Below are 69,673 nucleotides of genomic sequence, written 5' to 3'. Positions count from 1 at the left end.
TGAGGACAGACAGATAAACCACTGAGTGACCGCGTGGGGACAGACAGATAAACCACTGAGTGACCGCGTGGGGACAGACAGATAAACCACTGAGTGACCGCATGAGGACAGACAGATAAACCACTGAGTGACCGCGTGGGGACAGACAGATAAACCACTGAGTGACCGCGTGAGGACAGACAGATAAACCACTGAGTGACCGCGTGGGGACAGACAGATAAACCACTGAGTGACCGCGTGGGGACAGACATATAAACCACTGAGTGACCGCGTGGGGACAGACATATAAACCACTGAGTGACCGCGTGGGACAGACAGATAAACCACTGAGTGACCGCGTGGGGACAGACAGATAAACCACTGAGTGACCGCGTGGGGACAGACATATAAACCACTGAGTGACCGCGTGGGGACAGACAGATAAACCACTGAGTGACCGCGTGGGGACAGACATATAAACCACTGAGTGACCGCGTGAGGACAGACAGATAAACCACTGAGTGACCGCGTGGGGACAGACAGATAAACCACTGAGTGACCGCGTGGGGACAGACATATAAACCACTGAGTGACCGCATGAGGACAGACAGATAAACCACTGAGTGACCGCGTGGGGACAGACAGATAAACCACTGAGTGACCACATGAGGACAGACAGATAAACCACTGAGTGACCGCGTGGGGACAGACAGATAAACCACTGAGTGACCGCGTGGGGACAGACAGATAAACCACTGAGTGACCGCATGAGGACAGACAGATAAACCACTGAGTGACCGCGTGGGGACAGACATATAAACCACTGAGTGACCGCGTGGGGACAGACATATAAACCACTGAGTGAGGACAGACAGATAAACCACTGAGTGACCGCATGAGGACAGACAGATAAACCACTGAGTGACCGCATGAGGACAGACAGATAAACCACTGAGTGACCGCGTGGGGACAGACAGATAAACCACTGAGTGACCGCGTGGGGACAGACAGATAAACCACTGAGTGACCGCGTGAGGACAGACAGATAAACCACTGAGTGACCGCGTGGGGACAGACAGATAAACCACTGAGTGACCGCGTGGGGACAGACAGATAAACCACTGAGTGACCGCGTGGGGACAGACAGATAAACCACTGAGTGACCGCGTGGGGACAGACAGATAAACCACTGAGTGACCACATGAGGACAGACAGATAAACCACTGAGTGACCGCGTGGGGACAGACAGATAAACCACTGAGTGACCGCGTGGGGACAGACAGATAAACCACTGAGTGACCGCGTGGGGACAGACAGATAAACCACTGAGTGACCGCGTGGGGACAGACAGATAAACCACTGAGTGACCGCGTGAGGACAGACAGATAAACCACTGAGTGACCGCGTGGGGACAGACAGATAAACCACTGAGTGACCGCATGAGGACAGACAGATAAACCACTGAGTGACCGCATGAGGACAGACAGATAAACCACTGAGTGACCGCATGAGGACAGACAGATAAACCACTGAGTGACCGCGTGGGGACAGACAGATAAACCACTGAGTGGCCACATGAGGACAGACAGATAAACCACTGAGTGACCGCGTGGGGACAGACAGATAAACCACTGAGTGACCGCGTGGGGACAGACAGATAAACCACTGAGTGACCGCGTGGGGACAGACAGATAAACCACTGAGTGACCGCGTGGGGACAGACAGATAAACCACTGAGTGACCACATGAGGACAGACAGATAAACCACTGAGTGACCGCGTGGGGACAGACAGATAAACCACTGAGTGACCGCGTGGGGACAGACAGATAAACCACTGAGTGACCGCGTGGGGACAGACAGATAAACCACTGAGTGACCGCGTGGGGACAGACAGATAAACCACTGAGTGACCGCGTGGGGACAGACAGATAAACCACTGAGTGACCGCGTGGGGACAGACAGATAAACCACTGAGTGACCGCATGAGGACAGACAGATCCATATCACACCTGACAAGTTTACACCCCACTTTCTCTCCCTCTCCGCCAATATATCAACCACACACACACACACACACACACACACACACACACACACACACACACACACACACACACACACACACACACACACACACACACACACACACACACACACACACACACACACACACACACAGCAGGATAGATATTGTACATGTCTGAAATTTGCTGGGAGGGAGGAGCCAGAGTACTCACCAGCAGATCGATGGAAGCCAGTGTGTAATTGGCTGTGAGAAGAGACGAGGTCAACTGATATATCCCATCATTAGCCTCACTGTTGCCATAGAAACCAACGCCTACAGCAACACTGCGAAAAGGGGAACAGGGATTGAGGGAGAGAGATTCATGTTTAATTCAGTTTGTACTGTAAGTACATATAAAATGAATTTGACACAAGATGGAACTGGTAAGAGTGATGTGAAATGTGAGAAATGGATGAATGAACGATCGAACGAACAACCACAGGAAAACATAAGATAGCTTAGAAGAGTCTTAGCAGTGTCTGCATCTGCAGTCTTCAGTCGGCGTGATATTAAAAACGTAAAAAATAATCACATATATATCTCTCTGTTATTCAAATATTCAGATTAAGGCTTAGGCCAGATGTTCACCAAATCCCCTTGCACCCGAGAGCAATGGTATGACCCAATCTCCCTCAAAGTATGTGACCCAGATTAGAAAGCGGGAAAAAGAGGAGGGGGTGTTTCATACAGTCAAACGTGTATGTTTTCTATGACAGCATCATGTGTGTCATATATGTGCTCTGATGCACAACTTGAAGAATAGGATGTCATTTGAGATTTTCCCACAATGCATTTCTAAAACTAAGATGTCTACTACCATGTCTCCCTTTTTCATCTAAACAGCAAGAAGGTCATGTATCAGAGAGAGAGATGACATCATCACGGCCACAGGGGGGAACAGGACCACCATAACACAAACACCTGCAAAATGATGACATCACTGAAGTGGAAATCAGATCTGGAGCACATTGTGCTGTTTGATAAAGCAGTGACATCAACTCAGGCTGACAATGCAATCCGATAACATGTGACATATGACAGCGCTATGCTGCTGAGACGGGAGGGGACATCCAACATCACGCTGCTGAGACGGGAGGGGACATCCAACATCACGCTGCTGAGACGGGAGGGGACATCCAACATCACGCTGCTGAGACGGGAGGGGACATCCAACATCACGCTGCTGAGACGGGAGGGGACATCCAACATCACGCTGCTGAGACGGGAGGGGACATCCAACATCACGCTGCTGAGACGGGAGGGGACATCCAACATCACGCTGCTGAGACGGGAGGGGACATCCAACATCACGCTGCTGAGACGGGAGGGGACATCCAACATCACGCTGCTGAGACGGGAGGGGACATCCAACATCACGCTGCTGAGACGGGAGGGGACATCCAACATCACGCTGCTGAGACGGGAGGGGACATCCAACATCACGCTGCTGAGACGGGAGGGGACATCCAACATCACGCTGCTGAGACGGGAGGGGACATCCAACATCACGCTGCTGAGACGGGAGGGGACATCCAACATCACGCTGCTGAGACGGGAGGGGACATCCAACATCACGCTGCTGAGACGGGAGGGGACATCCAACATCACGCTGCTGAGACGGGAGGGGACATCCAACATCACGCTGCTGAGACGGGAGGGGACATCCAACATCACGCTGCTGAGACGGGAGGGGACATCCAACATCACGCTGCTGAGACGGGAGGGGACATCCAACATCACGCTGCTGAGACGAGAGGGGACATCCAACATCACGCTGCTGAGACGGGAGGGGACATCCAACATCACGCTGCTGAGACGGGAGGGGACATCCAACATCATGCGGTGTCAGAGCTGAAGGTGTTTAACTGTGGGTTTACTATACGAGAACCCAATCTGACTCAGTAAACCCTGCAAATTCTAATCTGGACCAGATCCATTTCATTATTCTCCTCTAATCAGGGACTGATTAAGACCTGGGACACCAGGTGGGTGCAATTAATAATCAGGTAGAACAGAAAACCAGCAGTACTCCGGACCTCGTAGGGTAAGATTTGAATACCTGCTGCCATCTCCTCATGCAAACTTAAAATGAACATCCTGCCACAATGTGACTAAATGCCCTCATGACAGTGGATGACAACATAGTCACCAGAGAGGGAACAGAGGAGAGAGGATTCAATACGCTGAGATGGAACTTATGACATCATCGTCACGGTGATAGGAAACCACGATTCAATTTCCAAACCACAAACATGCTGTCACAAGCCCAAACACCGAACCTCAGACGCCTGGTCCCTGTGGTCAAACCACAACTTGACCACGGTCAGTTAGGTCAACTGTCTGTGTCAGATATTGCCGGGAACAAAATACTAACACATTGTAAAGCAGGGACTGGACACTACTTTCTACAGTGCTCTGAAAATAACTTACATCAAAACACACACATGGTTATTGGACTATTGGGAAATAACGAAAGTTAGAAGATGGTACTTCTGTATTATAAAAAGGATTCCCTTTCCTCTATCCTTGTGACAAATGGTCATATGGTTTGGTCACAGTTCATGAATACAACACTCATGACACTGATGTCACAAAGACGACAGGACATCACAATGACCCTCATGACATCACAACATCCCAATGGCCCGCATAAAGAGGTCACAATGACATCACATTGACCCTGGCAGTGATGTCACAATAACCTCTCTTACTCACCAGCACAGTGTGACAGCCGCCACCGACACCCAGGTGATGCAGCAGATACCCCGCCCTTTCTTGCCTCCGTATCCGTGGCCCGTGCTGCCCTCTTCATCCTCCTCCTCTTCCTCAGATCCCTCGCTCCGGTCACCACGGCGACAGCAGCAGTAGTGTATAAGGAAGGAGATAATGACGAGGAGGGAGAGAACGAGAGCAATGGCCGAGAGACTAGAGAGGACCAGTAGAGTCTGAGAGAGTGGGGGGGGGGGTCAGAAAATCAAATTAAACACAGCACTTTACAGACTGATTCTTATGGTAACACTGTCACTGTACTTGATTGCACAATGGAAATGCATTGCTAAGTAACATTATCCCTCTGGGCAAAAACCGGACATAACGTAAAATCAATGTCCATATTCGGTTGATATTTAATTGCATTGCTAACGTGAATAAATCAACCCTTGAAATTCTGTTGTTGATTTACGGTGGAAATCTGGTTCAAATTTGTGTATGTTTTATTTCTTCATTTTTCAACACATCATGCACCACTGTCTAACTAATAGAAGGAATGAAACTCCCATGAGCCTCCTCCACACCATTTGAGAGTCAAATATTGAGCCCAGACTGTAGCAGCTAGGGCTGGGTAAATGTATCAATATACTGTGTTATGAATAACAACAGGGATTCAGAGCAGCTGGGAGGTGCACGTGTTAGTCATGAGGACATCAGTGTAGTCCCAGCCTTTAACATGGGAACCTCAATATTCTGCAAGAATCCCTACAGTGTATTTATGCAAAAGAGCTAAATAACAGGTTGATATTGTGATACTGAAAATCACAACTTTTATTCAAAGCAACTTACAGTCATGGGTGCATACATTTTATGTCTGGGTGGGCCCGGGAATCGAACCCATTACCCTGGCATTACAAGCGCAATGCTCTACCAACTGAGCTACAAAGGACCACAACAACGTACCACAATATTTTTTGGTCCTATAATTCTACCGTGACAAATGGCATACAGCCTACCTACCCAAGCAGTGGAAGTGAAAGGTGATTAGAACATAAAGTGTATAAAGTTATCCAGGGGACATCAACTAAAAAGCTGGAGGCTTTTCACACACACACACACACACACACACACACACACACACACACACACACACACACACACACACACACACACACACACACACACACACACACACGTATGACTCCATTCAGAAGAGCATACCTACTGCATTCATTAACCAGTAATTGAATGTAATAATATCATTCCTGACTGTTTAACATACTGAACGTGATAAAGGGTGAAAATCTACCTTGTATCACCACGCTACTACCTCAGCTGCAAGCTGTAGTGAACATTAACATTAACGTTACTAAGCCCTGTCACATCTCTCCTGTATCTCATCATCAGCCTGCACTCTGACATACTAACATCTATCATTCTCAACTTTACTGGAGAGCGCATTTAGCCAGAACACATATCTACAACATTATCCCTCTCCATCTGCCTGTCTCACTCTCTCCCTCCCTCCCTCCCTCCCTCATTTTCCTCTCCTCCACCTTATCTCTTATCCCTCTCTCCACTGCCTCCTGCTCTCTATAGCCCCCCCACCCATCCATGTTCCCCCTTTTCCCTCACCTACTTTCTTTCCCCCACTCCCTCTCTCTCTCCCCTCCCTCTCTCTCTCCCCCACTCCCTCTCCACACTCCCTCTCTCTCTCCCCCTCCCTCTCGTCCGCCTTCCTCTCTATCCCCCTACCTCTCTCCCCCTCCCCTGCTCTCTCCCCCTTTCCTCTCGCTCTCCCACTCTCCTCTCGCTCTCCCACTCTCCTCTCGCTCTCCCCCTCTCCTCTCGCTCTCCCACTCTCCTCTCGCTCTCCCACTCTCCTCTCGCTCTCCCACTCTCCTCTCGCTCTCCCACTCTCCTCTCGCTCTCCCACTCTCCTCTCGCTCTCCCACTCCTCCTCTCGCTCTCCCACTCTCCTCTCGCTCTCCCACTCTCCTCTCCTGCCTCCTCTCCCTCTCCTCCTCTCGCTCTCCCCTCTCCTCTCGCTCTCCCACTCTCCTCTCGCTCTCCCACCTCCTCTCGCTCTCCCACTCTCCTCTCGCTCTCCCACTCTCCTCTCGCTCTCCCACTCTCCTCTCGCTCTCCCACTCTCCTCTCGCTCTCCCACTCTCCTCTCGCTCTCCCACTCTCCTCTCGCTCTCCCACTCTCCTCTCGCTCTCCCACTCTCCTCTCGCTCTCCCACTCTCCTCTCGCTCTCCCACTCTCCTCTCGCTCTCCCACTCTCCTCTCGCTCTCCCCCTCCTTCTATCCACGCCACTGCAACTCTATTAATAATCTGTGACCTACTTGTATACATTCACTGCCACCCTCACTTTCTCTATCCCTTTTTACTCTCTTTCTGTCCTGTCTTCTGTTCCCCACTACCTCCTCACGTTACTCATCCTCTCCTTTTTACTCTCTTTCTGTCCTGTCTTCTGTTCCCCACTACCTCCTCACGTTACTCATCCTCTCCTTTTACTCTCTCTTTCTGTCCTGTCTTCTGTTCCCCACTACCTCCTCACGTTACTCACCCTCTCCTTTTACTCTCTCTTTCTGTCCTGTCTTCTGTTCCCCACTACCTCCTCACGTTACTCATCCTCTCTTTTTACTCTCTCTTTCTGTCCTGTCTTCTGTTCCCCACTACCTCCTCACGTTACTCACCCTCTCCTTTTACTCTCTCTTTCTGTCCTGTCTTCTGTTCCCCACTACCTCCTCACGTTACTCACCCTCTCCTTTTACTCTCTCTTTCTGTCCTGTCTTCTGTTCCCCACTACCTCCTCACGTTACTCACCCTCTCCTTTTACTCTCTCTTTCTGTCCTGTCTTCTGTTCCCCACTACCTCCTCACGTTACTCACCCTCTCCTTTTACTCTCTCTTTCTGTCCTGTCTTCTGTTCCCCACTACCTCCTCACGTTACTCACCCTCTCCTTTTACTCTCTCTTTCTGTCCTGTCTTCTGTTCCCCACTACCTCCTCACGTTACTCACCCTCTCCTTTTACTCTCTCTTTCTGTCCTGTCTTCTGTTCCCCACTACCTCCTCACGTTACTCACCCTCTCCTTTTACTCTCTCTTTCTGTCCTGTCTTCTGTTCCCCACTACCTCCTCACGTTACTCACCCTCTCCTTTTACTCTCTCTTTCTGTCCTGTCTTCTGTTCCCCACTACCTCCTCACGTTACTCACCCTCTCCTTTTACTCTCTCTTTCTGTCCTGTCTTCTGTTCCCCACTACCTCCTCACGTTACTCACCCTCTCCTTTTACTCTCTCTTTCTGTCCTGTCTTCTGTTCCCCACTACCTCCTCACGTTACTCACCCTCTCCTTTTACTCTCTCTTTCTGTCCTGTCTTCTGTTCCCCACTACCTCCTCACGTTACTCACCCTCTCCTTTTACTCTCTCTTTCTGTCCTGTCTTCTGTTCCCCACTACCTCCTCACGTTACTCATCCTCTCCTTTTACTCTCTTTCTGTCCTGTCTTCTGTTCCCCCCTACCTCCTCACGTTACTCATCCTCTCCCTCTCATTCTCTCTCCAAGTGCTTTCCATTTCTTTTGTCTTTCTCTACTGGCGGATCATTTGAGAATCCCTCTCTCGGTACCGTAGACATGTTGTAAACATGCAATGTGTTTGACGTAGGGAGTAGAGACATAGAGCCACTGGAAGGGAATGGTGAAACCTAGAAATGAACAACAACACAACAAAATGGTGTGTTTTCTACCACAAAGACAATATAACATGTTGCTGTTACTACTACAGTCTCCAGATTAAAACACTCAAACCAAATCCTGCTCAAACCGTACTGTGGAACTGCATGTGGAATTGCATAACGATGATGAGAATGAATGTGAAATAAGATGGCGTCTGTAGTGGAGCTGAGTGATGTAAACTGAACTGTGCTGGAGATGAGACAGAACAGTGTAATTAAGTGCTAACAGTTTTGAGGAGAGACAGCCAGGTGATGTAATATTTCTGACGAGTTGAAATCCAGGTCATGATTCTTCTGAGTGGTCTGGGCTCGTTTCTCTGTCAATAACTAGGCCACTTGCACCACTAGCATGAATAAGCTGTTTAAATGTTCTAATAATACCACTAGGATTCTGCAGATGTCGCTGTGCAAAACAGAGAGGGTTCTTTATGATGCAGTATTTAACATGAGGGGTGGGGGGGTTCTGTATCATTGCGGTATCAGACTTGGTTCTCATTCTTACCAAGTGCAATACATCTTTTTCATTGAATCTTAGCTGTCTTTTATTGTCGATCTTGTTGTTTGAACCAAGAGATAACTTGAGATAAATATGAATCAATCAGTCAACTGTGATTGGCCAGTTGTAGTTTGCGATGGATGTGATTGTCTGTGGGCGTTTTCTGTTACCTGTTGGTACTCCCAGCTGTCGGGGATGAAGAGGTTGTCTCTCATCGTCATGGTGAGGTCCAGCCGGGGGAGGGCGTGGCACATCCTCACCCATAGCGAAGGGGTGTAGCTGGGCACGGTCGCCATGGCAGCCATACTCTATCGCCTAACCCCCCCTCCTCCACCCTGTTGAAAGGAACTAAGAGGAGAGAAGGGTTAGAAAATCAAAGGTGTGTAAGTGATAGACATATTCCACATTTCCACACCAGTGGCGGACCAATGATAAATACTATGAGTAAACAAAGCCTTATGCTGTATGTGGTGCCGGGTGATGGCTATTGCAACTGAAATGTTGTCTGTCTACCACTCCTTCTTACACACTGTGGTCGAGCCAGGGAAGAAAGATAAGATGTTTCAGAACAACCCTGCTGAGGAGGGAGGGAGGGAGGGAACTAGGGGACATCACCTCACCAACCACCACCCCCCCAGTCTGTGGGAGAGCCAGCCAACGGTTGAACAGTTGTCAGACATGCTCATGTTCACTGAAACTTCCTATTTCATCAATCAGTGTACTGTAGGTGGGTCAGGACAATGTGAAGTTTCTCCTAGACTCTGATCTAAGGTGATGTTTACACTGTCTTCTCCTAGACTCTAATCTAAGGTGATGTTTACATTGTCTACTCCTAGACTCTGATCTAAGGTGATGTTTACATTGTCTTCTCCTAGACTCTGATCTAAGGTGATGTTTACATTGTCTTCTCCTAGACTCTGATCTAAGGTGATGTTTACATTGTCTTCTCCTAGACTCTGATCTAAGCTGATGTTTACATTGTCTTCTCCTAGACTCTGATCTAAGGTGATGTTTACATTGTCTACTCCTAGACTCTGATCTAAGGTGATGTTTACATTGTCTACTCCTAGACTCTGATCTAAGGTGATGTTTACATTGTCTTCTCCTAGACTCTGATCTAAGGTGATGTTTACATTGTCTACTCCTAGACTCTGATCTAAGGTGATGTTTACATTGTCTACTCCTAGACTCTGATCTAAGGTGATGTTTACATTGTCTTCTCCTAGACTCTGATCTAAGGTGATGTTTACATTGTCTACTCCTAGACTCTGATCTAAGGTGATGTTTACATTGTCTACTCCTAGACTCTGATCTAAGGTGATGTTTACATTGTCTACTCCTAGACTCTGATCTAAGGTGATGTTTACATTGTCTACTCCTAGACTCTGATCTAAGGTGATGTTTACATTGTCTACTCCTAGACTCTGATCTAAGGTGATGTTTACATTGTCTACTCCTAGACTCTGATCTATGGTGATGTTTACATTGTCTACTCCTAGACCACATCAAACTCATTCCACAGAGTTCTGAGTGTCTGCGGGTTTTCGCTCCTCCCTTGTACTTGATTGATGAATTAAGGTCATTAATTAGTAAGGAACTCCCCTCACCATGTTGTCTAGGTCTTAATTGAAAGGAAATAACAAAGACCTTCAGAAACTAGGCTGTCCGTGGAATGAGTTTGACACCCCTGTCCTAGACTCTGATCTAAAGGTGAGGTTTACATGGTCTTCTCCTAATGCTTATTAAAGTAAGGAATTGTGAAAGTCAAGGTAATCTAATCCTAGATCAGATCTATGCCTAAGGGCTTGTACCTGGAGCGAGGAGGTATGCAGGGTGAAACCCTGTGGAGCAGAAACCACAGAGCAAGAGCAGACATTGCTAGTTATTTTTGCTCAGCTTCTAAGCTACATTTGGATGACGGTCGTGGTCAATTCCATTCCAATTCATTCAAGAACTGAAGTGAAATTCATCTGGCTGAACTAACTGAATAGAAATGGGACCTGCCCACACCTGGATTGGATGTGCGTGATTCCTCTCTTATCCAGGGGACATCAACTTAACCAACTACCCTGTCGTCTCTACTAACAACCTACTTCATCATGCTCCTCCACCTATGGGAGCAGAGGAAGGGAGATAGTGGGAGGTCCAGTGGCAATCTCAGCCACACCACACAACCAGCACTATATAATGGAGGCAGAGTTGGGTCAATACAAGAGGGAGATTCAACCCCCCTCAACCATCCTGGAAATTAGAAGATACTATGACAGATAGTATGTCTACAACAATGATGCACTGTAGCAGCAACCACCCTCCAAAGGGAAGGAGAGGGGGGGGGAAACAAGGGAGAATAGGCCAGGCTTCGTAGCCAAACTCCACCACCACACCCTGCTGAGAGACACTGCTTCCCCTCCTGTCCTAAAGCCCAGCCAAGGGGAGAAAGTAGGGTAAATACAAAGGGAAATCCGGTTATCCCAGATAGACACCGCAATCTACATTACAATCACAGAGCTATGAAGAGGGGATGAGGGGTGATGGTAAGGGGGCCACGACACTGATTGTGCAGATTAAGAGAATACCAGGGTTTTACAGTTGAAGACAAGAGGGTTTCAATAGAGCCTATAAAATGAGACCAGCACAGACTAGACCATTGACAGGAGTTGTACTGAGGAGTAGAGACAGGGAGTTTTACAGTAGAGCAGTACATACAGTGAGACACAGACGAACGTTGAGTAAAGACACAATAGTGTACTTGATAGCATCTAACAGGGAGGGATTCTTAGATTTGGATTCTGCACCAGGCTCCAATCTTGGTTTTGCTGTCTTTGAATGTTTAGAACATTCAGCACTGTATCACATGAATTCTCAGCCTTTTTAATGATCCATCTGTATGAGCACACAACACTACATTTGAATAGAAGCACTACACAATACTAAATATGATCAAGAATCGCATATGACCATATCTGATCTATTTTAGAAATATCAATCCAGTCTTTTTACTGTAGCAGCCGTTTCAAATCAATGACGTCTCAATGGACATAATAAGTCCAGGTGTTGGGGTCATTGTTTGAGATGTGTGTGTGTGTGTGGTGTGCGTGCATGTGGATTTGGGGCATCCCTGGCCCAGAGAGGGTTAAACAGACAACCCAGACAGTCAATCCCAAGCTCATTAGAATAAGCCTGTTCACCTTAATGGCTCCAAACCCCCAACTGTCAGTAACAAAAATCAATGACAACACTCTGTTTCACTTCTGAACAGTGGGAGCAGAATGGTTTCACACACTGCCGTCCATCCCCTCACACTGAGGCTGTCAACAGACTGGTGTTATTGTTGTAGTCTCACATTGTTATGACCAGACTCTTATGGTATATCAACAAACAGGATTTTTCATGTTATAGTCTTGAATTATTCGGCTGTGAGGGTGGTAGAGGATGTTGTCACATTAGGTGAATTATAGGAATGTTGTTGTGTGGTTAGACTACAGCGTGAATTGAAATTCAATTCATGTTACTTGGAAAAGTCTACATTAACAATATTTGGCAATTATCATAAATCTGTCTGTCTGTCTGTCTGTCTGTCTGTCTGTCTGTCTGTCTGTCTGTCTGTCTGTCTGTCTGTCTGTCTGTCTGTCTGTCTGTCTGTCTGTCTGTCTGTCTGTCTGTCTGTCTGTCTGTCCACAAGCAGATGTAGTGTCAACAATGGGAACTAGTGCTAACATGAACCCAGAAAGGGGATGAGGGGGCACCAGGGAGGGAGCACCTTGGAGGGAGCAGCCTGAGCTGATCAGTGGTCCAGCAGTAGTTGTCAGAGGGAGGCAGGGAGGCAGGCTCAAGTTGACGTGATGCTTCCTGCCAGCTTGTTATCATGCTGGTTACCATTGCATAACTGAAGGAAAATAACAGGGAGTTTGCACTCATGTGATAGGGGGAGCAAGGAGAGAAGGGGAGAGGAGAGGGAGGCGGAAGAAGGAAACCCAAACTACAGCCTTCTGTGCTGTGCACTAGCTGCTTCAAAACCAACAAGAGACTCTCAGGAACAACAAAGCCGAGGAGAAATGGATAGAATACAGTAGAATAGACGTCAACTATCTGTCACTGCACTGAACCAAGCTGACCGACTCAGCCCTGGGAATGGCTCTGTTATGAAACAGTCACTCAGCTATTTGTATTGAGGGAGACTCCAGAATATGTTTCTCCACGAGGCCATTTTGTAAGGCGGTTAATGAGGACGACTGAAGATTTGCAGCTGGGAAGAAAATCCTCTTTGGACAGTAAAACCACCTTCTCCTTTATCATGTATTGCACCACATATTCTCATTACTACACATCACAAACAACAGCTTTCCTCTGGGCCACTGGGTATGAATAATGACATGCAAAAGAAATCATCATGCCACACGTTAAGGCCCAATGGTCCCCCTAACGACCACTTAAGGACACTCTTAATGATTGGAGTTTGAGACAGTTATATGGCCCTGTGATACACACCACAGCCCAGTTATCATCAGTCAGTGGGGACATGAATGGCCATTCAGTGACGACTAATGTATCTACACTACCGTTTAAAAGTTTGGGGTCACTTAGAAATGTCCTTGTTTTTGAAAGAAAAGCAATTTTTTGGTCCTTAAAATGACATCAAATTGATCAGAAATACAGTGTAGACATTGTTAATGTTGAAAATGACTATTGTAGCTGGAAACGGCATATTTTTTTATGGAATATCTGCATAGACATACAGAGTCCCATTATCAGCAACCATCACTCCTTGGTTCCAATGGCACGTTGTGTTATCTAATCCAAGTTTATCATTTTAAAAGGCTAATTGATCATTAGAAAACCCTTTTGCAATTATGTTAGCACAGCTGATAACTGTTGTGCTGATTAGACAAGCAATAAAACTGGCCTTCTTTAGACTAGCTGAGTATCTGGAGCATCAGCATTTGTGGGTTCGATTACATGCTCATAATGGCCAGAAACAAATAACTTTCTTCTGAAACTCATCAGTCTATTCTTGTTCTGAGAAATGAAGGCTATTCCATGCGAGAAATTGCCAAGAAACTGAAGATCTCGTACAATGCTGTGTACTACTCCCTTCACAGAACAGCGCAAACTGGCTTTAACCAGAATAGAAAGGGTAGTGGGAGGCCCCGGTGCACAACTGAGCAAGAGGACAAGTACATTAGAATGTCTAGTTTGAGAAACAGACGCCTCACAAGTCCTTAACTGGCAGCTTCATTAAATAGTACCCGCAAAACACCAGTCTCAACATCAACAGTGAAGAGGCGACTCCGGGATGCTGGCCTTCTAGGCAGAGTTGGAAAGAAAAAGCCATATCTCAGAATGGCCAATAAAAGATTAAGATGGGCAAAAGAACACAGAACCTGGACAGAGGAACTCTGCCTAGAAGGCCAGCATCCCGGAGTCGCCTCTTCACTGTTGATGTTGAGACTGGTGTTTTGCGGGTACTATTTAATGACAATAGTCATTTAGGGGTTAGGATAACAAAGAAAAAATAAATCCATTCAAAATCCTATTTTCCCTAACCTTAACCCTAACCCTTATCCTAATTGTAACCCTAACCCCTAAGCCTAAAATAGCCTTTTACTTGTGGGGACCAGCAAAATGTACACACTTGTCCAAATTTTGGATACAAGGATAGTTAAACCAAACCATACCATACCCACATACACACACATTTCCCCAAATCAATGAAAGATTGAGTGCATTCAGCTGCAGGCTACTCACTGCTTGTAGAATCAATAAATCCAACATGGAGCTTTGGAGTGAACAAGAGTATAACATACAACCTCATTTAGAAGCTTGCACAAAGTCAAATGTAGCATTTGAGAGAGGTTTGCTGAAGATGAAGCTAAGCAAACTATTCAGTGACATACAATGTGATATTTTATTAATATAAATAAAATATCTCTTATCAACTATGATAAAGTAGAGAGATGGACAAAACAATCCAAAACAGAGTGAATCAAACTAACATGGTTCAACCTCAATGTTTTATAAATCATTTCCTAATTGCAACATCAGCCAATGCACACACATTGCGTAAATATCCAAACATTTGATGTAAAACCCAGGCTTCTCTCCACTTTCCATCATTGAACATAAACTGCAGTGGTCTAACAGTGCATGAAGAATCTATTTCACTTGACTGCCCATTAATCTTGTAGAATACACAGACAATTCACCCATGGTGAATGAGTGATCCGTTTCTTACCTTTGACTGTAGCGTTGGGAGGGTGTTCTGCTATCTCTTGCTCTTCTCTGGTGTTCCGTCAAATATCTACACTCACTGAAGTATACCGTTGCCAACCATCAGCGCTGGATCCTCTTGGGAAAAATACTCATCCTGAAATATATTGGTTTAGGGACATGAACCCCAAAAATATGTAAAATGTAAATAAATAACAGGGTCTGTTTTTGTTTTTGAAATATTAAACCCGCCTTTGATTGTATGGTTGTCTGGTAACAGTGGAGAGGTGCTTGTGTTGATGGATAAGAGAGGAGCCCTCAGCGCAAGAGAGAGAGGAGAGAGAGGAGAGAGAGGGAGGAGAGAGAGGGATTAGGATTGAGAAGACACCCCAGAGGGACCCTTATCGTCATGTCAGAACCCCATGCAGGCAGCAGATCGCTCAGCCAGGCGACTTCACAACAAGGCAGCGACACGATTGTGCCCAGCGATAATGAATCTGTTAACGGGGACTAGGGCTCCGTCCACTCTCAGCTCACACAAAAGATGATGCTGCTGGGCGATACAGACACAGCTCTAACTGAAACCCCCATCAACACCCAGTCACACACACACACAACATACCAATCTCTACACTCTCAGATTAGGAGGCAAAAAGATGACCAAAATCAACAAATCATCACAAAAAAAATCTACGATTGTCTAAATGCAAAAATACAAAACGAGAAAAAGGTCAAATTATTCAAGTTTGAGTCACATTTCAGATTTGTGCACAAAAACTCCACAAAATATTTGTTGAAGAAATCTCCTGTGTGGTTAGGCAGGGCAGTGTTTGGCTGTGTTGTGCAGAGAGGAAAAGAGAGGGAGAGGTAGAGATCAACATATATTTAGGCAGAAGCAAATAAGCACACCACTTAGATGGATACTGAGAGCAAGAGAGAAGGGGAGGGAGGGAGGGCAGGATGGAGGGTGCAACAAAGATATTGTGAATAGGAAAAAAGATGGGTTGTCAACTGGGCAGTGAGTGAGCGTGAGAGAAAGAGGGAGGGATGGAGGGTGAGCGATGAATAGAGGGAGGGGAGTTGCAAAACCAGTTTCGAGTGGAGACTGCAAAATAGTATCAACACCATGATTCAACAACAACCAGAAAAAGCAGAGAATGAGAGATGCTCTTCCATGATTGTGGGTGATTTGACTGAAAAAGAGGGGGATTACAAATAAACAATAAAAACAAAGTGAGAGCGGGTGGAATGAGAGACCAGGGTGTTTGTGTGCCATTGGAGGATGGGGGAGAACGAGAGAGCGAGAGGGAGGGGTGGCGTTCGTTTTTCTGTGTCACTGAAAGGGAGTGGGGGAAGGGAGTCAGAGAGATAATGCGAGCAAGGGAGCGTACGGGAGTGAGAGAGAGAGAGAACACACTAGTGTGCGTGTATCTAGGAGGAAAACGGGGGAGAGAAAATTATATTACGTATGCAAGAGTTACTCAGAGAGAGTTAACCGTGCCTCCATTCAGTCCCAGCACTATACTGTAGCAGCCATCCTCTCTCCTCTATTTCCTCTCTCAAGCCCCTCATCTTATCCTCCCTTTATCATACATCCCTCTTCACTCTCCATCCCCCTCTCTCCATCTATTTCTCCTCTACATCCCGCTCTCTCCTTTTTCATCCCTCCCGCTCCTCTCTCCCTCTCCCCCATCCCTCTCTCTCCTTTGTCCATCCAGCTCTCTATCCCTCTATCCTCCCCCCATCCCTCTGCTGTTACACAGAAATATCACCACTCAGACATTCACAAAAATTACAAGTTCAATATTTAATGTCCTTGGCAATCCAAATGTCATAATTCTTTGTAAAAGCAGACATTTTACATGATCAACGTAGCAGCGATCAGTGGGTTTCTGTTGGATTATATTAAAATATTCATATTAAATTCATCTTATTGCAATTATAAAATCATGTCTGTAGACGCAAAGTAAGAATTGATTGGTTGAGATGCAGTTACCCTGATGGAAGTAAAAGACACAACAATGAAACTTAAGAACAGTGCTATTTCTATGCTTCCCGTTCTTAAGTTTCATTGTTGTGTGTTTTACTTCCGGTTTTGTACACCAGCTTCAAAAAGCTGAAAATACAATATTTTGGTTATTGAAAATATATTTTACAGCGGTTTAGATGGTACAATGATTCTCTACACAAAACCAGCAATGATTGCTTGTTTGGTCACAAACTGAAATTAGGCATTCTATTTGAATTTCAGCAACCAGGAAATGGCGGAGCGATTTCTGCATATCGCACCTTTCAATATAAAACTATGGAGACTGTGAGGTGTGGAAATGTGGGTTCTGTGCTTTGTAAAATAGCACCTCCATACCTAACCAAACACAAACACAGACCAAACACAGTGTCTCATAAAACCCATCCCCAGTCATCCCCATGCTACACAGGTGTAGCCTATTTATAGGCAGTCACCCATAATTCACCCCCTTATCCACCTTCAGCTCCCCCACCCCCTCAAACACCCTCGCCCCCTCCCGGTCCTTCACCTTGGCCAGGGTGAGATGGTAGCGTGGGTTGAAGGAGTCCCTGTGCAGCCAGCCCTGCTCTCTGAAGGCCTCCTGTAGGCCAGCATTTAGCTGCTGGAGGTGGGGCTGAGGCTGAGGGCTCAGGTAGAGAATCTTCCCACCAAAGTGCTTCAGTTTCAGGGGGAAGGAGACGGCCACAGGGGGGTTGCGGTCCAGGTAGGCAAAGCGTTGGAGCATCTCCCCAGCGCCAGTGACCTCGGCTGGGCCGGGGAGGACCAGGAGACAGAGGGTGACGTGGAGGGAGGAGGGGGGCAATCAATGAGGGGTGGATGAGGGGAGGAGGAAAGTGAGCTCCTCCTGAAGGTGCTGGAAGGAGGGAGTGTTGGCCCGGAAGGTGATGAAGTGGGTGGGCTTACGTTTGGAAGGCCGGCCTCCACCCCTCTCTGTTCTCTGCTCCACAGGCACAGACGGACACTGGGCTAGGTCTGGGCCTTTCTCTCCATCCCAGTAATCTTTCCATTCTTCCTCCTTCTCACCTTCCTCCCCCCTGCTCTCGCTTTCTCTCTGGGATACTATGACGACTAAAACGGAATCCTTCCCAACGTCCTCTTCCAAGGGTTCTGATTATTTTCCTGCTTCCTGTTGGTTCAGTGGAGTACTTCCTGTGCCTGGTCTGGTCGACTCAGGCATCTGAATAATTGTCTTGCTCTGATTTCTTTCCTCCAAGTGTCCGTTTTCAACATCCTGTTTTATCAGGGACTCTTCACCCTCCTCTGTAGTGATGACTCCATCTTGTTCTTCTCTTGATTCACGGTGGTCGTTTTTGGGGTCTTGTTGTTCAACATCTTGTGTCCCTGTCCCTGCCAACAAGCAGATTTTGAAGGTTAACCAAACATAATGACAAAAACATGTTATAGACTAACAAAGTGAAGTAGAACAATATGTTAATCCAGGTTCTAGAGCTGTGGAACTCCCTACCTTCCTCCCTTCCCTCCCTCTCTCCCTTCCTCTCTCTCCCTACATTCCTCGACCTCTCTCCCTACCTTCCTCGCCTCTCTACCTACCTTCCTCGCCCTCTCTACCTACCTTCCTTGCTCTCTCTACCTACCTTCCTTGCCCTCCCTCCCTCCCCTCCTCCCTCGCCTTCTATCCTTCCTTCCTTCCCTCCCTCGCCCTCTCTCCCTACCTCCCTCCCCTCTCTCCCTACCTCCCTCCCTCCCCTCCCTCTCTCCCACCCTCGACCTCTCTCCCTACCTTCCTCCCTCTCGCCCTCTCTCCCACCTTACCCTCTTGCCTTCCTTTCCCTCACCCTCTCTCCCTACATTCCACCCTCCCTCGCCCTTGCTTCCTCCTCGCTCTCTCTTACCCTGCTCTTGCTCCTCCTCCTGCCCAAAGGGGGCCACCAGACACTGTCCAGTGGATCCAAACACCCCGTCAGTCCTGTTGTTGCGGTCCCAGACTCTACGCCCTCTATGGGTGAAGTAGTGAATCCTGTGTCTGGGCAGGAGTAGCTCAGAGGAGTAGTCACAATCGCAGGGGTCGATGTCCCAGTTGAACTCAGAGAAGGGCCACTCCAGCACCCCAAGCGGTCCACGTACCCCACCACAAAGTCCGCCGGCTCCACCGACGGGTCCCACAGTATCCGAGAGATGACATCATCGGCTGTACACATGCAGAGCTTCTTGGTTGATCCTGAGGGGAGAACAAAATAGCATATTGTTCTGTATGTTATTGCAGTCCCTGAAATAAATATTAAAGAGCTGAAAAGATAATATAGAATTTGTATTTATTTATCATTGTAACAGTTTAAGGATCTACAGCTCTCAAAATATGTTCTCTGTTTTTGTTCTTTCTAATTCCAGGCCAAGCAGCAGAACTGTCAGCCATGCAGGCCAGGGACAGCCAGTGAGAATGAGAACTCAGGTACAGTATTGAAAGGGCTTAATGATGACAGATCTTTGAAGAGTTCATATTTGCTCTGAAGTGTCTCTCTAGCCCAGGAGGCCAGACTGAGTGCCAGTGAGAGAGGTGGAGGAGCTGAAGAAGGAGAATGCTGGTTAGAAAACACACAAAATGTAGTCACTGCGCCACATTTACATTTTCTTTACAGGTGTAGGATTACTGTGTATACTATATCATATAATGTGAAATAACATACAATGTGAAATAACATACATGAAATTGTATTCACAGACAGGCCAGAAGTGGCATTCTACGTTGCTTTGACTTACTCTGGGAGGATAGGACCCTTCAATGCTGACATCCCACTGGTCTACAGTAAAGTCTTCCCCAACAAATCAGAAAGGCCTACAACTCACTTACAGGTAATAGCTACAACTACCTACCTACCTACCTACCTACCTGTATGGACATGAGAGTACATTCTGGGCCAGCTAACGTTACTGAGTGCTGATGGAAATTGTTGATCTCTTCCTGTTTCTGCTCTGGTGCAGATATAAGTGATAAAAGTCGACTAAATCAGATTCACTTTAATGAGCCTGTCGTTGTGCAACTTCTGATTAGGACAAGCAGGACTCATTATGTCAGGGGTGTCAGACTCATTCCATGGAGGACCTAGTGTCTGCTGGTTTTTGGTTTTTCCTTTCAATTAATACCTAGACAACAGGGTTGTTAATTAATCAACAAAGGAGAGAGAAAGACAATAGAGAGATAATAGAAAAGTAATAACAGGTAATAATACAAGCAGATCTCAGAGAGATCATACTGTCTGATGAATACACTGTTAGATTCTGGGTTAAACTTGGAACATTGTTATACTCAGAAGTATAGTATCTGAGGAGTGATAGAGACTGGTTTTTACATCAGAAGTTAATGGTTATCTATAGGAGTCAGATGGCTTTGGAATGTGTTGGGTGGACAGGAGGAAGTCACAGGATTGCTATAGGGGATACGGGTGGAGATCTTTGGATTAGGCATCAAGGGGGCTGAGGTCAGGTCAGATCCCCTTAAGGGAGAAACAATGGTTTATTACCCCATCACTTCGTCTTCCTGTCGAACCATAAAATATGTACCGATTAGAGAGAAGGAAGAGTGCCTAAATTGGAGTATATATATCTTGTGTTGGTGGAATCATGTTTTGTCTAATGCAGCTGTATTGATCCTCTGGGAAGAAATAAACTTGGTTAAGCTTTCATGGTGTCCGTTGAGTTATTTACTCTGAGAATTAGAACTTAACAACACAAATCAAATCAAATCTTATTGGTCACATACACATGGTTAGCAGATGTTATTGCGAGTGTAGCTTAAGATACAATCAGTGTGGAACATATCGTTACTCAGGCAAACCCAGACTTCCTTTAGAGAAGATGAGGATGGGGTGAACACCAGTGGAGGCTGGTGGGAGGAGCTATGGGAGGATGGTCACATTGAAAAGCCTGGAATGATATCAAGCACATCGCACATATGAAAACCACGTTTGACTCCGTTCCATGTATTCCATTCAAGCCATTACAATGAGCCCATCCTCATATAGTTCCTCCCACCAGCCTCGACTGGTGAACACCCAACTTCCTAGGTACCACGATATTAAAAACGGTCCTTCATAATTTGACCATACCTAGATAAACTTCAGTATTGTGTAATTATCAAAATATGAACACTCTCTTTCACCGTCATTTCTGCTCTGCCTCTAAAGAAGCGTATATGCCCTAGTTAGGCCTACATCTCATATGTGTACACGTACCAGCAGTGCACACAGAATCCAACTGAATGACAAAACATTACCTGCCGTCACCTGAGGTCCATCTTGGCTGGGACTGGCTGGGACCTCTGTCTTTGGCCCCTCTGTAGCTCTATGCTCCTGTGCTCTCCTGTCCTCCAGGTTCTCAGCAGTCCAAAGGCACACCTGTCTCCTCTGACGCCATAGTCAATCAACCTGTGGGTGTAAAAGATTATTATACAAAAGTGTTAACTCTGTTTTTTTTGTTTTTTTCACCTTTATTTAACCAGGTAGGCTAGTTGAGAACAAGTTCTCATTTGTAACTGCGACCTGGCCAAGATAAAGCATAGCAATTTGACACATACAACAACACAGAGTTACACATGGAATAAACAAAACATACAGTCAATAATACAGTAGAACAAAAGAAAACAAAAAGTCTATATACAGTGAGTTAAGGCAATAAATAGGCCATGGTGGCGAAGTAATTACAATATAGCAATTAAACACTGGAATGGTAGATGTGCAGAAGATGAATGTGCAAGTAGAGATACTGGGGTGCAAAGGAGCAAGATAAATAAATAAATACAGTATGGGGATGAGGTAGGTAGATAGATGGGCTGTTTACAGATGGGCTATGTACAGGTGCGGGGATCTGTGAGCTGCTCTGACAGCTGGTGCTTAAAGCTAGTGAGGGAGATATCTCTGAAGCTGGAGACTCATGTTTGCAGTTCGTTCCAGTCATTGGCAGCAGAGAACTGGAAGGAAAGACGACCAAAGCAGGAATTGGCTTTGGGGGTGACCAGTGAAATATACCTGCTGAGAGGTAGCCTGCCCTAATGAGGATGTAACTACAACACACCCAAGAGTTAAGATAACAAGTTATACAATGCCACCAACATGTTAAACATTAATAAAACGATACTGTAGTACTGTATAATATATGCATTATGACACATTATTGTTGTTAGTTACCTGAATGTACACCCTCTAACTTGTTCACAGATTCTGTCTGAAGCTACCGTAAATGTGCACTTTGACCTTTGGTATGTTTGTACTGAGGGGGCTTGTGGGAAATGTAGGTCTATGTACGTCAGTGATGAGAACTGGCTTTCTTCTCTTCGTTTAAATAATCATTCAAATCCTCAAAACAATTGATACTATAATATTTTCTATACTAGGCCGTTTATAAATTGACAATAGTTTGTTATAATTTCTTACCGAAGAGAGTATACCAAAACTGTGCGTCATCTGTGCGGTCCTCCTGGATCCAAAGCGCGTGACTCCCCTCATCACATGACGACAACCACTAACCTAGAGAGCGAGCGTACCAGAGCAGTGAAAAAGTATAAACAAAGGCTAATACAGCAACAAGACTACTTTTGTGAATAAACTAGAAATTAGAACTTGCGTGTGCATTGGCGACTTATTTCCCATGCTTTTAAGAAAAATGATCATGATCTGTTTTCGAGACATTTGTTCGTGCTGTGCTAGGGGTTAGCTTGTCAGTAATGTCCTTTTGTGATGTTTTGATGCAATCTGATCGCCTGTAATTTGTTGCAGTGATTGTTCACGCTGCTTTAATCAAGGTAAGTGTGCTTGATTTATAGGTTTCCATTTAGAAAGGTTGTAGGAAACTTTCCCCAGCAATTCAACTTGATTACACAGAAAGGTAATACATCATCAATGTTTACACTGAATCCAAAGACAAAAGCATTGACAATAACACACCTCTGATCACCAGTCATCTCTCCCAGGCCAGGTGTTGGCCGTTCTCTCCCAGGCCAGGTGTTGGCCGTTCTCTCCCGGGCCAGGTGCTGGCTGTTCTGCCGCTATAGGCCAGGCAAAACAAATTGTCGACCTCCTATACCCCCGCCAAACTAGAATGGTCCCAGTAAACAAAATTACGTTAAAAAGCCATCTAACATATATATTTTCCAGACGTTGAAGTTAGGTTTATTTTAGGTTAGGAATGAAAAGTGAAGTACATCGGTGGAGTACATTAGAGTAAAGTAGGGTACAATACAGTATACTGTACTGTGCTACTGTACTGAACTATACGTTCCTATACTGTGCTCTGCTGTATTATACTGTACTCTAATTTTCTTTACTGACCAAACTTGTGAAACATAGATGTCTATGATTGGTACAGATTTGGTCTGGTAAAATGTTTGGGTCCGGACCGGATCTAATCTGAACCAATTATAGATGTCTATGTTTGAGCCAAATATAGGCTGGTCAGGACCATATGTCCGTGGAGGTTGAAATCAAGCCTGGACCGGACCAAATATAAATGTCTATGTTTGGTTCAGATTTGTTTTGGTCCATGGGTGTTGAAAGGCTGGTCCTACATTTTTTTTTTTAAAGATGCGGGTTCGAACAGCACCCAAAGAAGACGTTCAAAAGACATTGACCCATGCTTACTGAGGTGTAGCCTACAGTTTAGGCCCCCCTTACATTTTTAGAATGCCCATCCATGTGGTAGGCCTACCTTTTGTAAAACAGGCATTTGCATTGGCTTTATTAATCCTGATTCCTGTGACTAATCATTTTGGCTCCTTAAGCTCTGAATATCAACTACCAAACTTTATCAGAAGTTGTCCAGAGCCTATATGTAATGAGAATCAATGTGTTTACACAGCGGGAAATGCAGAAGTATTTTATTTTTCGCTATGATCATCTCATCAAAAATGTATGGATACAAACATGAAGCCACTGATTATCATGACAATTTAGCCCACTGGGTGTAACTCCTAGACAGTAAGTAGGCTTGGGTGGTATCCAGATTGTCACAACTTCGTATGGTCCCGTGTGGCTCAGTTGGTAGAGCATGGTACTTGCAATGCCAGGGTTGTAGGTTTGATTCCCACGTGGGACCAGTATGAACAAATATGAAAATATATGCACTCACTACTGCAAGTTGCTCTAGATTTCTTTTATTATTTAACTAGGCAAGTCAGTTAAGAACAAATTCTTATTTACAATGACGGCCTACCCTGGCCAAACCTGGATGACGCTGGGCCAATTGTGCACCGCCCTATGGGACTCCCAATCACGGCTGGTTGTGATACAGCCTGGAATCGAACCAAGGTCCGTAGTGACGCCTCTAGCACTGAGATGCGGTGCCTTAGACCGCTGTGCCACTTGGGAGCGTCTGCAAAATAACAAAGAAAAATGTTTTTTTAAATACCAACCTTGTGCGATTCCAGGAAATTCGGTAATAGCGGCATTGAACATGGGGTGCTTTTTTCAAACCCCACTAATACACTGAAATCCGAAGGTTAGCGTGTTGTTGGTACTTGGTCAGTTTAGCTTTGAAAATGCCGCCCTCGTCAATCTGCCACTGTAGGCGGCCTAATCCTGCCTAATGGGTGGGCCGGCCCTGTTCTCTCCCCCTTCAGATGAATGCTCTGGTAGCTCTCTGTCATTTCTGTGAGCTCCATGGCCCCCGAACCCTGTTCTGCACCGAGGCTCTGCACCCCCCGTCCCCCACACCCTCCCAGGCTGGTGCCCCCATACCCGGGGACAGGGAGTCGGACAGAGAGGGAGAGGGACTCACCATGAGGGCAAACAGCTCAGCTACACAGAGAGGAGACATGTGCGAGGTGAGGGAGATGTGTGTGTGAGATGAGTGAAGGGCTGAACAGACAGAATAGAAATTACATTGACTAATTTGTTTTGTCTAATAACTATTCTTTCTGGCCATCTCGTTTTCTCTCCCTCTTCCCCTCTCACTCACTCACTCACTTCACTCACTCACTTCACTCACTCACTCACTCACTCACTCACTCACTCACTCACTCACTCACTCACTCACTCACTCACTCACTCTCTCTCTCTCATTCACTCCCTGTCTCTCTCCATCTCTTTGTCAGGGCTGCCGGTCTCTCCCAGCGTCTCACCCTGGCTTCGTCAGTGTGGACAGTGAGACAGGCATCCGGTTCCTCAGCCACCAACACCCCAGGCAACCCCAGCTCTTCAGTGTGGTCCGCCAGGCCTGCGTACGCAGCCTCAGCTGTGAGGTAACCACCTGTGTGTTTGTTTGTGTGTGTATGTGTGAGCGTGCGTGTTGCCATTTTTCTTGCATTAAGACTCATGACTGTTTGTCAATACACAAGCCTTAAGTTAAGGGTGGCAGGTAACCTAGCGGTTAGAGCATTAGGACAGTAACGAAAAGGTTGCTGGTTCTAATACCCAAGCCGACAAGATAAAGAATCTGTCAATGTGCCCTTGAGCAAGGCATTTAACCCTAATTATCTCCAGGGGTGCTGGCTGTACTATGGTTGACCCTATAAACAAGACATTTCACTGCAGCTATTCGGTGTATGTGACAATATATAACAGGGGTCTCCAACCTTTTCTAGCGTGAGAGCTACTTTAAAAAAAAAAGTTTTTTTTCTCAAGCTTTCAAATAGGCACATTCTTCTTCTCTCCCCTGCAACTCTTCCGTGTCCTTACTGTACAATAGAAAGTAGTGCACTATGTTTTCTGTCAATATACCTGGTAAAATAATGGTTAAACAACTCTAAGGGGGGCCCTATAAAATATTTTATATATAGTTGAAGTCGGAAGTTTCCATACACTTAGGTTGGAGTCATTAAAACTAGTTTTTCAACCACTCCACAAATTTCTTGTTAACAAACTATCGTTTTGGCAAGTCAGTTAGGACATTTACTTTGTGCATGACACAAGTCATTTTTCCAACAATTGTTTACAGATTATTTCACTTATAATTCACTATATCACAATTCCAGTGGGTCAGAAGTTTACATACACTAAGTTGACTGTGCCTTTAAACAGCTTGGAAAATTCCAGAAAATGATGTCATGGCTTTATAAGCTTTTGATAGGCTAATTGACATCATTTGAGTCAATTGGAGGTGTACCTGTGGATGTATTTCAAGACCTACCTTCAAACTCAGTGCCTTTTTGCTTGACATCATGGGACAATCAAAAGAAATCAGCCAAGACCTCAGAAATAAAATTGTGGACCACCACAAGTCTGGTTCATCCTTGGGAGCAATTTCCAAACACCTGACAGTACCACGTTCATCAAACAATTCAAATCAAATTCATTCAAACAATAGTGCGCAAGTATAAACACCATGGGACAATGCAGTAGTCATACCGCTCAGGAAGGAGATGCGTTCTGTCTCCTAGAGATTAACATACTTTGGTGTGAAAAGTGCAAATCAATCCCAGAACAACGGCAAAAGAACTTGGTACAAAAGTATCTATATCATCAGTAAAACGAGTCCTATATCGACATAGCCTAAAAGGCCGCTCAGCAAGGAAGAAGCCACAGCTCCAAAACCGCCATAAAGCCAGACTACGGTTTACAACTGAATATGGGGACAAAGATCATACTTTTTGGAGAAATGTCCTCTGGTCTGATTAAACAAAAATAGAACTGTTTGGCCATAATGACCATCATTATGTTTGGAGGAAAAAGGGGGAAGGTTGCTAGCCGAAGAACACCATCCCAACCGTGAAGCACAGGGGTGGCAGCATCATGTTGTGGGGGTGCTTTGCTGCAGGGGGGTCTGGTGCAATTCACATAATAGATGGCATCATGAGGAAGGAAGCAAGGAGGCCTACAAACCTGACTCAGTTACACCAGCTCTGTCAGGAGGAGGGCCAAAATTCAACAAACTTATTGTGGGAAGCTTGTGGAAGGCTACCAGAAACGTTTGACCCGAGTTAACCAATTTAAAGGCAATGCTACCAAATACTAATTGAGTGTATGTAAACTTCTGATCCACTGGGAATGTGATGAAAGAAAAAAGCTGAAAGAAATAATTCTCTCTGCTATTATTCTGACAGTTCACATTCTTAAAATAAAGTGGTGATCCTAACTGACCTAAGACAGGGAATTTTTACTATGTAGTAAAAATTATGTAGGATTAAATATCAGGAATTGTGAAAAACTGAGTTTAAATGTATTTGGCTAAGGTGTATGTAAACTTCCGACTTCAACTGTATATTCCCAAATTATGTTCTCAGTTTGAATTTTCACTCTGAAAATTACAATTGTTCATAGAGAAACAATTCAATTGGATGTACTGAGTCCATGTCAATGCTTAAATCACAGCAGAAGACAATTTTTGGGGGGGTCTGGAAGAAAACAAAAAACGAATTATTTTGGAGTGTAGTTCCACTTTGCGCCTCTGGCCCTTTTAATCGTGCATCTAGGGTGTGAGGAATGTGCCGGTCAAGCGATGGTTCTGCGCTGCTGCTGCTCATTTCATGGCAAAGTTAGCAAATAACCAAATAATAGATACAAATGATATACTTACTCATGATATACTTCTGCCAGGTAAGCCTGGAATTGAGAAGGTTTTTGGGGAAGTGTTTCTATCAACCCACGAGATGGTTATCATATCAACTGGCTACACACGGAGTGATGAACAAATCTGTGCACCACACAGACAGACCGGTACAATATTGATGGAAATGAATTGGCAGCTATTGGGTGTGGCTTTTTAAGCCAACAGGGCATAACATTTACTTTTTAAGCCAAAATAACATTTACTTTTTGGGCCACCAGCCATTGTGGCAGGTAGATAAAAAAAATCTACCAGCCACACAGAATTTTGACCAGGCAAAATATTTTTTCCCCCGCTAAAATTACACCAACCAAACACTCAAAAAGAGAGCGCGCAACAGGACACTGTACTGTCTACACTTGGTTTGTTGTTTACATTAAAACATTTTCATTAAATCGATTTTAATCCGAACTAAAGTTTTGTTACTAAGGATTCCACAACGCGGTTAGCCTTTACGGCTGGGACTGCAAGTTTGTGTTCCTTTTTTGTTGTTGCGTGGATTCCGCGAGTGCTAGCTGGCTGTACTACAGACACCTGTCGTCATCGTGGGAAAGACTCATTGTTATCTTTTTGTAAAACAACTGGTTGCAGTATAGAGCCAATCTGGATACCAAGCAGATCCTGAGGGAAATCGACGAGTACCAACAGCTTTACGCTATGGAGGAACAACATACCCCTTCGTGGAAAGATCCAACCACCTCACAAAATAACTTTAACACGACAAAAAAAAAGAAAAACAGATTTATCTACAGACACGGATGATTTACTTACCATTGAGGTAGAGGCTAGTGCTCTGGCTGGAATCCATGCAACAATGGAAAAGTTGTGTGAGGAGGTAGCAGGGCTGAGGGGGAGTTTGGAGTTCAGCCAGAGTGAAATTCTCAAGCTCCAAAGAGAAAACAAGACACTCACAGCCAAGGTAAAAATACACGATTCCAACATGGATTGTCTACTCAGGGAAAACAGGGTGATGAAGGAGACACTACTAGACATACAAAGTCGTAGCATGCGTGAAAATCAATTTTTTTCTGGTATTCCTGAGGACGCATCTAATAATCCAGAGGGCGCGATCAGAGAATTCATGTAATCCACATTGAAACTTCCTATAGAGACAGTAAACAAGGTGGCTTTCCACCGAGTACACAGACTTGGAACTCGGAGCGACAAGACCAAGGGTCCCCGACCGATCATCGCAACATTTGAACACTACCAACAAAAGGAGCTGATCAAAAGCAGAGGAAGGGAGCTTAAAGGGACCAAATTCGGTCTCAGTGACCAATTTCCAAAGGAGATAAACGAAAGTCGTAAGAGACTGTATCCGGTACAAAGACAACAAAGGATGGATGGTAGGCGTGCCTTTATCATTGTGGACAAACTCTTTATAGATGGACAGCTATTCTGAGACAGCTCCATAACACCATGGCTGTACTAAATTCTACAGGGACTTCAGGTTACGAAAAAAAAGAAGGTATGGGAACTGTTTAAAATATCTGAACATTATGAGGTGGATATGAACACACACGTACTCAACTACATGCTTGCTTACACATACGGACCTATACATACACACACACCTGATCTCGCTCTCTTCTCTCACTCCCTCTTTCTCTCTTTTCTCTTCTCTTCTCTCTCTCTATTGTCGAGAACTGTTTTATAATTCAATGTGTTTATTGTTTGTCTATCTTTTTATGTATTTGTCAACAAGTTTATATATATCAAAATAGGGGCATTGGTGAATAATAACATATTGTACGGAATACATTTGTACTGTTGTGAAGCCCTCTCTAGAGTAATGCAAGGTCTCTCATGATCATGTGAAACGTCAATTGCTATGGAAATGCTGGGATGTGTTTTTCAATTATGTTAAAGGTAATTATGATGCAACTATGATGGTGATACGATATGGATTACAATTATGAATATTAAGGCTATGCGCACTACATGTTACACACATAGACACTCAAACATGCAAATTGGCAGAGTTATTATTTATTTGGACATCACACATTATAGTCTTACTCTTATACAGACATCATACACACTCTCATTATATCATATCCAATATCATACACGTCAACCTACTCAGATTTGTTACACACATAATTTGTCTCAATTTTCGAACATCTGTGGCATTGGCTCACAGGCAAACAGGCAAGGGAATAAAAAGAATATTGCTAGAACCTATTTCTTGAATTCTAAATATCAGACATTTGAAAGCTCTAGTTATGACCTTCAATATACCTCTGGTGGCAGTAACTTTACAATCACTAATTATGGTAAATTTAGCCTGAGAATAGTATCTAGTTATGGTAAGGGGTGAAATAAGTATAGCTAGTTATAATTGTAACGGTTTGGCAGATTATTAAAAAAAGATCAGTCTTTACATGGCTAAAAGAAAAGGAATATAACATATACTGTTTACAGGAAACTCACTCTACATCTTTAGATGAAGTTGCATGGAAAAAGGAATGGGGTGGTGAAATAATGTTTTGTCATGGACAAAGGAACTCAAAGGGTGTGATGATATTAATTAACAAAAATTTCGATCTGAATGTGCAAAAAATCAGGAATGATTCGCAAGGAAGGTGGATCCTTTTGAAAATGAAAGTGGACGAAAAAGACATTTGGCTCATTAATCTATATGGTCCAAATCAGGATGATCCACACTTATTCGAAAACATTTATACCAATTTATTGAACTTACAGGCAACAAATGATCTAATCATTATGGTAGGAGACTATAACACAGTGTTAAGTACCTCAATGGACCGTAAAGGTAATCACTCTACAAACTATCATCACCGTGCCCTTAAGGAAATCACAAATATTATGGACACATTAGAAATAGTGGATATTTGGAGACTAAAAAACCCCGACCTAGTGAGATATACATGGAGGAGACTTAATCAAGCTAGTCATCTTGACTACTTTCTTGTCTCTTTCTCTCTTGCATCAAAGGTTACAAAAGCTTGTTAATGGAATTTTATATCTTAATGATAATAATTAGCAATCAATAAACTTTGACTAATCCCCAAGGTTTGTAAGACAATGGGTTAATAATTAGACAAAGACTCAGCATCTGCAAAAGGTACATTCGGCTTTATTCAGAGAACGTTCTGAGGTCCAAATAACAAAGACATTTATTTTATAGTTCCCTCCCTGCTAAAGCACATACAAACTTCACAAGCACTAGATATATGAAACACTCCTCGGATTTCTCACAACCCAGCGCTGTCCGTGCTCCCCCCCCCCCAGATTAGAGAAACCTTGGAGAGGTACCTCCCGGTTTTCTCCAAAGTCTCTCCAAGTTTCTAGGTCGGGTCAAACAGATGCCTACTGTTCTCTTAGGCCCACTAAAACACATACACATTTTGTCCCGGGCCTCTACTAGGCCTTATGGGACTAGCCATTCAGTACCTTAATTATTCATTATCCATGCTACATAACTATTAATTAATAATGGATTATTGATTAATTTACCTTTATTAGATAATTCTCTTATCATTCCACCCTTAAATGATTAAATAATACACTTTGATAATCACACGCTATATGAAAACACTATTAATCACACGCTATATGTAAACACAATTAATCACACGCTATATGTAAACACAATTAATCACACGCTATATGTAAACACACTTAATCACACGCTATATGTAAACACAATTAATCACACGCTATATGTAAACACACTTAATCACACGCTATATGTAAACACAATTGTGATACAAGAGTTAACAAAACCAATACATGAATATACATCTGATACTCATCAATGACTGTCCTGGACCTATTTCCAATTATGACACTTCGTTTACAGGATTTTCATCATAATCATCATTAAAGGAACAGTCAACCTAAACGTTGAAAACGGTTTCATCAAACATTGGCTCCTCATGGTTAAAAGAAACAGAGCCATCTTCAAGGCCTGGAGGCCCGTATTCGCCATCCCACTAGTCGGAGCGCGGAATCGGTCCATATCTCACCATCTGCTGCGTCATCGATCTCTCTGAAGCTCTGGTGATTAAACCTCTCACACATGGGACAAGACAACATCCACACAACACAAGCACACTCACACAGGTGAAAGCAGCCCACAACACAGTACTCACAACACCTTTCCATTTCCCGAACATTTTATCAAACCATCCTGTCAGGGAAGTATCCACCCCCGAATTCTCTGCTAACTCATGAGCTAAGGTGGTTAAGCCAGCCAGGGCCTTAGTCACTGATCCGTCTGGAGCTGTGTTATCGGGGATGAAAGTACAGCATTCAGGTCCAAATATCACACACACACCACCCTTCTCAGCCAGAAGCATATCCAAAGCTATCCTATTCTGCAATACCATTAAAGTGGTCGCAGCTGTCTCTTCTGCTAACCCTTGAATCGCATCCCTGGTATAGTTGATGAACCGCTGTTGATTATAATAAATTTATCCAATCCACATTTTTATTGGTGGTCGACCACCAAAAAAAACTTGATTCCAATCCAGCCCATATCTGATTCCTAGCTTTGAACTCATCAGGCACCCCCCTTGGAACCGCAATGCTATCAATGTAAATTCTATCGTCGAAGGATCCTGACGGAGCACTCCTTCTCTCTCTTCTACCTGGCACTAGGTCATTGTCTTTGATAAGGGTGAGAGGCATTCCCAATTGTACCAATGCACAAGTAGTGGTCCAATTTGTAGGCAGGCTAGGCCACAGCTTCATACCCCCACACAACCACCAGACATCCGCTCTAGGCCTTTTTATCTCACTAAAATCCTCGAGACTCAACCACCCAGTCAGATCCCTCATTGTCTCAGTTGTCGTCACGTTCTCTGTCCTATTGCATGTCCTTACAGCACTCACGGGTGGGATGTAGGGGAAGTATCGGGCCAGACAATAATAGTCTCCTCCCGCGACTGTGAAAGAGGGAAGTCGAGACCTAGTGGGCACATGGGGATACAAATAATGCAATTCAGTACAACTGTCGTTGTCTGGCTTCCCTGTTTTCATGAACAGCTTTACCATACACGCCACACCCCTGGGTGAATTACTTCCATCGAGTGGAAAGGGAATGGTTGTCAACTGAGGTTTGGCTGTTGCGCATGCATAGCATTCTTCCTTGACCACTGACCTAGCGGTATACTGAATCCATTCCAACCATAGGTTAGAATCCCCAAACCCGGTTTCCACCTCTATCACTTCCTTTAGATTTTTCGCCTGAATTATTCCTACCGGTCTTTTGACTCTGGACAGCACCATGGGGGATATCCATGTCCTCAGGGGTTGTGCTTGTATTCTGGCTAGTCATGGAACTATCTCTCACCTCTAGCTTTCCTACTCTGAATGATACCATAGTGTCAACCGACGTCTGGTCAAATCCAACATACCATATCCCTAAATCCTCTTTCTTTACACTTTTAATGGCTATCCGTACCTTTATGCAATACTTCCCTTGCTCTGGGTTACAGTCAAAAACCCTGACCTTTACGATGCTCCATCTGTTTCTATATTGGGTGTGTGGATTGACATAGCCCTCTTTTTCTGTGTGAGCTATGACCTGATTCCATGAGTTACACAGGGATTTGCACAGATATCTTCCCCATGAAGTCAGAGTCCTAGACTGCCAGGAGGTTAAGGACCCCATTTGATCTACATAGAACTCTATTGAGACATCCTTCCCTAACTCTACTCTTACCTCCTTTCTGACCTGGTTATCGGTTCTTCTCCTAACTCTGTGTTTGTTCGACAGTGTCAGTGTGTCTTACCCTCTTGCAGTGTGTAATATGGACCCATGTGGCTCTTTCTGCTATTCGTACTGCAAAGGCTGTCACCAGTAGCACCTGGTATGGTCTGTCCCACCGTGGCTGTTTCTAGTCCTTTTTCTTGAGGGATTGGACCCAGACCCAATCTCCCGGTTGGACCTTATGCGTCACCTTACTCTGCTGCTCACCTGTTGGGCATAAAATCTTTGACATACGGGTGTGGTTATTAAATAATTTCCTCATGTGTTCTGTAATGGTATCTTCTGATTCAACATGACCCTGGTCCAGCTCTCCTAACTCAGGCATTCTATAAGGCCTCCCGAACACCTTCTCGAATGGAGATAATCCATCTTTGTCAGGGGTTATCCTTATGGTCATTAACACTATGGGTAAGCATTGTACCCAATTTCTACCGGTGCTTATGTGAGTCTTTCTTAACCTGCATTTAATAGTACCGTTCATGCGCTCGATCAGTCCAACGGATTTCGGACTATAAGAACAATGTTTCTTCATATTTATACCTAATTTCTGTCCAATGTTATCTATAATTTGATTGGAAAAATGGGACCCATTGTTGGAATAAATGGTTTCTGCTAGACTAAATCTAGGAATGATATCATGGCATAATGCCCTGGCCACTGTCATTGCATCTGCGGAGGAGGTGGGAAAAGCCTCTACCCATTTAGTGTATTTATCTATGATAGTTAGACACCACTTCTTTCCTTCACTTTTAGTGAGTTCAATAAAATCAATTTCTAGTTGTTGGAAAGGGTATTTCGCCTGGGGATATTCTCCCTGTTGTACCCTTTGTCTACCTTGGTGATTATTCTGTGCACAAATAACACATCTGGAACATTTTTTTAAAGTAGTTTGTGATTCCGTATGCTACAAAGTGTTTTCTTATTATTTCCACCATCCCTCCTGTTGACACATGGCTTTGCCCATGTATCAATATTGCTGCATATCTAAACAATGACTTAGGTAATATGGGCAAGTCATCATGATACCAAATCTCATCCCATTTCGAAATCTCTTTTACTGGCGCTCTAGACTGGCAATCTTTTAATATGGTTCCATCTATAACTGCTGCCTCTTTTAAGAACTGCTGTGTCGGTGGCTGTGGCTTGAGGCCTGCCTTCTTTGCTTCCTGATCAGCTCTTCTGTTACCATTGCTAATACTATCTGTCCCTGTAGTATGTGCATCACATTTACAAATGGCAAACTTTTCTGGTAGAAGTACAGCATCTAAGAGATCCAAAATCAACTGGGCATGCGTAATTGGTTTACCAGAAGTGGTTACCATTCCTCTGTTTCTCCATTGGGCTGCAAAGACGTGTACCGTATTAAAAGCATAAGCACTGTCAGTATAAATGGTTACTCGTTTACCTCTCCCCAACTGACATTCACGGGTGAGTGCAACAATCTCAGCCTGTTGTGCTGAATAGTTTCTAGGTAGGGGCTCTGCTTCCAAAACCTCAACTTCTGTTACTACAGCATAACCTGTTGCATTTGTGCCGTCAGGGTTCTTCCTTGATGAGCCATCTACAAACATAGTCAGTTCCCCGTCAGGTAAGGCTAGATCTGTCAAGTCAGGTCTTGGTAAAACAACTTTCGCAGTCTCCGTTACAATCATGTGGGCTGCCATCTGTTTCAATTGGAACCAATATGGAGGGGTTCAAAGTGGTACAACGTTCAATTGTTAAATTAGGCATATTTAACAAAATTATCATACATGACAGATGTCTTGCTGGTGACATGTAAGCCATTTTGTGTTCTAATAGCAAAATGGATACTGCGTGCGGTACCTTTAGGGTCAGATCATGATAAAGTACCACTGAAGCAGAGTCTTCTACTGTCTGTGCGGCTGCCACCACAGATTGCAAGCACTGTGGCATAGCCTGGGCTACTTCATCTAATCGGGAGGAGTAGTAAGCGATTGGCTTATTTTTCCCCCCATGTTTCTGTGTTAATACAGACGTCATGAACCCATCCCTACAATCCACGGTTTGTGTAAAGGGTCTATCATATCTGGGAAATGCTAAGACAGTGCTGGAAGTTAACAGCTTCTTGATGCTAGTAAACTGCTCTTCTGCTTCTCTAGTCCATGCTATCTTCTCTCTGGCTGCCATAGCTTTACCATATATTAGCTCACTGAGCTTTCCAGTCTGTAATGCAAAGTGGGGCATCCACGCACGGCAATAGTTGATCATACCAAGAAAACTCATCTGTTTTTTATTGAGTGGTTTCGGTGCTCCTAAAATTGCTTTTTTCTGGTCAAGTTGAGTGTTCTCCCTTCCTGTGTTATGGTGTGTCCGAGGTAGATGACCTCCTCCCTCCACAGCTGCAACTTTTTCCGGCTGACCTTATGGCCCTGCTCAGCCAAGAACTTTAACAGAGCTAGAGTGTCAGCTTTACAGCCCTCTTGAGAGGGGTTCGCCACCAAGATGTAGTCTACATATGTCAAAATGTGGCTTCCTTGTGGAGGGTCAAACTGGCCTAGGTTTCGGGTAATAGCCTGATTGTAAATCGTCGGACTTTCCGAAAATCCCTGGGGAGTCCTCGAGTACGTCCATTTGCTCCCCAGAAAGGTGAACCCAAACCACCCTTGACTATCGGGGTGTACTGGAATGCTAAAGAAAGCATTCGCCAAGTCTATCACTGTGAAGTATGCATTCTCGGGTTTCAATTGGTTTAACAATGAATGTGGATCTGGTACACATGGAGCCCGTGGAATGATACTCTTGTTAACCCCTTGTAGATCCATTACCATCCTCCAATCCGTACTTGGAGCTGCTTTTTTAACTGGGAACAGGGGAGAGATACAAAATGCTTCATCACCTGGGATGATTACCCCTCCTTTCCTTAATTGCAAAAAAATTGGAGTAATACCTTTTATTGCCTCGGGTTTCATGGGATATTGCTTCTGATACGGCCTATGATCCAATTTAGGTACAACCTGTATTGGAACTACCCCTTTAATTAATCCTACATCTGCTGGACCTTTTGACCATAAGTGTTCAGGGACTTTTTCCAAATCTATTTCCTGTTCTTCTGTTAACAGGTACTCCTCCCCTCCAGTTTCTGACACACTCATCCAGATGTACAGCAGGAACACTATTTGCTCTCCAATTTAGTTTCCTGCGATACCTCTCGGTTGAGGGACTGTGTTGATCTCCACTACTCATGTCTACCCAGGTCATGATTCTCCTCCCCTGTGACACCCACTGGCCCATGTCCTCCCACCTTTCCGAGGGCTCCATGGCAAGAGATACATGGGGGCTCCATCTTTCTCGGAACAATGTCTGGTTCTGTGGAAGTAGCGCCACTTCCGCAGCAACATGAGTGCTGTCATAGTGTAACCACTTTAACCCTATAGTTCTCTCTGGGGTTTTAAGTAATGCTTCCTCATAGACAGGATCTGGACCTGGGTGTTTGTTATAGCAGAGAGTACAGTGTAAGTCATCGGGAGACATTTTAATTAGTCCTGGTACCAGTTGGTCTGAGAGTTCCATCAAGGTTTTAGGAATATCTGTTATCCCCCCCCCTCAGCAAATCCTGACTGTAACAATAACATGGTTCCCCGTCCCCACAGACGACCATATTGTCTCTAACAATGTATGCCTTCATTCCCCTCTCAGTGGGAGTGACTGCCACATTTAGTTTCGTCATCACATCTCTGCCCAACATGTTTACTGGGCATAGTTTAGATATTAGAACAGGGACAGTGGCTTCCCCCCAATTTCTAGCAACTTGTCCTATCTTGTGACAATTGAAACACTTGTATTCCTCTTTCTCTCCTGTCCTGCTATTCCGTTCTCTTTTGTCACCTCTACCCCTCTCTGAAATCTCTCCTAGAGTGGCCATCAAATACTCTGCTCCATTCCGTTCCTTCTCTTCTTTCTCACTTTTTCCATGCTGCTCATAGTGTACTGCATATCTCTTTACTTCTCTCAGATCTGCTAGCCCCCACCCTACGAGGTTCTGTTTGATGGCACGACTTATCTCGGGACACATTCCACTGAGGAAAGCAATTTTTAATTGCTGATAATACGGGGCATCAAATCCATCCACTACCGGGGGTTCTATTAACCCACTATTTGCGTTGAACACGTCCTTTAATCTCTCTACGTATTGGCTTATAGTCTCACTGTCTTCTTGTTTACACTCATGAACCTTAGAGAAATCTGCATGTCGGTGATAGTGGTCCCTCAGATTATTACACAGCTGTGTGATTTTCTCGACATACTGTCCATCTATCGCCCAGGGCACTACTATCAAATCACCATGTCCTGGTACCCAATTTCCCTGAACTGCTGCCCAATCTTTTCCCACCAGCTGTCTAACTGCTCTCTCTACTTCACCCGTGTTAAGTTTAAAGCTGGCTGCCAGAGCCTCCAAATAGCTCTTGAACCCATCCATTCCTGTCTTGGGATGTCCTACCCCTTCTACTGCCCTGGCTATATCCCTCTGAGTCCATGCTCTATATACCTCTAGTGTCGGCCCCTGTCCGTCATCCCCAGCTCGGGGGTTAGGTAAGGCTATCAGAGCGTACTGTCTGACTGTCCTCTCCTTCTCTTCTATCCATTCCGAATCATCCCCACTTTCCTCTTGTCTATTCCTATCCGGACTTTGGTTATGGGAAACGAGTCTACTGAGGGCTCTGGGTTGTGCAGCACCACTAACACGCTCTCTTCCCCTAGTTCCCATCTTTCTCCCTTCCTCTGTTTCTATCCACTTTCTCAATAAAGTTGCTAAATCCTGTCCTCCTTCCTGTGTCTCTTCCTCTCTACCTCCCTCAGCTCCCCGAGGACCAGCATACGGGGGAGGGGGTAACGGTACGGGCGGCACTTGATGTGGTTGTCTCCGTCTCACTACCACCACCTCGTTATCTGGGTTTTCCTGCCACCCCTGGTCTGCCAGGGAAGGGTACAATTTGGGCTTAGGTGGTGTCTCTGTGGGAGCCGTGGGAGTCCTCTCTGTCTGCTCCTGGCTACCCAAATCTTCATTCTTAGTAACTCCCTTACTCTTGGCCCCCTCCGCTCTTTTTCTAGCTTCTCCCAGCCAAACACGAGCGGTGTCAAGGCCTTCTGTACGCTGCTTCTCTGTCTTATCCCCACAGACCCTATGTATTTGTTTAACCAATGATTCCAATCTTTCAACATTTAAACAGCCATCAAAACCGTACTTCTTCCTCCATTTCGGCCCAAAATAGATGTTCCTCTTATCTTTTCCCAGCATAAAACGTTCATCTCCCGTTAGTACCGGGATCCCCTTAGAGGATTTACTACCCATGTTTGTTAAATTACTATCGTAGTTATTCTGCTCCTTCTCACAATCTAGAATTTTAGAAGGAGTATTCGTATGAATCCTGAATTATCTTTTATTCTATGTGTCTTTTACAATCTGTGTCTACTTGCAATTAATCTTTATGTGTATGCTATTTACCGTTGTTAATCTAGAATTGAAGAATAATTATTCGTATGGACCCTGACACGTTGTTTATATCTCACGCGTAGACGAACCAGTACCTGTCTTTTCTCGCGACTGTTGACTGAACAATATATTCACGCAACTAATTATCTTCCCCCTCCATGTGTGTGTTTCTAAAATTCTGATTATAACTCAATTTAAAACTTCTATCTGTAATTATCATATGTATTCCCTTCTCACAATATAGAATTTTCCCTCTAGAATGATCATTGTATGGACCCTGACACACTGTTTATATCTCACGCGTAGACGAGCCTGTCTTTTCTCGCGACTGTTGACTGAACAATATATTCACCTCACATGCGAACAATCATCCCAGGATAATCACTCTCTCTCTCAACTTTTTCTACAGAGGTGTCTGTTGATCGGACACTAGGTCGCATACGACTATGCTATTTTCCAGGGGTCGTAAAGCCCTAGTTAACAGCCTACTTTTCTGTCGTTCCTTGCAATTATTGACTCTAATATCCTGTATCTCACTCCTCTATATTAGGTTTCCCTTCACAATGGATAGGGGTTCCGCTAGCGGAACGTCTGTCCTCAACAGGTTAACTACTCCTATAGAAATGGTAGTCTGTCAGGTACTCAGCAGGAAGATCTGATTTCTCTATTATTAAAACAAGACCCAGATGGCAAATATAAAGACCCGGTCTATCTAAAAAAAACTGGAGGCCCCTTACCCAATGTTGTGATGCAAAAATACTAGCAAAATGCATAGCACTCAGAATTAAAAGGGTTTTTACAAGGTATTGTTCGTCCTGATCAGTTTTTTACATGGATGATACATTGGAGATAATATACGACAACTACTAGAAATAATAGAACATCATGAAACATATAAGAAGCCAGGAATGGTATTTATAGCAGATTTTGAAAAGGCATTTGATAAAGTAAGACTGAATTTTATTTATAAATGCCTGGATTTTTTCAATTTCGGTAATTCTCTTATAAAATGTGTAAAAATAATGTATAGCAACCCCAGGTGTAAAATAGTAAATAACGGCTACTTCTCAGAGAGTTTTGAATTGTCAAGAGGAGTTAAACAAGGGTGTCCGCTGTCACCATATCTATTCGTTATGGCCATCGAAATGCTAGCTATTAAAATCAGATCCAATAACAACATTAGAGGATTAGAAATCCAAGGCTTAAAAACAATAGTGTCCATGTATGCCGATGACGCAAGTTTTATGTTAACCTGTTATGGCTAGGGGGCAGTATTTTCATGGCCGGATAAAAAACGTACCCGATTTAATCTGATTATTACTCCTGCCCAGAAACTAGAATATGCATATAATTATTATCTTTGGATAGAAAACACTCCAAAGTTTCTAAAACTGTTTGAATGGTGTCTGTGAGTATAACAGAACTCATTTGGCAGGCCAAAACCTGAGAAGATTCCATGCAGGAAGTGCCCTGTCTGACAATTTCTTGCCCTTCTTGATTATCTCTATCCAATATAGGGGATCTCTGCTGTTACGTGACACTTCCTACGGCTCCCATGGGCTCTCAGAAGGCGGCAAAAAGCTGAATCGTGGCTTTGCAGGCCCCGACTGAAAAAAAGTAGCGCGTTTGGATAGTGGCTAGAATTTTAGAAGGAGTATTCGTATGAATCCTGAATTATCTTTTATTCTATGTGTCTTTTACAATCTGTGTCTACTTGCAATTTTTCTCTCTCTTTGTACGTATACACGCTTTCCCGGTCGGAATATTATCGCTTTTTTACGAGAAAAATGGCATAAAAATTGATTTTAAACAGCGGTTGACATGCTTCGAAGTACGGTAATGGAATATTTAGAAATCTTTTGTTACGAAATGTGCCATGCTCGTGACCCTTATTTACACTTCGGATAGTGTCTTGAACGCACGAACAAAACGCCGCTATTTGGATATAACAATGGATTATTTTCAACCAAACCAACATTTGTTATTGAAGTAGCAGTCCTGGGAGTGCATTCTGACGAAGAACACCAAAGGTAATCAAACATTTCTAATAGTAAATCGGAGTTTGGTCAGGGCTAAACTTGGTGGGTGTCTAAATAGCTAGCCGTGATGGCTGGGCTATCTACTCAGAATATTGCAAAATGTGCTTTCACCGAAAAGCTATTTTAAAATCGGACACCTCGATTGCACAAAGGAGTTCTGTATCTATAATTCTTAAAATAATTGTTATGTTTTTTGTGAACGTTTATCGTGAGTAATTTAGTAAATTCACCGGAGGTTTGCGGGGGGTATGCTAGTTCTGAACGTCACATGCTAATGTAAAAAGCTGTTTTTTTATATAAATATGAACTTGATTGAACAAAACAAACATGTATTGTATAACATAATGTCCTAGGTGTGTCATCTGATGAAGATCATCAAAGGTTAGTGCTGCATTTAGCTGTGGTTTTGTTTTTTGTGAATTGCCCTGATTAACTCCTTAGTCATTTCTCAGTTTACTCACTTACTTATGGCGCTGCCTACTCCTGATGATTCGTTTTTCAAATCATATGAGCAAAAAATATTTTGCTTTATCTGGGATGCTAAACCAGACAAATTAAAACAAGCCTATCTACATAATGAATATGAATTGGGTGGGTTGAGATGATTAAATATAAAAGCACTAAACCTCTCTCTAAAAGCTTCACTCATTCAAAAGTTTTATTTGAACCCTAAATAGTTCTCAAGTAGATTAATAAGAAAAGCTCATCCATTGTTTAAAAATTGCCTTTTTGCCTTTGTGCAGATTGCCATGTCTCATTTTCGATTAATTGAAAATGATACTTTTTTCAAAGTATCTGTCTTTTTCAAACAAGCATTGCAGAGCTGGCTACAATTTCAATTTCATCCCACCGAAAAGATAGAACAAATATTATGGCTGAACTCAAATGTGCTGGTTGATAAAATACCTGTATTTATGGGAAAGATGTTTGAAAGGGGTATTTTGTTCTTAAATTATATTGTAGAGTTATGTCCTTCATGGAGTTATCAGAATTGTACGGGAAGGTCTGCTCAATCCAAGAGTACAACCAATTGATTACAGCATTGCCCCAAAAATGGAGGAGGCGGGTGGCAGCGGGAGGAGGTAGGGAACTGGTCTGTCTGCCCAATATAAAGGATCAAAACTAGCGGAGGAATAAAAATAGCATAAATAGGAAAGTATACCAGTTTCATTTGACGACCAGGATGTTGACAACTGTGCCATACAGATTGCAAAATAGTTAGGAACAGATTTTTTATGTACCGATTCCATATTGATATATAAAACAACGCAACATTCAAGACATATTATATATGTTACGGATACAGGTATCCTGTGTGTGTTTGTTTTCTCTCCTTCTGCCCTAGTTACAGGTGGCAGTCATCAGTCGCCAATCTGAAGACACACCTGCTCCTTTTCCCTTACCCAATCACATCCCCTTTCCCTTGGTTTAAAAGAAACCCAATCAGTTGTCTCGGGAGCTATCTCTCTTTTGTATTTGCGCCTACATCTCACATTGTCCGTTATCATGTGAGTATGTTTTGCTGTGGTGTATGGCTGTTTGTTTGTTGGTGGGAAAAGGGGATACCAAGCCAAGTCACCCTTGGGCATACATTACCCGTAGGAAAACTTTGTCTAAGTACCCTAGTTAGAACTGGGGTACTTAGAACTGGGTGGACCACCCACTGTATTTTATTGGTTAGTTGGCTAGCTGTTCTTGAAGCAGGCAAGACTAGCCTAGGTTTCTTTTTTAAATATTTCCTTGGGTCCAGCTCAGCGCCCCCCCCATTACCGTATGTTTGAAAAATAAACCTAAAGTGTTTGACAGTAGGTTTAGGTTGTCTGTTTTTAGTTCTCACTGTTCCTTTTCACTGTTATGATTTGCATGAGATATGTTACGGGTCTTGTTTCCATCCCCCCCTAGACTGCAGGGCCAAAGGGGTTCGTAACAATATAGAATTCTTGCCACCAACAAAATGTTGAATATTTGGGGAATAAAATCATCGAAGCTCAGCAGATTTTGTTGTGAGGATACAGAATCAATAGACCATTTATTTTGGTATTGCCCTCAGGTAGCCTGTTTCTGGTCTCAGGTTCAGGAATGGCTGAAAATGCATAGCATTGATCTAAAATTGACCCTAGAAATAGTACTGTTAGGAGATCTGGAGAGACCGGGTCAGTCAATTACTAATATACTAATACTCTTAGTAAAAGTATTTATCTTCAACACACAATCTGTAGATTCTATTCGATTGGATAGATTGAAATTGTACGTTAAACATCATAGCATAGTTGAAAGATATGTGTTGTGTAGAAACACGAAGTGGGTGGCCAGCAGAGATAGATGGGATGGGCTGAGGGAAGCTGAGGGTTGGTATGTGGAATTGGAGACAAGTGGGAGTGGAGTTGCTGTGTGAGAGAGAGAATGATGGTCAAAAGATAAAGGGGGGAAAAAAGTCAAAATAAAACATAATAAAAGTACATTTGAATGACACTAAGTGGCAGTGTTTTTACAACTTTTTTATTTTTTAAATTTCACCTTTATTTAACCAGGTAGGCTAGTTAAGAACAAGTCTATATACAGTGTGTGCAAATGGCATGAGGAGGTATGGCAATAAATAGGCCATAGTAGCAAAGTAATTACAATTTAGAAGATTAACACTGGAGTGATAGATGATGATGAGCAGATGATGGTGTGTAAGTAGTGATACTGGTGTGCAAAAGAGCAGCAAAGTAAATAAAAACAGTATGGGGATGAGGTAGGTAGATTGGATGGACTATTTACAGATGGACTATGTACAGCTGCAGCGATGGGTTAGCTGCTCAGATAGCTGATGTTTAAAGTTAGTGAGGGAAATGTAAGTCTCCAGCTTCACCGATTTTAGCAATTCGTTCCAATCGCTGGCAGCAGAGAACTGGCAGGAGAAGCGGCCAAAGGAGGTGTTGGCTTTGGGGATGACCAGTGAGATATACCTGCTGGAGCGCGTGCTACGGGTGGGTGTTGTTATCGTGACCAGTGAGCTGAGATAAGGCGGAGCTTTACCTAGCATAGACTTGTAGATGACCTGGAGCCAGTGGGTCTGGCTTTAACTAAGGCCGGTTTGCCTGAGGCTGATGCCATGCAGGTGTTTGTACACATGCATATACACACACTCTCATTCAAATAAACTCATACAAGAACACACACATACATGTAATAGTGCCAGACATGCACACAAACATATAAAGTAGGCATTGCTGTTATGATTTCAGTTGTCCTTGATGTCCTTTGTTTTAAATTCATTCTTTTTTTCTATTTTTTTTTCATTGTTTGCTGTTTTCTTCTGTCTTTTCCTTTTTTCTCTTTAGTTCATTCTCTTGGTTGTTGGTGCATTGGGGGGTTCTTGGGGGTGGGGAATGGAATTAATTGTATTTTTTTATTTATTTTCTTCCGGGGGTGGGGGGTGACTGTGGAAGGGGTCTCGAATGGTTGAGGGACAGCTATTGGGGAACTGTGGGGGGATCTTGGAGGGTTCGGGTTTCACAAGATTGTGCATGAAAAAGGAAACTATGACATACATATATTTTATATCACTATCATGCACACGCACCCTCACACATAAGGATGGCTCTGTTGCAGAAAAAGACTGGTACATGTTTGATAGTGTCTTGATGCTGTAGTGTTTGTCCTTCATGTTCTAATACTTTAATGTTACCCCTTCCTTGTGTTTTTTTGTAATAAATAATTATAAAAATGTAAATAAAAAAAAACACTCAAACAGATGACATTCTTTTTAATGTTTGTAGTAAGAAGTAATTATATTGTTTAATTTCATTCTTTTAACCAAAATATCACAGATGAGACAAAAATGTTCACCTGCACCTTTATGGTAACGTGACTTTAGGCCCTGGTGACTAACCAGGGGTGGGATAATGTCAATGTTGCGTTGATTAGATAGTAGCTGGGTGCTTGCGGTGTCTGAGTCTACTTCTGAGATTTGTTTGTGGTGGAACACGTGAAAATTGCATGTACTTTCAGAATTGTTTGGCGAGCTACTTATTGGTGGGCTGCGAGCTACTGCGTGATCTACCTGTTGGAGACCCCTGATAGATAGATAGATAGATAGATAGATAGATATCACAGGAGGTTGGTGGCACCTTAATTGGGGAGAACGGGCTTGTGGTAGTGACGGGAGCGGAATCAGTGGAATGGTATCAAATACATCAAACATGATTTCCAGGTGTTTGATGCCATTCCATTTGCTCTGTTCCTAATGTCTGTTCTCCCCTCAGTACCCTCCCTCTCTCATCTGCCTCTCTCCCTCCCTGCCTCTTTAGGTGTGTCCAGGTCGTGAGGGTCCTATCTTCTTTGGGGATGAGCAGCATGGTTTTGTGTTTTCTCACACATTCTTCATCAAGGACAGCCTGGCCCGGGGCTTCCAGCGGTGGTACAGTATCGTCATGGTAGCCATGGACAGGATCTACCTCATCAACTCCTGGCCCTTCCTGCTGCGCCACCTCAGACTCACTATACAGAGTCTCCAGAGCACAGCACTGAAGGTAAGGACACACACACACAAACTAACACACCATGTTAAATGTATGGGACATAGATATATACACACACATTAAAACACACTTACTATTCATAACGTGAACATAAAACATAAGACAAATAAACATGAACACTAACTCTTACTATCAGACAGAATAGGGGGGCCATGTTTGACTTCTCTCCCTCTTATTTCTCCCCCCTCCCCCTATCCTCTACAGGTGTTTGACAGTGAGCAGTGTGTGTGTCCTCAGAGGGCGGTGAGGATGAACAGTGTGTTCTCTCCTGCTGTCTTCCCCCACCAGAGGAGTGGTAACGCGGCCCGCTCCCTGCCCTCCCTCACACAGCACACCAACCTCTGGGCCAGCCTGCACTCCTCCTTCAGCTGGTGAGACAGCTAACTGTCGCTAATGATCACTAAGGTTAATCTAAACAATAGCAGACATACAGTCAACATCAGGGGTGGTCGTGCAGTGTTCTGTCTATCCCAGTTGTTTGATACACTCTCTTGTGTTTTCTCCTCTCCTGCAGGTTACTGAAGGCCTGTGGTAGTCGTCTGACAGAGAAGCTGCTGGAGGGAGCTCCCACAGAGGACACACTGGTGCTCATAGAGAGACAGACAGGTACGCACTGGTGCTCATAGAGAGACAGACAGGTATGCACTGGTGCTCATAAAGTGACAGACAGGTACGCACTGGTGCTCATAGAGAGACAGACAGGTACGCACTGGTGCTCATAGAGAGACAGACAGGTACGCGCTGGTGCTCATAGAGAGACAGACAGGTACGCACTGGTGCTCATAGAGAGACAGACGGGTATGTGCTGGTGCTCATAGAGAGACAGACAGGTACGTGCTGGTGCTCATAGAGAGACAGACAGGTATGTGCATGTGCTTATAGAGAGACAGAGGTATGCGCTGGTGCTCATAGAGAGACAGACAAGTAGGCCGAATGTTAGACAGGTACACGCTGGTGCTCATAGAAAGACAGACAGGCAGACAGACAGGATAACTCTAGAGGTGGGAGACACCGTGAGACCAGTTTAACACTAGTCAGAGAGACATATTACCCCATATGGCTCAAGTTAAAAGAAGTGAATAAAAAGGGTGTGATCTGATATCAGGGTAAAGCGTTCCTGACTGCATTATCATGAGAAGTCATGTGTTTTCCCAGTGTGTCAGAGTGGAACAGGAGTCTGTATCTACAGTAAACGTGTGATTAACACGGTTAGACCATGAGGACAGAGAGCTACAATGTGATTCACTCAACCATATCACACACATTCCATTCTGATTACCATTTTTGGGACAAAAATGTTTCCATTGCTCCCCCCTGTTCAGCTCTATTATTGCAAGTCACTATGACACTTGAATACTTCCAATCAGGAAAATAGTTGCAATTGTTACTTTGTTCACTATCCTGGCTAAATCAATTTAAATAAAATAACAGTATATATACAGTATATATCTTGGAATAAGTCCCGATATTGGGTGTTTTGTAGGTCTTTTTAACAATGTCCTGTTGTCTTCAGAGCAAGAGGAGGAAATGAGTTGCTGGGAAGGAGCAGAAGGGGGCGGGACTAGACCCCAGTGCCACCAATCGGAGAGCGAGCTGTACAGAGACTTCTTGTTTGACGAGGGGAAAGCAGAGGGGTATCCTGGTCCAAAGTTCAGGTCCTTGAGACATTTAAGACAGGTAAACATTGGTGTGCCTTTCTCCCTACCACATCATGAACACTTTCATTTCTAGCACATCATATGTCATACTTAATTCTGTTAACCACTTGGTTTCAAAAGAAACAACTTTGTGAACCAATTGGTTAAAGAGGGAAACCAATATCAACTTATTTTGTGAATGCATTTCCTGGCTGTTTCCTTGTGATGATATCTGTTATCTGATTGGTACACAGGTACTCGGTACCACTGATTTCCGCCAGCTAGCATGGCACGTGCTCATGGGAAATCAGGTCATATTGAGAGGGGCTGACCCAGGGCTCATCCATTCAGCATTCACCATGTTGAAGGTCAGCCAATCAAAAGTTTACTCATCGTATCCCCCTTTAAAGAATATTCCTCCTAACATTCATCGTTAATCACATGGTTTGGTATATATCCCATCAGGCCTTGCTCCCGGTGGGCTGTGTCCGCTCTGTGACGTACAGCGCCCAGTATGAGGAAGCATACCGATGTAACTTCCTGGGCCTCAGCCCTGACGTGCCCATCCCCACACACGTCAGCTCCTCAGGTACACAAACCCAGAATACATCACTGTGGTTACTGCTCTATTTGGAGGTCTGCTTATAATCACTATTACATATGATAGTAATATGCTAATAATAAAATACTGCGTGATAATGATATTAGTTATAAGTGCGAACAGAACAATTTAACAAATAAAAGGTTTTCATAAGGTTTCAAATCCTAAAATACGTCCATCTTGCTGTGTCCCTTCCCAGAGTTCTCAGTGTTGGTGGATGTGGTCAGTGTGGAGAGGGGCTCTCTGTACTCTGCTGCTTGTGGAGAAAACATCCTCTCACTCTATCAGTTCAACATCAGCAGTACCAACTCACAGCCTACAGATAAAGGTGAGGATATACCCCATCTGGACAATATACATCATCAACATGAAGGTATACATTATACATGTCTTCTTCAAGACGCCTCTAGTTGTTAACAATCATGGCAAAGGTCAAAGAGATGCAATTAGTCGTGTGAAATTTCCCTCCATTAACTTTCCAGTTTCAATCTATTGACCTGCATCTCTCGTGCTCTCTCCCTGTCTCTCTTCACCCCTATCATTCCCTTGCTCTCTATCCTTCTCTTTCTTCCCCCCACCCCTCTCTCAGGTCCCACTTTGTTGAATAAGATCGAGGTGGCGTTGTCCAATGAGAACCTGTCAGTGGATGTGGTCTCTCACTGTCTGCTGTGTCTGAAGGAGGAGTGGATGAAGTGAGTAACAACAACCCCTCTGATAATCAGGGAATTTCCCTAAACTTTGAAGTTTCATTTCTTTGGCTTTTTCTAAACAGAGGTATGTAGGTATGCAACTGTAGATAGTGGGGCATTAAAGAGTCAAACAAGTCCCCCTATGAAACCCCCCAAAGCCCCAGCCTGGTTACATTGGCTGTGCAGTACAGGATGATGTGGAATGCTTAATGTAGTCCAGAATCATTGGGAAATTCCAATAACTCCTCTCCCTCCCACTTCTCTCCATACCCATCCTCCCCTTAACCCCCCCTCTCTATCCCTTCAATTCCTTAGTAAAGTGAAGGTGCTGTTTAAGTTCTCCAAGGTAGATGGGCGTGGGAGGGAGGACACCCAGAAGGTGTTGGCCCTGCTGGGTGCCACGGGGCCTGGGGAAGAGGACAACGTCAGGCTGCTCAAGTTCTGGATGACGGGACTCAGCAAGACCTACAAGAGCCATCTGATGACCGCTGTCAGAGGAGGGGAGAGGCCCCTTAGCCAGTGAGAGAGCAGTGGAGGAGAAGATGAGAGGTAGTGGGAGAGACCATACAGCTGGAGTGAAATATACTGTATCTCAGTATAGGAGGCTGGTGGGAGGAGGTATTAGGAGGGTGGGCTCATTGTAATGGCGGGAATGGAATAAATGGAACGGAGTCAAACGGGATTTCCGTATGTTTGATGTGTTTGACACCGTTCCATTATTCCTTTCCAGCCATTACAATGAGCCGGTCCTATAGCTCCTCCCAGCACCCTCTGCGTGTATCTACTACTGTATTTCGAACGGACAGAGAGAAAGGGAAAGAAAATGAGTGTGAATGAGTGAGTAATGACAGATCGACTGACTGAGGGATATGTTTGTGTCCAGGTGCTGACTTGATTAAAATCCATCCTTCACAATAAAGAACAAAAAGCCACTTCATGGGTCAGTTTTAAATTAATAATTTATTCAGATACATTATGTAAAACGTAATAAGTAATTAGTATCTGTTTTTTTTGTATTAATCAAAGGGAATTATTATTGGAACACTATCCACAACTTTATGTCTAACTTATTATAAAAGTTTCAATAGTTTGTTAACACATTGTACAGAGATATTCAAATAAAAGAACTGCTTGAGCTGAAACAGTGGTGTGTCATTCATCCTTTTCCCAACTGGCACCATCTTGTGGAGACTCATTAAATCAAAGAAAGAAGGGAGAAGAAAAAGAGTGGAGGGTGAAAAAAACTTGTGTCCTTTGCCAGTTTCCTCTCACATGCTTTTTTACAATGAGTGGCTGTCAGCCAAGAGACCTCAAGTGGTGTAAAACAACAGTTCTAGGTCTTTGGGTGACACGCAACATAAAAACCCTTGCATAACGAGCTCTGTCCCTCAACATATCATTGTGTTGTACACTATCACATCAGCAGGAGGCTTCTTCACTAACGAGCTAGTAACTCATTATTAAAACTAAATAACTGCAAAGCTTTTTTTGTTTTCGCAGTTATTTGATCCCTTTCAGAAGACTTTTGGTGAATTCTGCAGACTTGTAAAATCCACTGGCAGGAGGCTTTGTTTTTATTATTTTTACCTCGTATGTACAGTACCACTCAAAGGTTTGGACACACCTACTCATTCAAGGGTTTTTCTTTATTATGACAAATTATGAAATATAGATTTTAGATTCTTCAAAGTGGCCACCCTTTGCCTTGATAACAGATTTACACACTCTTGGCATTCTCTCAACCAGCTTCACCTGGAATGTTTTTCTGACAGTCTTGAAGGAGTTCCCACATATGGTGAGCACTTGTTGGCTGCTTTTCCTTCACTCTGCGGTCCAACTCAGCCCTAATCATCTCAATTGGGTTGAGGTCAGGTGATTGGAGGCCTGATCATCTGATGCAGCACTCCATCACTCTCCCTCTCGGTCAAATATCCCTTACACAGCCTGGAGCTGTGTTTTGGGTCATTTTCCTGTTGAAAAACAAATGATAGTCCCACTAAGCGCAAACCAGATGGGATGGCGTATCGCTGCTGAATGCTGTGGTAGCCATGCTGGTTAAGTGTGCCTTGAATTCTTACAAAGACACGGCGGTTGGAACCAAAAATCGCAAATCTGGACTCATCAGACCAAAGGACAGATTTCCACAAGTCTAATGTCCATTGCTCATGTTTCTTGGCCCAAGCAAGTCTCTTCTTCTTATAGGTGTCCTTTAGTAGTGGTTTCTTTGCAGTAATTTGACCATGACTCCTCTGAACAGTTGATGTTGAGATGTGTCTGTTACTTGAACTGTGAGGTGCAATCTGAGGTGAAGTTAGTTGCCAATTTCTGAGGCTGATACCTCTAATGAACTTATCCTCTGCAGCAGAGGTAACTCTGGGTCTTCCTTGGCTGTGGCGGTCCTCATGAGAGCCAGTTTCATCATAGCGCTTGATGGTTTTTGCGACTGCACTTGACAAAACTTTCAAAGTTATTGACATTTTCCGGATTGACGACCTTCATGTTTTAAAGTAATGATGGACTGTCGTTTCTCTTTGCTTATTTGAGCTGTTCTTGCCATAATATGGACTTGGTATTTTACCAAATACCACCCCTAACTTGTCACAACACAACTGATTGGCTCAAACGCATTTAGAAGGAAATAAATTCCACAAATTAACTTTTAACAAGGCACACCTGTTAATTGAAATGCATTCCAGGTGACAACCTCAAGAAACCAGTTGAGAGAATGCCAAGAGTATGTGTGCAAAGCTGTCATTAAAGCAAAGGGTGGCTACTTTGAAGAATCTCAAATATATTTTGATTTGTTTAACACTTTTTTGGTTACTACATGATTCCATATGTGTTATTTCATAGTTTTGATGTCTTCACTATTATTCTACAATGTAGAAAATAGTACAAATAAAGAAAAACACTGAAATTAGTATGTTTCCAAACTTTTGACCTGTACTGTATATAATGATTGTGCAAATTACTGCATATTATAACAAACATTTTTGTGTATTTCTACTTATATTATAGTTCTTAAAAATAGTGGGAGAGATTTGCGAGCTTCTTTTTTTACATTTTTATAAATGGTATGTACCAGTGAATCATACTTACTTAAAGGATGTTTCCAACACAGAACAAAGGAATACAGTTGGTAACACATGACCCAGTCAATGTTTGATTTGATATTGTAAACTGCTGGTGGAACGTTAGGTCTTACAATATAGTAGAGTAGACAATAAAACAAAGTTACAGACACAGAAATATCATACCCCCAAGACATGCTTACGTCTCACCATTACAATAACATGGGAGGTTAGCATTTTTGGGGGTGTGATATTTTGAGTCTGTAACTTTGCCCATCATTATTTACGACTAATTCAGGACTATCTGTAATCATGGTAGCATCCACATTAATGTAGAAGTGTTTATAAACATGTTATTCTTATTTACAATAAAAGTGACTCCAAGTCACAAGCTTGATGTAATCATTGCGTGCTAGGAATATGGGGCCAAATACTAACTACACTTTTGACGACTTTAATACACATGTAAGTGAATTTGTCCCAATACTTTTGGTCCTCTAAAATGAAGGGACTATGTACAAAAAGTGCTGTAATTTCTAAACTGTTCACCCAATATGGAGGAAAATACCTTCAAATTAAAGCTGCCAGTCTGCACTTTAACCTAATAGTCATTGTATCATTTCAAATCCAAAGTGCTGGAGTACAGAACCAAAATAATAAAAAAAATGTTTCGCTGTCTCAATAATTACAGAGGGCACTGTATATACACTCTGGGTAGAAGCTCTTAGACACAGATCTCGGACCATCTTATCCTTCCCACATCTTAACCTGAACCATAACGGAAGAATATGCTAAACTGACCTGAGATCAGGGATGATCCTACTGCCCTATGCAGAGGACCAAGGTGAAAAGAGTTAGGACTGATGGTGCCTCTTGGAGGCTAAAGAATGTTGGTCTGTTGGACTGCAGAACTCTGTCTTCCTTTTCCCTTTGGATCTCTGGAACATTCACTGTTTCTCTTGGCCCATGTTCAAAATGGAAGTGACACAAGAAGTAGTACTACAACAATGACTACGTAAAACCTGAACATGACAATGTACTAATTGATCTACTTCTGATCCCCACTCACTTTCCCAATACTAGTTTGTCATAACAAAAATATCTGAGTAGCACTTTAAATAATAAACTAGTGTACCACAAATTAAAGTGCTATCAAAATGTGAGGAAGTATCTAAGCCTCCAAACTGTAGGATATTAAACTTTTCCACTTCAAATCAACTGTCATCAGCTTCACTGTCATGATTATTATTGACTTTGCACACTTGAATGACTTGCAGCCTAAAAAAAATACAAGATCATTCTTGATTTATGAGATTCCGTCTGTGTGGTGACTCAACAGGGTGAGTATTACTAACTAGCTCACTGGAGACAATGAGACAGGCACACAAGCTCATGGGTGTGGGAGGTGGATTGAAAACATATGGCATGACTTAAGCCTTCTGAGGCCTATTTTGGATTGGGGGTGGGGGGGGCAGAGAGTGAGAGGAACTTTTGTGAGTGTACTGTTTACTGTTTATTTTGTATTGTTTATCTATTTCACTTGCTTTGGCAATGTAAACATATGTTTCCCATGCCAATAAAGCCCCTTGAATTGAACTAAGAGGGAGAGGGGGCTTGGTCAGTCAATAGGGAAGTGAAATAACTGGTGGTGGGAGGGGCTGAGAGATTTACAGGGAGCAGATATCAAGCACTTTCACTTTCAGGCTAGTCTCTGTCTGAGTTCACACAGACAGACTGCCCAGAGGGCGAGAGAGAGAGAGAGGGTCTGTTTCTCTCACTCTGTCCATTAGCCAATTTAAAGGGTGAGCAGAGAGTGAGGTCTGTAATATACTGGGTCAACAGGGAAACAGAAAGGGAAAGGAGAGTGGGAGAGAAGGAAAGGGAAAGGCTGCAGCTTGACAGGCTGAGAGGTCGGAAAATCCAAAGTGAGAGCACAGTGCAGATTGCGTGAGAGAGAGAAGGGGGTGAGGAGATTTGGAAAGTACCAGGGAGACAAAAGGAGGAATTCTAAAAGAGAGGTCAACTAAACTGGAGTCTCAACAGTAGAGGAAAAAGAAAAGACTCAGAGCTCTCTCGCTCTCTCTGTGTCACACACTTGACGGAACTGCTGAGGAAACTTTGTCTACTCAGACCAGAGGACTTATTTGATCTGCGTATTGCATGCTTTCAACCACAGAAATGGAGAAGTGGCCTTTCTCATGAAGATAAAAGGATGTCACGGTCAGGTAAGAGGAATTCAGTGTTTACATCAATTCAGAGTATACAAAAGTTAATTGATTGATTCGTGGATTTGTACTTGTTTGATTAATTTCACCACATTACCATTGTACTGTAATTCATATAGTGGTTCTGTAATTTAGGTTTGTAGTTAATTTTCGCAAGTTAATATGAAGTCATGATGTTTCTCATTAAGCATGTGGCTGGAACCACATGGGCAGGACACAGAAATGTTCCATCCATTAACCTGCTGCATCGCACTCTCTCTCTATACTTCAATCTCTCTCACACAGTTTTACTGTTGCTATCAATATTGACACTCCAAGGTAGTGGATGTGATGACTTTTTGAGGGATGTTGTCAAGAATCTTCAAACCACCCTTAACTCAGACCACGCTGGATTTGTGAGTTGAACATTGTGGCAATCCTTTTGTACCTGCATGCACCCTGAGTAATGACAGTGGTTTAAACAAATATGCTTTCACTTCCTAGTGGTTACATGTTTTATCAATTTGATGTTTTGTCTATTGGCATAGATACTTTTGTGAATACTGTGATTCCTGAAACTGTTTTTTCCTCCAAGCGTAAGGTGTTTCCTAAAAACTATTGGATTTCCCACCACTACAATGTCAACCTGCTGTGCAGCACTGATCCGGTGAGGCACCATCTATTGATTAAATGACACCATTTTAGTAAATGATTTATTCTCGTGTTTTATACAAACATGTCACACTTAGTGTATCTGCTATGTCTATCATTAAATCCTTCATTCTGATTCTCTGTTGAGCAATGCGGGAGGACCGGCTCATGGTAATGGCTGGAGCGGAGTTTGTGGAATGGTATCAAATATACAGTATCAAACACTGGTTTTCCATGTGTTTGACGCAATGCCATTCGCTCCCTTCCAAACATTATTATGAACCGTCCTCCCCTCAGCAGCCTCTACTGGTTCCAGTAATCTAAAGTCTAAATTTGTGTTGTCAGCGTTACTGGGCAGGATAATCAATAACTATGATCAGCACAATGATGATCAGCTCTGTGTTGTGCTCCGTTTATTCAAATCATCAGCGTAACCTCTGTCTAAAATCCTACTTCTGCCTCGGCTGTCCCTCCAGTGTTGTGTGTTCCGAGCTGCGACTGTTCTCTCTGACTCCTGGCTCCAGCTGCGCAGCCAGCTGTGGCCAGAGCACCATAGCTTCAAATACATCTCCAATCTCATACAAGCCCTGGATGACAGGGGCATGACAAAAGGGGTAGGTATACTTTACAATGTCGTGGACATACTCTAGTCATTGTCGCAGGAAGTATGCTATAGTAGTCTATATGAACTGTTTTGGAAAGAGAGAGTGTACTGTAGGTTGCCAGAGGGGCTGAACACGTAGCAGCATGTACTCAAAAGAGACGCACACAGCAGCCTTAAACATTTTGAACTAAGTACTGTAAAAATAAAACATAACTGTGCCCCTGCAAATGCAACAAAACACTATAAAGATGCCGAGAGAAAAGGGCTAAAACAGGGGAGAATAAAGGGTTTTTTCCTGACCATGTGGCTTGACTGTGCTATAACCAGTGCATAGTTTTCCTGTTCAGGTCACCGATAATGTACGCAATGTATATCAGAGGTTAACTCCCCAGAGAAACAGCTATCAATCAATGACAGTGCTTGCACTGTATGTTTGTTTAATAACAACTCCTCTCCTCCCTTATCCCCCTTTCCTCTCCTCCCCTATCACATCCCTCTCTCACAGAGATTTGAGGATCCTGACCCTTCAGTTCTTCCCTCTGTCTCCTCCTCTCCAGAGAAACTTCTCAACTTCACTTCATCTGTTTTCTCCAAATGGCTGGAGCTGGGGTGCTCAACCCCGGTGGATACTTGTCCCTTCCCCACTCTGGCCTCTCCTGCTGGGGAGGAAGAAAGGCCAGCTCTGGAAAGTAAAAAAGTGAGGTTATTAACCACACGAGCAGTTCACATACAACACAGGGAGAATGAAGGGGAAACAGGGATGAGGTTACACACACCTCCACCAACCAATAGGAGCCCACCATCCAAAGGTGGGCTCCTATTAGTTCTTTCTGGGTCTTTATATATATTTTTTTACCTTTATTTAACTAGGCAAGTCAGTTAAGAACAAATTCTTATTTACAATGACGGCCTACATTGGAGCCTCCTGTTATGTGGACTGCCCTGGATGCTACTGTAGAGCGGTTGCTATAGTTACTGAACTGACATGCACATGTAATTGTTGCACTGAAAGTACAAATGCAGTCAAGATTATGTATAGAATAACAACCTTTTAATTTACTGTCTGCACACCAGAGTTCTATTATCATAGCTATAAGAAACCGTTACATACCCATACAACATAGCCATATGTATAAAAAGCCATATTCTATGCAAGCTAACTAAACACTAACAAGTGTTTTATATTGAGCAAGCTACAGCACATAAATTATTGTCCAATATTTCTGATCAAATTCATAGGATGTTTACAATGCAGTGGAATGTGAATATTTTTTTGTTGGTCTTCAATGAATGTTTTTTTTTCTTTTTCTATGAACTATTGTACATACTGCATCTTGTAAATAAAAACCATGCAGCCGTTATGAGTTTCTCTGATGTAGTCTTGTGTAGAGATTCCTGAGTGCTGACTGTTACCATCCCCAGTGTGGGGAGTATTGTGCAATTGCTACAGAGCTGCACTGCTGTCTGATTCTCAACAGCTATCCTTTTTCTTTCTGTCTCCTACAGGAAGACTTCTGTCAAAAGTAAGTTGTAGTTCAATAGAATTTTTATATCTGCAATTACTGGGTAGGCCTACAACTGAGCCAAATCACTCACATTAATCACACCCATCAGGTATATGTACAGGTATATGTACAGTTTACATACATTTAGGTTGGAGTCATTAAAACTTGTTTTTCAACCCCTTCTCAAATTTCTTGTTAACAAACTATAGTTTTGGCAAGTCAGTTAGGACATCTACTTTGTGCATGACAAGTCATTTTTCCAACAATTGTTTACAGACAGATTATTTCACTGTATCACAATTCCAGTGGGTAGACGTTTACATACACTAAGTTGATTGTGCCTTTAAACAGCTCGGAAAGTTCCAGAAAATGATGTCATGGCTTTAGAAGCTTCTGATAGGCTAATTGACATCATTTGAGTCAGTTGGAGGTGAACCTGTGGATGTATTTCAAGGCCTACCTTCAAACTCAGTGCCTCTTTGCTTGACATCAAGGGAAAATCAAAAGAAATCAGCCAAATAATTGTAGCTCTCCACACATCTGGTTCATCCTTGAGAGCAATTTCCAAACGCCTGAAGGTACCACGTCCATCTGTACAAACAATAGTACGCAAGTTTAAACACCATGGGACCACGCAGCCGTCATACCGCTCAGGAAGGAGACGCGTTCTGTCTCCTAGAGATGAACGTACTTTGGTGCGAAAAGTGGAAATCAATCCCAGAACAACAGCAAAGAACCTTGTGAAGATGCTGGAGGAAACAGGTACAAAAGTATCTATATCCACAGTAAAACAAGTCCTATGTCAACATAACCTGAAAGGCCGCTCAGCAAGGAAGAAGACACTGCTCCAAAACCGCCATAAAAAAGCCAGACTACGGTTTGCAACTGCACATGGGGACCACGTCATACTTTTTGGAGAAATGTCCTCTGGTCTGATGAAACAAAAATAGAACTGTTTGGCCAAAATGACCATCATTATGTTTGGAGGAAAAAGGGGGGGGGCTTGCAAGCCGAAGAACACCATCCCAACCCTGCCACGGGGGTGGCAGCATCATGTTGTGGGGGTGCTTTGCTGCAGGAGGGACTGGTGCACTTCACAAAATAGATGGCATCATGAGGCAGGAAAATTATGTGGAAATATTGAAGCAAAATCTCAAGACATCAGTCAGGAAGTTAATACTTGGGTCTTCCAAATGGACAATGACCCCAAGCATACTTCCAAAGTTGTGGCAAAATGGCTTAAGGACAGCAAAGTCAAGGTATTGGAGTGGCCATCACAAAGCCTATAGAAGATTTGTGAGCAGAACTGAAAAAGTGTGTGCGAGCAAGGAGACCTACAAACCTGACTCAGTTACACCAGCTCTGTCAGGTGGAATGGGCCAAAATTCACCCAACTCATTGTGGAATGCTACCCGAATCGTTTGACCCAAGTTAAACAATTTTACGGCAATGCTACCAAATACTAATTGAGTGTATGTAAACTTCTGACCCACTGGGAATGTGATGAAAGAAATAAAAGCTGAAATATATAATTCTCTCTACTATTATTCTGACATTTCACATTCTTAAAATAAAGTGGTGATCCTAACTGACCTAAGACAGGGAATTTTTACTAGGATTAAATGTCAGGAATTGTAAAAAATTAAGTTAAAATGTATTTGGCTATGGTGTATGTAAACTTCCGACTTCAACTGTATGTATGCCAATACATGCACACACCCTGACACATCCATGCATGCACACGCACACTTTAGACAGAACACTTGCAACATCTTTGATACAAAAAGGAGCCCCTTTTTTCTTGCTTTTTAAGACAGGACTTCCATTAAACTCAGCCAGGTGCTTTCTTTAATGCACACAAACTTTAAAAAGCAAGGCTCAGAGACCGACAACAATACCCCCAAGGCATGTCTCACTTCCTTTTGTAAATGTAGAGGCAGCAAAATGAGCATCAGCCTTTCTGAGAAACTATGATAAACCTCTGCAGACACAGTTGAGAGAGAGAGATACAGTTGAGAGAGAGAGAGAGAGAGAGAGAGAGAGAGAGAGAGAGAGAATGTTGCACAACATCAAAACAGACAGAGTCAAACAAACAGATGCACACAGATAATGTTTGCTGTCCTATTATGAGGAGAGGACAACCACAGAGAGGACAGAGAGCTTTCACTTATTTGTTCTGTTTTAATTAACTGCTTCATAGCCCCGGGTGTTGGTAAATAACATAAGACAGCAAAAATACACATTTCCTATGCAAATTTGACAATAAAGTTGTGTAGGGCCAAGGGAGTTCAGGGGGACTGCAGTAAATACCATAGAGATAGATAGAGGACTCATCTTTGTATCTGTGCAGTTATTGCATCTGTGACAGCATGGGCAGCGCCATTGAGGCAATCTCCATTTTGAAATAGCAAATTTTCTTCTTCAAGGTTGACTGATCCCTCCTGATGATGTGGTTGAACATGACTCCAACAGGGTCACCAGGAGGGATCAGCAAATGAAGTTGGAAGTCCCACCCAGTTGACTACATTAGAGAGAGATAGGGGGCGGCAGGTAGCCTAGTGGTTAGAGCATTGGGCCAGTAACCGAAAGGTTGCTAGAATGAATCCCAGAGCTGACATGGTAAAAATCTGTCGTTCTGCCCCTGTCCTAGGCTGTCATTGTAAATAAGAATTTGTTCTTAACTGACTTGCCTAGTTAAATAAAGGTAAATAATAGTAATGGTGTCTTCTTGTAGGCATTAACTCCGCCATGGTTGGACAAAGCCTATGGGGAAATTAATGGACTTTTTGGAGGATCTTTGTATAAATGCCGAAAATAAGGTCTGTGGTAAATACAGGCTTGAAACGTTTTGTTCCATGAGGTAATCTTCATCAGCTAACAGCACTTTTTGTGAATTTTGAAGCATTCATGTAATCAAAAACGCACTTAAAGCACATAAAAGGCTTCATAATTCATAAAGATCATGTTAACTGACTGATATTATCTCAGAACAAAAAGTATAAGATCTCTGATCTTCAAAGCTTGTGTTAACCTTATTTGTGGCATTTATTACAAAACCTTATCCTTTCCCCATTCATTTTCCAAATAGAAATGGCTCAAGGAATCTGGGGTAACTCATTTCTGTTTTTGAGGACTACAAGCTGGCAAGCTCTATAGCGCTGCCTATTTTAATATGACCTTTTGGCCACTAGAAACCTCAATCCTTCTCCACAGTAAATACCCATCACCATTACACCAGAAGTAAACATGATGATATGTGGTATAGTATTGATATTGCATGACTGAAATTGCAATGATAATGCTCAGGTTCAGCAATGCAAGTGGCTGGAGTTTGGACAGTAGTCTCAGTGGCGATTTTAGCATGTAAATCTTGGTGGGGCAAACTCCCCAAAAATGTTTTTGATGCATGCCAGCAAAGCCAATACACAACACAACACAAACAATACATTAATTCCACTATAATGGTAACAAACGGTGCCACAAAAACTGTTAGGGCCTACATGAAGCTGTCCCAATAGCAGAGCCTTCCTTTCAGCACCATGGAGTGAATCCTTACCACCGCTACACCTGGCTATCAGCTGTGCCTTGTCTGGCAGCGAAACAGTTAATTCAGCCTAATTGACTGCCTTTTTAAAAAACATGCTGATATGGCTGACTTGTTTAAACAAATGTGGTTTCTACTAACAATTGATAAGCGCAAACTATGGCATAAGGGAACGATAAGTGGATAAGAGGCAATCCTTAATATCGATTAAGACAATGAGTGAGCTAAGACGGATGTAATCAACAAAACTATTTGTTCAGCACTTTTGAAATGTAGAGCCAAAGAATTCAGAACCTGGGCCGTTCTCCCTGTACACAAAGTTAGAACCGTAAGATAAATAAAGGGGGCATACTGTATAAGCAGACAATGAAAGCTCTTAAAATATTAAATAATTACATCTCTCTAAAACAGGCTATATGCTACATGTGCACCATCAAGTCAGAACAGTAGGCTAAGTTATGAGGGGGAAAGGGACCAAGTTATTAGTGTGAGGCACATGGGCTGCTAACAGCTTACTACACTTATGTATACTTTAGCTAAGAAAGTAATTCTATCTCCCTGGCATATTACATCATTTATGCAGCAGCATACAAGACATTTTTGGACTTACTGTTGTGCTGTGCTCACTTGAACAGGAAGGTGGCACGGGGATCCTTCTTGTGGGCAAATTTTGTCTGGCATTCTCTGGATTTATGGTGCTTCAAGACAACTGGGAACTCAGAAAAAAACAAGGTTGAATCATGACGTCAGTGATCTTCAGGTCGGAGCTCCCGACTTGGAATTCTGAGTTGGATGACCGTTCAAAACATATTTTCCCAGTCGGAGCTTGTTTTTTTCCGCAGAGTTCCCAGTTGCCTTGAACTCACTAAAGTCTGAGATTTCCCAGTTCCGAGTTTCCAGTTGTTTTGAACGTGGCAGAAGTCATTCTGGGTGGACAGCATGGACAATGTATTCAGCCTTTTCTGGCCTATTGTGCTGCGTGTGAATGTTTATCCTTTTAAGCTTGGAATAGAGACCCTTAAACCCAGACTTGGACCACACACCCTGTCCACCGAATAGAAGGCTAGTGATTGCTTTGCAACACTTGCAGTTAGCCACGGATTCCTTCCAAACCACTCATTGTTGAATTTGCGATTTCCAACTTTCTGTGTAATGTTTGTCCAATGGCCGATGAGCACCGATATGTTTTTTCTATAATTCTCTTCATATGACAAGAATTGAAAAGGATTTGCCAGTAGATTGTCGACTTGATTCATGATGATGCCTGCTTGTCTAACTTGCTAGCTAAGATTTTTAAAGCATGATGTTGATTTTTATCAGTCCAATCAAAGCTACAGTAGATATAACGTGATTTTACGTCATTTTATCTGTGGCCAATGACCTTGAGCCTTCTTGGATGGGCACTTTTAATGTAAATTTTGGGCAGCACCCAAGGGGCTTGAACTTTCTAGCGCTCCCTGTAGATTTTGCGGTGACGTAGTGTCCCCATGAGTGACAGAACACTGAGCAAATCATGGCACAACTAGAGAAGATTACCAACTCCTACGCTCTGTATTTTTCGCTGGCTGCCCCTCCACCACACAAAGCACTGAGCTATGCTGAAACACCTGCATTTCTGATCTGCCTTATTCAAGAAAGCAAAAAAGAGACTGTTTGTATTCGGCTTTATTAACCCAATATTTGTTTTACATTGTTTGCAAACTGATATGTGACACGTACTAATGCCAAAATAACATGCGAAACAGGGGAAAAAATATTTTAGCTAAACAGGTGGGGCTCAAAACCCCACCTGCCCTGAACGGGTGGCCACAATCAGCTGTTTTCAAAGCTTGTTCACTTTACATTTTGTAATACTTTTTGTTTATCCATAAGATTACAGTAATTCCTTCCTTGGTTAGATGCTTATAGAATTAGTGGACTTTACTGGCAGTAGCAAGGGTCAGGCAAAATTCCAGACTGTCTGCCAAAAAGGTCAGGAACAGAGGGGGCACATCAGCTGAATTATCGTTAATGAGCGAGAGAGTGAGCGAGAGATAAACCACGTGACCAATCCACCGGAAGTAAGCAAAGCCTGGCCCATCTCAAAATGTCGGCGCCCGGAGAAGACACGCTTCCGAACGAAGATGGAGGAAATGGAAGGGGGTGGCAGCGACGAAGACGAAATGGAAGAAGAGGGAAAGGATGGAGAACAGGAAACTCAAGTTTATGTCCCCGGAAAACAGCCTCTCCAACCCGGAGAGGAGCTTGAGATGGACCGGTCAGCTTACCGCATGTACCACGAGTGTCAGACAGGTTGGTCTAACAGTTAACTAGCTAATAGAGCTATTTTATTGCCCATCAAACAAATTAATTTGAATGTTTTAAACTGACAAGTGCTTCTTGCCTGAGCTTCGACGTGTTGAAAGATGCGAATGGAGACGGCAGGGAACAGTATCCCCTCTCTATGCTGCTCTGTGCAGGCACACAGGCCGACGCTGCCCTCAGCAACAGGTAGCTGTCACACCCACCGATCCATAACAATGACACTCAGCATACCCTCAGACTGCCAACAAGGGTTTTTCCACGAAGTACTAAGTCATGTTTTGCAGAGGTTGCTGGAATACCCATCCACGACCCATTTTCAATGCCCTGGCTGAGGGAAGGATGTTCTCACCCAAGATTTGACGGTACATGGCCCCGTCCATCGTCCCTTTGATGCGGTGAAGTTGTCCTGTCCCCTTAGCAGAAAAACACCCCCAAAGCATAATGTTTCCACCTCCATGTTTGACGGTGGGGATGGTGTTCTTGGAGTCATAGGCAGCATTCCTCCTCCTCCAAACACGGCGAATTATTACATACATTGCAAATTATTACATACTTCCAATAGAAATGTAAAAAATGATTTTAATTATGAATTGAACTTTTAATTAAATGAGTTGACTCTTCACATGGAATGATTTCACTGAACAACAAAAGAAAAGGAATATTGAATGATCCCCAATGAGCCATTGCAACCAAAAATGTTTTCAACATACATCTATCTGTAAAATGATATTCTAGAAACAAAATCTTTGGTTGTCTTCCTCTCAGACTTCCACGTCTTCTTCCTGGACCTCATCATTGTTCACCTCTTGAACATCAGACTCTGAGGCCTCATCTTCACTGTCACTTTCCAACCTTGTTGAGGATGGCTCGTTGTCAGGCTCAAAAAGCCTCAAATTTGCCCGGATGGCACCAATTTTTCAATCCTTGTATTGGTCAGCCTGCTGCGTGCTTTGGTGTGTGTGTTCCCAAACAAGGACCAGTTGCGCTCTGAGGCGGCTGATGTTGGTGGGATATGGAGCATGATGGAGGCAACGGGAAAGAGCCTCAGATCCACAAAGTCCCTTCCACCAGGTGGCTGATGAGATTTGTTGGCACGACTGTCATATTGCATCTCCATCCCAAAGCCCTTGCTTGGAAGTGTACTTCGCCAGACTGCCAAGAACCTTTCCCTCATCCAGGCCAAGGTGGTAAGACACGGTAGTGATGATATCATAGGCCTTGTTGATCTCTGCACCAGACAGGATGCTCCTGCCAGCATACTTGGGGTCCAACATGTACGCTGAGGCGAGTATGGGCTTCAGTCAGAAGTCTTCACGCTTTTTGATGTATTTCAGAACTGCAGTTTCCTCTGCTTGGAGCAACAGTGAAGTGGGCAGGGCAGTATGGATTTCTTCTCTTACATCTGCGAGCAGAGTCTGAACATCAGACAGGATGGCATTGTCTCCCTCAATCCGTGCAATGGCTTCTGCTATAGGTTTCAGGAGTTTCAAGCCGTTACCACACTCTCCCAAAATACATAATCCAGAAGGATCCTCTTAATGGGCCTGTCCATATCGGCAGGCTGTGATATGGCCATTTCTTGGAGAGGCTCCTTCCCCTCCAGGAGACTGTCAAACATGATGACAACACCACCCCAACGGGTGTTGCTGGGCAGCTTCAATGTGGTGCTCTTATTCTTAGCACTTTGCTTGGTGAGGTAGATTTCAGCTATAACTTGACCCTTCACATACCTAACCATTTCCTTGGGTCTCTTGTAGAGCGTATCTATTGTTGTCAGTGCCATGATGTCATTGAGGAGCAGATTCAATGCATGCGCAGCACAGCCAATGGGTGTGATGTGAGGTTAGGACTCCTCCACATTAGACCAAGCTGCCTTCATCTTCACAGCATTGTCTGTCACCAGTGCAAATACCTTCTGTGGTCCAAGGTCATTGACTGCCTTCAGCTCATCTGCAATGTAGAGACCGGTGTGTCTATTGTCCCGTGTCTGTGCTCTTTTAGAATACTAATTGAGGGGTGGAGATGATGTACTTAATTATTCCTTGCCCACGAACATTCAACCACCCATCAGAGATGATTGCAATACAGTCTGCTTTCTCGATGATTTGTTTGACCTTCACTTGAACTCCGTTGAGCTCTGCATCCAGCAAATGAGTAGATAAAGCATGTCTGGTTGGAGGGGTGTATGCTGGGCGAAGAACATTCAGAAATCTCTTCCAAGACACATTGTCTGTGAGCATCAGAGGGGAACCAGTTGCATACACAGCTCGAGCAAGACATTCATCAGCATTTCTCTGACATTCCTTCATTGAGTCAAAAAAACAAATGATTCCAGAAGGACCATGAGCTGTTGCTATTGGTAAGGTGTCTGATTCATCATTTTCACCTTGAATAGAAGTAGAGGGACTTTTGTCAACGGTTGCTTGTTGTGAGCACTGAGGGAACTTTATGCACTTGGCCAAATGATTCTGCATCTTTGTTGCATTCTTCACATATGATTTGGCACAGTATTTGCAAATGTACACCGCTTTTTCTTCTACATTAGCTGCAACTTTAAATAGCATTTCCGGGTTAAACAGGAATACCAGGATGGTTGCAATTTTCTCAAAGGTATTTTTAAAAATATTTTCAGGAAAATATTAAACCCATAAAAAGGAATGGAAGCAATGCAAATACCATAAATACCATCTTTGCATCATTATTGCACCATCTGGGTTGGTTTGTTTGGGTTTAAAATGGCTGCAGGCCTAACACTCTAACAGATTAATCCTCACTGCATGCCACTGCTGTTGAACAATCACACACTGACATCAATCTATACCTGTGTTTTCTGTGCATCGGACAATAATCAAATCAAATTTTATTAGTCACATACACAGGATTAGCAGATGTTAATGCGAATGTAGCGAAATGCTTGTGCTTCTAGTAACGCCCGTGCAGTAATATCTAACAATTTCACAACAACTACCTTATACAGTGGGGCAAAAAAGTATTTAGTCAGCCACCAATTGTGCACGTTCTCCCACTTAAAAAGATGAGAGAGGCCTGTAATTGTCATCATAGGTACACATCAACTATGACAGACAAAATGAGAAAAAAAATTCCAGAAAATCACATTGTAGGATTTTTAATGAATTTATTTGCAAATTATGGTGGAAAATAAGTATTTGGTCACCTACAAACAAGCAAGATTTCTGGCTCTCACAGACCTGTAACTTCTTCTTTAAGAGGCTCCTCTGTCCTCCACTCGTTACCTGCATTAATGGCACCTGTTTGAACTTGTTATCAGTACAAAAGACACCTGTCCACAACCTCAAACAGTCACACTCCAAACTCCACTATGGCCAAGACCAAAGAGCTGTCAAAGGACACCAGAAACAAAATTGTAGACCTGCACCAGGCTGGGAAGACTGAATCTGCAATAGGTAAGCAGCTCGGTTTGAAGAAATCAACTGTGGGAGCAATTATTAGGAAATGGAAGACATACAAGACCACTGATAATTTCCCTCGATCTGGGGCTCCACGCAAGATCTCACCCCGTGGGTTCAAAATGATCACAAGAACGGTGAGCAAAAATCCCAGAACCACACGGGGGGACCTAGTGAATGACCTGCAGAGAGCTGGGACCAAAGTAACAAAGCCTACCATCAGTAACACACTACGCCGCCAGGGACCCAAATCCTGCAGTGCCAGACGTGTCCCCCTGCTTAAGCCAGTACATGTCCAGGCCCGTCTGAAGTTTGCTAGAGAGCATTTGGATGATCCAGAAGAGGATTGGGAGAATGTCATATGGTCAGATGAAACCAAAATATAACTTTTTGGTAAAAACTCAACTTGTCGTGTTTGGAGGACAAAGAATGCTGAGTTGCATCCAAAGAACACCATACCTACTGTGAAGCATGGGGGTGGAAACATCATGCTTTGGGGCTGTTTTTCTGCAAAGGGACCAGGACGACTGATCCGTGTAAAGGAAAGAATGAATGGGGCCATGTATCGTGAGTCTATGAGTGAAAACCTCCTTCCATCAGCAAGGGCATTGAAGATGAAACGTGGCTGGGTCTTTCAGCATGACAATGATCCCGAACACACCGCCCGGGCAACAAAGGAGTGGCTTCGTAAGAAGCATTTCAAGGTCCTGGAGTGGCCTAGCCAGTCTCCAGATCTCAACCCCATAGAAAATCTTTGGAGGGGGTTGAAAGTCCGTGTTGCCCAGCGACAGCCCCAAAACATCACTGCTCTAGAGGAGATCTGCATGGAGGAATGGGCCAAAATACCAGCAACAGTGTGAAAACCTTGTGAAGACTTACAAAAAACATTTGACCTGTGTCATTGCCAACAAAGGGTATATAACAAAGTATTGAGATAAACTTTTGTTATTTACCAAATACTTATTTTCCACCATAATTTGCAAATAAATTCACTAAAAATCCTACAATGTGATTTTCTGGATTTTTTTTCTCATTTTGTCTGTCATAGTTGAAGTGTACCTATGATGAAAATTACAGGCCTCTCATCTTTTTAAGTGGGAGAACTTGCACAATTGGTGGCTGACTAAATACTTTTTTGCCCCACTGTACACACAAGTGTAAACGAATGAATAAGACTCCTTTACATATAAATATATGGATGAGCGATGGCCGTGCGGCATAGGCAAGATGCAGTAGATGGTATAGAGTACAGTATATACATATGAGATGAGTAATGTAGGGTATGTAAACATTATATAAAGTGGCATTGTTTAAAGTGACTAGTGATACATTTATTACATCCAATTTTTAATTATTGAAGTGGCTAGAGATTTGAGTCAGTATGTTGGCAGCAGCCACTCAATGTTAGTGATGGCTGTTTAACAGTCTGATGGCCATGAGATAGAAGCTGTTTTTCAGTCTCTCGGTCCCAGCTTTGATGCACCTGTACTGACCTCGTCTTCTGGATGATGGGTGGGGTGAACGGGCAGTGGCTCGGGTGGTTGTTGTCCTTGATGATCTTTTTGCCGTCCCTAGGAGGTGTGCGTCACTTCAGTGGGTTGAGTCACTGACGTGGTCTTCCTGTCTGGGTTGGCACCCCCCCTGACACTTACTCTTGAGTTGCTGACTTGTTGCACCCTCGACAACTACTATGATTATTATTATTTGACCATGCTGGTCATTTATGAACATTTGAACATATTGGCCATGTTCTGTTATAATCTCCACCCCGGCACAGCCAGAAGAGGACTGGCCACCCCTCATAGCCTGGTTCCTCTCTAGGTTTCTTCCTAGGTTTTGGCCTTTCTAGAGAGTTTTTCCTAGCCACCGTGCTTCTACACCTGCATTGCTTGCTGTTTGGGGTTTTAGGCTGGGTTTCTGTACAGCACTTTGAGATATCAGCTGATGTAAGAAGGGCTATATAAATACATTTGATTTGATTTTGTCCTTCCTGTGACATTGGGTGCTGTATGTGTCCTGGAGGGCAGGTAGTTTGCCCCTGGTGATGCGTTGTGCGATAAGTCCTCTTGTCTCCCCCGCCCCTTCTCCTCTACACCCACAGTAATCCTGTCCTTTCCTGTATAATGGCATTTCAAGATGTAGGTGGAATGTAGAGGAAAAGTTGGCTCCCACACACTGGCCCTCTTTTTTTAGCTTCGAGGTTTAGAGATGTGATATTACTCTGATGTGCTGGAGGAGCACCAAATCAACAGTGGTTACATGGTCTGACTCGTATTGCGCTTTAGAACCCTTAACTTGGGAGGTTGCCCATAGGACTGGTCTGGGGTCAGTGTGTGTTTTGACAAGGCAGATCTTAGAGATGGTTATGCAGTTATTCTAAACCAGAATGCTCACAACAGAAGTGAGGAGAGATGATTCTAAACCATAATATTATCTACCTGTGCTTTCAGTCGGGCCGGCCGGTGGCTAACTTCAAGCAGCACAGCGCGCCAGTGACATCAGTAGAATGGAACCCTGTGGACTCCAGCGTGTTCGCCGCCTCTGGAGCGGACGACGTGGTCAGCCAATGGGACCTATCGGTAGAGTCATGTGATGTGGGTGCGAGGGCGGAGGGGGTGAAGGACCTGCCGCCCCTGCTGCTGTTCCTGCACCAGGGTCAGACAGAGGTCAAGGAAATCCACTGGCACCCGCAGATACCCGGGGTGATGGTCTCTACTGCTCTGTCAGGCTTCAACGTGTTCAGGACCATCTCTGTATAGTTGTGTGTGTGTGTGTGTGTGTGTGTGTGTGTGTGTGTGTGTGTGTGTGTGTGTGAGAGAGAGAGAGAGGGAGGGAGAGGGTCTGTGTGTGTGTGTGTGTGTGTGTGTGTGTTTTTTTACTTATCAGTCTCCTCACTGCTGTGTTGGCATGCATTTACCATGTACTGTGCATGCATGTTATTCCTTCTGGCCTTCACATGTAGCATGTGTACCAACATGTTCCAAATAAAATACTACCAAATTACTGTTTTGTTGTATATTTTTTCTCAACCCAACAAAATGCCTGTTGGTTGACATGAAGGAATGAGATCATGAGCTATTCATTTCCATTAATGTACACCACCCTTTGTCTGTATTTGTAGAGTGATGCTAAAATTACATTTTGCTTTTAGATCAAAGGGTTTAGTACAGTGACACCTTTTATTTGAGGGTATTTTTATATATAGCTGTGGAAAAAATGAAGAGACCACTGCAAAATTGTCAGTGTCACTGGTTTTACTATGTATAGGTATGTGTTTGGGTAAAATGAACATTTCTTTTTATTTGAAAGTCTACTGACAACATTTCTCACAAATAAAAATATTGTCATTTATTTGCAGAAAATGACAACTGGTCAAAATAACAAAAAATATGCAGTGTTGTCAGACCTCGAATATTGCAAAGAAAACAAGTTCGTATTCACTTTTAAACACCGTACTAATGTTTTAACTTAATATTTGATGGAATAACCCAGATTTTTCAATCACAGCTTTCATGTGTCTTGGCATGCTCTCCACCAGTCTTTTTCATTGATATTGGGTGACTTTATGCCATTCCTGGTGCAAAAATTCAAGCAGCTTGGCTTTATTTGATGGCTTGTGACCATCCATCTTCCTCTTGATCACATTCTTGATCTGGTGGTCCTCCATCCACACCTTGATTGACCTGGCTGTGTGGCATGGAGCTGCTGGATAAACCAATCCTCGCATTACTGATCCTCCACCAAATTTCACAGTGGGTACGAGACACTGGCTTGTAAGCCTCTCCAGGTCTTGCACCGGTGTGAAATTTGGTGGAGGATCGGAGATGATCTGGGGGGGCTTCAGCAAGGCTGGAATCGGGCAGATTTGTCTTTGTGCAGGACGCATCAATCAAGCCACGTACAAGGTTGTCCTGGAAGTAAACTTGCTTCTTTCTGCTCTGACAATGTTCCCCAACTC

General features: G+C 43.5%; 3 protein-coding genes and 1 long non-coding RNA gene across 17 annotated transcripts in view; 2 read left to right on the top strand and 2 right to left on the bottom strand.

Annotated features, from left to right (window-relative positions):
* Positions 1-16,054, bottom strand: part of LOC106605768 (protein tweety homolog 1-like) — a 57,232-nt gene extending 41,178 nt beyond the window's left edge. For 2 of the 10 annotated variants that reach the window (XM_045699748.1, XM_045699743.1), the window contains exons 1-4: positions 15,226-15,794; positions 9,164-9,341; positions 4,761-4,990; positions 2,218-2,329 (exon numbers count right to left, since the gene is read on the bottom strand). In XM_045699748.1, coding sequence (XP_045555704.1) covers positions 2,218-2,329; positions 4,761-4,990; positions 9,164-9,298 — 477 coding nt within the window. In that variant the 5' untranslated portion in view covers positions 9,299-9,341; positions 15,226-15,794. Of the gene's footprint in view, positions 1-2,217; positions 2,330-4,760; positions 4,991-9,163; positions 9,342-15,225; positions 15,795-15,822 lie in introns of those variants that run through there. The other 8 variants (XM_045699758.1, XM_045699768.1, XM_045699777.1 and 5 more) reach the window with 6 other exon arrangements.
* A 934-nt stretch (positions 16,055-16,988) lies between these two features.
* On the bottom strand, positions 16,989-24,261 carry LOC106577145 (uncharacterized). 3 transcript variants are annotated; one of them, XR_006760118.1, is made up of 5 exons: positions 23,127-24,261; positions 22,617-22,709; positions 21,461-21,611; positions 19,083-19,408; positions 16,989-18,576 (listed from the first exon to the last, which is right to left on the bottom strand). It is a non-coding gene; the product is annotated as an uncharacterized lncRNA (long non-coding RNA). The 3 variants fall into 3 exon arrangements; XR_006760117.1 differs by lacking the exons at positions 22,617-22,709; positions 23,127-24,261 and adding an exon at positions 22,371-22,474; XR_006760119.1 differs by lacking the exons at positions 22,617-22,709; positions 23,127-24,261 and adding an exon at positions 22,024-22,042.
* Positions 22,673-49,546, top strand: LOC106577129 (folliculin). The gene is made up of 12 exons (XM_014154888.2): positions 22,673-22,984; positions 24,797-25,000; positions 25,271-25,417; positions 45,247-45,468; positions 45,682-45,848; positions 45,992-46,083; positions 46,991-47,154; positions 47,369-47,482; positions 47,580-47,703; positions 47,915-48,043; positions 48,305-48,407; positions 48,720-49,546. Exons 2-12 carry the CDS (start codon positions 24,797-24,799, stop codon positions 48,925-48,927), a joined length of 1,674 nt encoding a protein of 557 aa, XP_014010363.1. The 5' UTR covers positions 22,673-22,984; the 3' UTR covers positions 48,928-49,546.
* A 3,615-nt stretch (positions 49,547-53,161) lies between these two features.
* LOC106577146 (uncharacterized) lies at positions 53,162-68,718 on the top strand. Of its 3 annotated transcripts, XM_014154954.2 has the most exons (7): positions 53,164-53,700; positions 53,986-54,095; positions 54,275-54,346; positions 54,807-54,944; positions 55,440-55,631; positions 56,441-56,457; positions 68,166-68,718. In XM_014154954.2, the coding sequence occupies exons 1-7, from the start codon at positions 53,688-53,690 to the stop codon at positions 68,209-68,211; spliced, it is 588 nt and encodes a 195-aa protein (XP_014010429.2). In that variant the 5' UTR covers positions 53,164-53,687; the 3' UTR covers positions 68,212-68,718. The 3 variants fall into 3 exon arrangements, with proteins under 3 accessions (XP_014010424.2, XP_014010429.2, XP_014010415.2); XM_014154949.2 differs by lacking the exons at positions 56,441-56,457; positions 68,166-68,718 and having other exon boundaries at positions 53,162-53,700; positions 54,281-54,346; positions 55,440-56,293; XM_014154940.2 differs by lacking the exons at positions 56,441-56,457; positions 68,166-68,718 and having other exon boundaries at positions 55,440-56,293.
* Positions 68,719-69,673: the final 955 nt, after the last annotated feature.

The sequence above is a fragment of the Salmo salar genome, chromosome ssa02 (genome assembly GCF_905237065.1).
Source record: "Salmo salar chromosome ssa02, Ssal_v3.1, whole genome shotgun sequence".
NCBI lineage: Eukaryota > Metazoa > Chordata > Actinopteri > Salmoniformes > Salmonidae > Salmo > Salmo salar.
This window is presented reverse-complemented; position numbering and strand designations above follow the sequence as displayed.

Bases quoted from the DNA above. Each gene is read 5' to 3' on its own strand.
- LOC106577129 (XM_014154888.2), top strand. From the start codon at position 24,797: ATGAATGCTCTGGTAGCTCTCTGTCATTTCTGTGAGCTCCATGGCCCC. The intron at 25,001-25,270 runs GTGAGGGAGATG...TCTCTTTGTCAG, and splicing joins AGAGAGGAGACATGTGCGAG to GGCTGCCGGTCTCTCCCAGC. The intron at 47,483-47,579 runs GTCAGCCAATCA...ATATCCCATCAG, and splicing joins CAGCATTCACCATGTTGAAG to GCCTTGCTCCCGGTGGGCTG.
- LOC106577146 (XM_014154940.2), top strand. The intron at 54,096-54,274 runs GTGAGTTGAACA...TTTTCCTCCAAG, and splicing joins ACTCAGACCACGCTGGATTT to CGTAAGGTGTTTCCTAAAAA. The intron at 54,945-55,439 runs GTAGGTATACTT...CCTCTCTCACAG, and splicing joins ACAGGGGCATGACAAAAGGG to AGATTTGAGGATCCTGACCC.